We start from the raw sequence: 72,089 nt of genomic DNA on the forward strand, positions 1-72,089 counted from the left end.
TGCCTGGTGTCAAAGCCATGGCCTCAAGCTCAATGCCAAAAAGTGCATTGTCATCCCCTTTGGTAAAAACTCTGTACCCATGAGCTGCCACATAGGTGGTAGTCTACTTAACACCAAAAGGGTGATAAGAGACCTTGGGACACAGGTGGACAATAGTCTCTCCTTTGATAATCACATCACCACAGTAGTCAGGAAATACTTCTACCTCATCACAAAAGGTTTCTCATCCAGGAAAAAAGAGGTCATTGTTCCCCTCCACTCATCACTCATTAGACCCATTACAGAGTACAATGCCCCTTTGGTATGTACCTCATAAGACATCTGGAAAGGCCGCAGAAATACCTCACAAAGAGGATTACCGGCCTCAAACAGATGCCCTACACAGACCATTTAAATAAACTCCAGCTTTACGCCGTCGCATATCGTCTACTCAGAGGTGATCTCTGCCTAACATACAAAGCTATGTCAAACCCAAAGCTGTTAGATATGCTCTACTTAAAGACATCCCAGTGCCTCTGAGCTACACACTCTAGGGACCTATATCTTGTCACCACAATAAACAGAACATGCTGGAGGGATAGATTCCTGTCCCAGAGACTTTCCATACTCTGGAACAAATTACCTATCTACATCAAACAAAGCTCCTCATTATCACTCTTCAAGAAAAATATTGATGATTGGATGGGAAATAGGAAATTCATCCCGGGGATCACCTCTGTGGCTCTGCTCGACAGGGGCACATGAAAATAATTTTTTTGGGTGGCGAAAGCCAGGGTACCTTTTTGGCTAGGCATGTATAGACCTTAGGGCTGATAGCCTAGTACCTACCTATGAACCTATGAAAGACGAGTAAGCCGGAAGACCAGATGCGTGAATTCCAAAATCTCGAAGTACAAGATGTCAGGAGGTTAGGTAAGTATCTATGTTTGGTTGTGTTGGTTATGGGCTTTAGTGTGTGTGCAAGTGTGTTCTGTGACTGTGATGTGTGTATGTGCGGGGAATGTAGGTGTGTGGTGGTGTTTTTTTGTGTTTGTCTGTATAGTGCGACCTTGGAGTTAGAATATTTAAGTAGGGGTGGTGTGGGAGGTGCAGTGGGGCTTGCCCCCCTGCTTTTCTGTAGTGTAGGTTTGTGTGTTTGTGTTTTGGGTGATGATGTGTGTATGTGTATGTGTGTGGTGTATGTTTAGTGTAGCGTTCGGTATTTCAAATTTCGCGCTTCTGGTCTTCCGGTCTTCTCGTCTTTCGGTTATCTGGTCTCAGGATTCCAGTCTTCGGTAATGTAAGTATTTGGGATTTAGCAGTGGGTAATGTAAGTATTAGGGATTTAGCAGTGATCCCATATATATATATATATATATATATATATATATATATATATATATATATATATATATATATATATATATATATATATATATATATATATATATATATATATATATAGATAGATAGATATCTATAGCTATATTATATATATATATATATATATATATAGTTTATTCAAAACCCTTGATTACCATGAAATGTGTAAAACATCTTAAAAAAGCTGAAAGGTTATTACAGTTGTTCAACCCATTTATTTTGCTTCTACAGTCTTAAAAAGCCTGTACGCGCACACACACACACACACACACACACACACACACACACACACACACACACACACACACACTTGAGAATGAGTGACTAACTTGCCTATATGAATAAATCCTCACCTAAATGTGGTTTATAAATAAATTTCAAAGTAGGTACCATTCAGGTATACTAGTCTCCATGTACATGAGAACACACTGTGATGGTGCTCTCAAGGTCAATGTGCAACGCACAAGCCAAAATGGCATACGGTGAGTTGCTGTAATAACTATTTATGTTGGTTAAGAGTGGCAGATAGAACAAGCAACCTGCAATATGCTGTAGTGGTTAGACAAGAGAATGAAAAGAGAACCAGCTATGAATGTGAGCAGCAATGAACTCCAGTACATCATATTTATGTAGTAAGAGATTGAAGCGTATGGATACCATGCTGATATCATTTATGCAGAAGAAAAAACTCCTCAAAGGATGTACAGTGAATTCTACATTATTTCTTGAAGATAAAGATGTTTTACAGCTAACTTATTTTAGATCATTTTGTAAAGCATTGCCAACTCAATCCATATGTGGATACCAGGTTTTAGTCCAGCACAGCGCATTGATAAAAGGCCCCCCTAACCAAACTGCATCTGCATCATAAAAAGAAAGGTGAATGGTCATGTGTTATTAAACATTCGCAAATATTGTCTGCTTGTAATTTTGCAATTATGTAGAGAAAAAATATCACTTTCATTCAGCAAATAGCTCTATAGATTTGACAACTAATCCATGTGACTTTGGCACAACATTAAACTTAATAAAATGTTCAAAGGACAGACATCCTGCAGGATTCATGTACACTGACAGTCTGTTGCACGCTAAATGGAAATAAAGTGATTTTATTTGTATTTACTTGTCTACCTTGAAATTTTTACTAAGCGTATTTCATTTTCAGAAGCTATCCAGAGAAAACAATTCCATGATGTACACAGGACATTTATGGTATACAAAGGTAACTTGACATGTATAACCCCGAGACATTCAATAGTAACAATCAGCAATACATATTTTCCACTAATACTCAGAAGAGAAATCACCAGTTCCCTAAATCAGTCTTTTTAAATCTGGATACATTATGTCATGAAATATAGTCACAATAACAGTCACATCCCTCACAGCACAGCTGCACGATAGTTAGATACCTGAAATTTTACCTGTCCTAACCAGCCCCATCTTGGTATGCATAAGTATAAGTACCATTAAATGTGTTATATGATAAGCTTCCAGAACTGAGCCAATCTAGAAAACAACTTGACCTCTTACCTGGTCATCAAAAAGTAGTACAAGTCCAATTCTTCTCTTGCCAGTCTCCAAAATGTCAGTTGTCTATAAATAGATATCTGACATAACCATAAGATAAGAGGTGAATATCTAAATAAAAAAATGCAGTAAAGCCACAGTTTTCAAGGGAAAACTATCATACAAATGCCATTAGTAGACATTGAAGAAGCTTTACAAATGAAAATATGCTTGCTGATCTTTGTTGTCCAAATATGAGCAATATAGTGGTGCTGACCAATGGGCACTATATAATAGCACTACCTGCAGCTGTTGCTAACAACCTAATCCATAACCTACTGCCTAGCAGCTGCAGGATCAATACATAGTATTTCCGGAATCAGCTTTCGAGCCATATGTGCACATATTGCACATATCAATTTTTTAGTACATAATAGAATTCCAGAAATGCTGTCTCTGGCTTCACTTTCCTCCAGTTGACTGCTCAGTATCTTTTACTTCTTGGCCTGCATCTATTTGTTTTTAATTTCTACCCCAGAAAATGAATTTTTGTAGTCAGTGTTGAATTGGTTATTTTTGCTATGGACCCTTGAGCTGCCAAGCCAGCCTGGCCCATGTATGATGCCACATTGTCCATGAGACCCCCCTGTCAGCAGTGACATGATGACACATTGCCAACATTTCCACTCACCAGTCACTGTGATATCTACCTACTAACTATCCAGTCTGATATCATCCACAATGTTCTACTCATTACATGCCTCCCACTCCTGAAATCGGTATTATTGTATGATGTGTGAGGTAATGTAGACCAGAGCAGTTTGACTATCAAGGAGTTCAGATTTAAAGGTTTTCATGCTGTAATCCTGGAGGGTTTACCAAATCATGGAACAATGAGAAATAGTTGGCTCAGCTTAAAAAACGAATGACATTGTCCCAGCTTGTGCTTGGTTTTCTAGTGCTAAACTCTGGTACCTCAAGCTTGAATCCTAAATGAACTGAAAGAAGTTGCTTGGATATTATTTTCTTTTGAGACCCAGTGAACCATTCAATAGTGACTTAGTCCAGGCACTCGACAGACCAGTGACTCATCCACATCAAGAAAATGTTTCTGGTATAATTTATGCAATAAATCCACATATAATTGCAGTATATGCCCAGGCATATGTGTGGGTTCATAGGTTCATAGGCAGGCACTAGGCTATCGTCCCAAGGGCCTAAGTAACCCTAGCCAACAAGATTCCCTGGCTTTTGCCACCTAAGAAAATTATTTTCCTGTGCCCCTGTCGAGCAGCGCCACAGAAGTGATCCCTGGGGTGAATTTCCTATTTCCCATCCACTCATCAAGATTTTTCTTGAAGAGTGCTAATGAGGAGCTTTGTTTGATATAGATGGGTAGCTTGTTCCAGAGTATGGGAAGTCTCTGGGACAGGAATCTATCCCTCCAGCATGTTTTGTTTATTGTGGTGACAAGGTTAAGGTCCCTAGAGCGTGTAGCTCAGAGGGATTGGTTGTCTGGCCTTTCCATCTTTATTAAACTGGGTAAATAAATAAATAATCAGGACACCAAAATTATGAAAAAAATCTGCAGTGCAATATAAGATGCATTTAGAGGTTTAATAAAAAACATAAATGGAAGCATTTCTAATTAGATATCAGCTTTAGTTACCAATTACTGGGTCAGAAAACCATAGGCAATTATCTGTATCATTACAGATGTCAGATTAACTGTCCTGTAGTCCCTTGAAATTTTAATTTTTGTTCAAGGTAGCCAACATTTAGTCCATTTAGAGTAAGTATGTGAGTGAATAGATAGATAGATAGATAGATAGATAGATAGATAGATAGATAGATAGATAGATAGATAGATAGATAGATAGATAGATAGATAATCCTGACCTGCCATGAGGCAAGTTGGGGACTGCTGCCGTGTCTCTGGTTTGCTGAAGCCATAGGATGCATACTGTCTGGCTTCTTTACTTTTTACCTGCTTTACATATTTTAAGTACTTTAAGAGCTCTTTTATGTATAAATTAAGTGTCTGACATTTTACTTTAGTGAACTTTTGTAGATTATTTCTCTTTTTGCATGAAGATCAAAAGGACCATTTATTAAGGACAGTTGCTACTTCTGTCAGACCCTTTATTACCTTCTTAATTCTAAAATGGTATATTCCCCTGTAATTGGCTATCCTCGTAACCCACCAAAAGTATTCTGTTTTGCTGTTCCCAGTGACAAGCACTTGTGATATTAGTAATCCATGTCAGCGAGTACCCTGGGTGGCAGAGGGTTTGTCAGAAAAGGTTATGATAAAGTAAGCAGAGAACATCTCTTAAACCCTGTCCCAGGGAGAAAGCCAAGGTTCCCAGACTGCCTAGCAGTTCCCTGACAGAGGCTGGGAGTGCAGCAGTAATCAGACATGGATGGATGTCTTTAATTGGATATGGAAGTTGATGCATATGGATGCTTCCTGTAGTTATTACATTCTATACGCATAGGTTCATAGGATGATTATTTTTTTTCAACTGTATGGATTATGAACTTATGACTTACTGTCTTTGAAATCTTCACACAGGTTGACCGGCTTACCTCTCACATTATATGTAAGACTTATTATGTCTGATTACAAAAAGACGTTTATTCCATAATCTCAGAAGGTGTTCTGTAATGTATCAGTCACATTGTATGTATTACTGATATTTATTTTTGATTGCTAGGCTCTCTAGTCTTTTGCTAGCTCCTCCAGTAGTGTGTTCCAGGCACAGACTTTTAAATGTGGCAATATTGTGTTATAGGCCATGCAAATGTGACCAGTAAGTAACCTATAGGAAACAGAATATAAACACAGTTTCCTGAAGCCTTTCTAAATAATTCATTTTTTTCAGCCCTATTATTTTTCCAGTAAGGAATCATTCCAAGTTATGGAGCAGCTGGTTTGAAGGTGGTATAATCTAGTATTGTAATGTGCTGGCTGATGAGGTGTAAAGTGACATACTGATCTCTGAGCTTCAGGGACAATATAAAAGTCCTTTAGAATTAGATGGGATACAAAATACAATCTCCTGATTTGCACAGATACCACATTGGTCAAAGTTTCAATTATTATCTACCATATCCTTAAGTCTTTAATGAAGGTATTGTTTCTTATTACTCATACATTTATTTTACAGCTTCAAATTATACCCTTTCTGTGAACCTCAAATTCCACAATTATTGACATTACAGGTGAGGTCATTACTATGTTGCACAAAGTATATAATTTTATAAATTACCATTAAAAATAAAGGAATCGGATTGCAGGTAAGATTGTATGGCTGAGTTCTTCACATGATTATATATTTACTGACATTAAAGGTGGGATCATTACTATAGTGTACCAGGTATGTATTTGTGGAAGTCATATCAGAGAACACTGACATTTTTATTAAAATAGTTTGCTTACCTATATTGTAGATATTTGCATATTTGGTTATCTCGGGTCTAGTTCCCTCTCTTATATCAGATAGAATATTTCAAAAAGAATCAGCCCTGGTTCAGAGTCCAGTGAGCTGCTACTGATAACCCCCTCATCAGAAAGTCAGGCAACCACCCCACTTGGATGTGCTGTGTTCCTTTGTCTAACCATTGTTTTACCTTTTGAATTGCCTACAGATTGGCATGTAGTGATTTGAATTTGTCAATCATTTCTTTACATGGAAGAATGCAAACGCATTATCAAAATCAAGATGTCAGTTCTTCAGCAAGTGATGTTTCTCTTCAAAGAATGCCACAAGTTTCAAAAGGCACAATCTCTTCTTAAACCCATACTTTTCCATAACTAACAGGAGTAGATCTCCTGTGTCATTCCGAATAAATCCATTATGGCTCTTTCTATAACTGCATACCAAACTGGTCAGACAGATGGCTCACAACTGATTTAGTTTTAATTTGACCCCTCCTTTGTGAACTGATACCACTTTAGGCTGTCATCATAAATTGTGGATGTTTCCACAAGCTAACATTTTGTTTCCCATGACAGAGGTTTAATTAGGTTTGAGTCTGTATAGTAAACCACCAAGTGTGCTCTCTGGTCTTACGGAACTTGAGTTTTAGTTTTCTCTGTAGCAGCATTTAACCATATTTGTTCTTATATCCTGGATGTACTCCTCTATTCTTCAGTACTCCAGCATGTATTTGCTTAAATTGAAGTCGGCATATTTTTTCTGTAAGTGGATTCACTATATCCTGCAGCTGTGTGATCACTTCAACATTTAGAGAGAGCATGCTATGTTCACAATTTTTACTTCTGTTTTCTGGTGTAATTAAAGAGTAGAAGATTAGCTAATATTCTTACAGCCTTTGACTTTCAGTTGAGTTTTTAGCTTTATCTGGAAGATTTGATAACAACAAATGACTAGTTTCTGAAGTTTAATATAGATTTATTTTCATGAATGGGGTGACTTTGGAAGGCTGTGTAGTATTTATTTATTATGCTTATCTTATTAATTTAGTGATTTCACCAAAGTTGTTTTTAATTTACCAGTATATTTGTGTCATGAACACAGGAGTTGACAATATCAGAATTCATTAACAGTATCCTGAACAGAAGACATGTTTAGATCATTGAATGTTAAGTACCCCACTGTTTTTTCTTAAAGAATTCATTTACTGTATCGCAGGTTCCACTGGTAAAATCTAGGAAGGATTATTCATTTATGACTGAGCTAATCTGTACCTCTAGGTTAAAGATGATGGAGCTTGGGGAAGAAATCCTTCATATTTGTCCCTGGCTGGATTTTGCACTGTTTATTCTAAACTGTTTTGATTAGCATAGCTAATTAATATTTTCATATATGTACTTGCTGCTTAGTAGTTTGCATGATAAGCATTTAGTTACAATTCCCCCATAAGGATTGCATTTTTATTTCATTCTACATAGTGGAACTTAGCCTGGAAAACCTTGTGGTCTGTAAGGAACACAGGCATAGATGGCATATAAGGTTCCTTTAAACAAAATGTTATATTTACTATAACATTATGTTTGGACAAACGGTCCATCCTCATCAATGACAGATCTAAAGCTGAAGACCTTTAGTCAGCTTAGCAACTGAAACTTTCTCTGATTACTAGACCCTCATCTTTGCCCAAAATGTTCAGCAGACTAGCTACCTCTATTTCTAAGGTAGACTAGAAATAATATGTGCAATCACTAAGAATCCTATAGACCACGTCTGAACTGAGGCAGTAGGAAGTAGTGTGGGTACGTTGAAGAGGGTAGACTTGATTGGTCATCCAGATCTAAAATTATGGTAAGTATGTAAATTTTATATCTGGTATGAGGAAGCCCCTCCTTTTCAACAACAGGACAGAATCCCATGGTCATTGTATGTCAGTTTCCTAAAAGCATATCCTTTGTTACAGTGGTCCATATAGAAGACCTAGATCTAAAGAACACATCCAGTTTGTAGAGTATTGTGAAAGAATTCAGTGAAAGCATGCAGTTCTGCACAAATTTCATCTAAGGATGCATTCTGGAAAAGACTTAAATAGCTCTGTCCTTGTTGAATGAGCTCTAGGCACAGAAGGAAATGTTTATTGCACTTCTTGTGAGATAATTCACCTCAGCAGTCAACCATAAAGTAATTTAGATACTTTAGAGTTCTTCTTAGAATGCGGTGGTGGTGCTGCAGTAGTGTTGTCGCCTCACAGTAAGACATTGACCTGTTCGATTCTCAGCTAGAGCGTCTTCTGTGTGGAGACATGCATGAATGGACGTACCTTCGTTGAAGGTTTTGCGTCAGAGCTGGCAACTTGGCACGTAAAAATATACTGCCAATCATTAGTGGACCGGAGTTCCGCTGTGGCGACCCCTAACCGGGAAAAGCCAAAGGTCACAACAAAGAGTTCTTCGTAGAAAGGGAGATAAACAGTTGTGAGTCTTTTCTATTTTGATTTCTTTCTGTCCAAATAAAATCAGAGTCGTCTGTGAAATCCATACAATTCAGTAAATGTTGCCTTTCTCAGACTTATTTGGAAAGAATACAGGCAAGTTAAGAGACTGATTGAGGTTTGTCTCAATGGTAACCTTGGGCATATAATAGATTAATTTGCAATGACACTATGAAAATTATGTATGGAGGGTTAACACATCCATCTGTCTATCCACAACCCCTTCTTCCCTTTTTTGCACATGGGGTCAGGGTGTCACTTCAACACTGACAAACATCTAGAGCCAAGGTTTACACCACAGGGTGATTAGCCTTGCCGCAATAGTTCTTCTACACCACGCTCACACACACACACACACACACACACACACACACACACACACACACACACACACACACACACGCACACACACACACACTCACACACACTCATCTCTATGGCCAATTAATGCTTAATTCAAAAACTTTGCAGGAGGAAGGTATTGTTTCCTGAAAAAATAGTCTTCTAAGATATGCATTTTAATTCTGCTTTAGGAGCTGGTTTAAAATGAGGAAGAGTAGGTTTATTCAAAACAAAATGTGATTCTTAAGGATGGTGAGAACCACTGGCAGGAGTCTGGATAAGAAATGTACCTCTGAGAGAGCTTTGGAAATGTTCAGTAATGGCTAATGTCAGGGAGCTAGTACCATGAGAAAAGTTAGAATCGTCCAATAGGTGTCCCTTTAAAGACTAGCTTGTCCCTGTGTCAAAGATAGACCTCTTAAACTCTAAGCTCACAAACTCTGGCCACAGCTTAAGATAATGGGGGCACAAAGGCCCAAAACTAGGGACAGATTTTAAATATTATTCTTATAAACTTAGGAAGCTACTACAGTAAAGAAAAGCCATGGCCTGAAGCTCAATGCCAAAAAGTGTATTGTCATCCCCTTTGGTAAAAACTCTGTACCCATGAACTACCACATAGCTGGTAGTCTACTTAACACCGAAAATGTGATAAGAGACCTTGGGACACAGGTGGACAGTCGTCTCTCCTTTGATAATTACATCACCACAGTGGTCAGGAAATCCTTCTACGTGGCTCATCTCATCACAAAAGGTTTCTCATCCAGAAAAAAAGAGGTCATTGTTCCCCTCTACTCATCACTCATTAGACCCATTAAAGAGTACAATGACCCTTTTGGTATGTACCTCACAAGACATCTACAACAACTGGAAAGACCACAGAAATACCTCAAACAGATGCCCTATGCATCCTGTCTCAAAAAACTATAGCTTTGCTCCATCGCATATTGCCTACTCAGGGGCGATCTCTGTCTAACATACAAAGCTATGTCAAACCCAGAGCTGTTGGACATGCTCCACTTAAAGAAATCCCAATCCCTCCGAGCTTCACACTCTAGGGACCTAAACCTTGTCACCACAATAAACAGAACATGCTGGAGGGATAGATTCCTGTCCCAGAGACTTCCCATACTCTGGAATAGACTACCTATCTATGTCAAACAGGGCTCCTCATTAGCACTCTTCAAGAAAAATCTTGATGATTGGATGGGAAATGGGAAATTCACCCCGGGGATCACTTCTGTGGCTCTGTTCGACAGGGGCACAGGAAAATAATTTTCTTGGGTGGCGAAAGCCAAGGTACATTTTTTGGCTAGGCTTGTATGGGCCCTAGGGCCAATAGCCTAGTACCTACCTATGAACCTATGAACCTATAAAAGGATAATAATAGGATTTGTGTTTGCTTGCATTTTCTAAGGCTTTGAAGTCTGCAATTCAAATGTATGTCATTATTTTGTGTCTTCAGTCCTCAGTGATTTACCAGGAAACCACAAATTTTATGAGGAACAGACCAAAGATCAGAGGCAAAAATATGGACATTCTGTGAAAATCTGGACAGTTTAGAGGTATGGTCAAAGATCTGAGAAAGGTAGGCTAATACTACAGGCACTGTAGCTGTGAAAGGATTCAACGATTTGGAAGTAACCTACACAGAGAAATGTGTGCACTATTTGTGGTCTGTGAAGGGAGAGTAGACTTTGGTCTACACTGTCATGATATGAATAGTCTATGGCCATTACTGAAACTGTTGTAATCATGCAGTTTGATGTAAAAAGTAAAGGTCCAGGAGAAAATTCTCAGATAGTTGGGTCAGGAGAGTTATAGAGGTCCTCAGATATAGAGGCTTTTACAGAAGAGGCCAAAAATGGCTATGCGTATAACCTTAGATTATTGCTACTTAGCTTTCTGGATAATCTTCAAGATAAGGTAAAATGGGGGAATAGTGTGAAAGAGCCCTGGGAGTCACTTCTGGATGGAAGCATCCCTGGGATGTCTCTCCAGGGGAAGGATGAGGGGAAAGATGCTGCTGCACTTGGTATTGTTCAGGTGTACAGATAGACTGCAGTAACGTTTCTCTAGAAACAAAACATCACCTCCACCACTGACCGAGTGAGGTGCCACTGCACCCTAGAGAACTGGCCATTCCACAAATGTGGTTGACAATGAAAAAGTCATTTCTGTATACATGCCATTCTCATATATTCATAGCTTCTTGAAAGGAGGAGTAGGAGCGAATTACCCCCTATTTATTTATGTACCAAAATCACTGCCATATTCTCAGTAAGAATGATAATAGTGAGAAATGGAGACCTGAAAGGCCTACACTGTGCAGACTGCTTTCATTCTGTAGAAAGCTACTATACAGACTGACCCATGATGATGCTTTTTAAGTTCCTTCTCCTTGGTTATTTGCATCTTTCTAAACGCCATTCTTCTTCTTTTCCAATACTGTCATCCCCCTGGCCATTAATTTGCTTCATTCTATTGGAATACCACTGAAAATGCTTGGTCGTCATCTGTGTGAACAGAGGTATAACTGGTCAAGATGTTCATCTGTTGGAAATGCAGATATACGTTTGAAAAAAGATTTTCAAATGTAGAAATATCTGGCATATAAACAGAATCAGTCACAAGTTGGACCTCCATTTATTTATTTTACATTTGTTTACCAGGAAATGTCCTACTGGGCAGAGTTGTCCATTTCCAGTGAAGGCCCGGGGAGAAAAGCTGCAAAACAGAAAACAATAAAAAAACTATAAAAGTTAGGAGCAGTTGTAGAATAATACAATAAATATATAGGAAAGTAACATTTGAAATAATAAACAATACAATACAACATATATATATATATATATATATATATATATATATATATATATATATATATATATATATAGAGTAGCAATGTCAATATATCACAATAAAGTTATGCTAATATGCATAACTAGAAAGTCTGTATGAGATAGCTTTGTGAAATAAGAAAGAGATTGAGTTGGAAGTAAGGACAATTGATAGGATTCACCCAGGGATAAATAGGTCTTAAGAAGGCTCTTAAAGTTATGGAAGTTTTAATTTCTTCCAAATACTTGTATTTATGTTTTTAGAAAACCTGATTTCAGTGTAGTCAGTATTCACAGACCAATCACTGGAACAAAGTGGCCTTTTCTAAAGGTGAGTAAGTGGAAGTACCCTCAGAACTCTCTTTAGAGGCATTTTCTAAATGTGGCCTTTTCTAAAGGTGAATAAGTGCAAGCACCCTCAGAACTCTCTTTAGTGGTGTTTTCTAAAGGTGAGTAAGTGCAAGCACCCTCAGAGTTCTCTTTATAGATTCATAGGTAGGTATTAGTCTATTGGCCCTAGGGCCTATATAAGCCTAGCCAAAAGGTACCCTGGCTTTTGCCACCCAAGAAAATTATTTTCCTGTACCAATGTCGAGCAGAGCCACAGAAGTGATCCCTGGGGTGGATTTCTTATCTCCCATCCAATCATCAAGATTTTTCTTGAAGAGTGCTAATGAGGAGCTTTGTTTGATATAGATAGGTAGTTTGTTCCAGAGTATGGGAAGTCTCAGGACAGGAATCTATCCCTCCAGCATGTTCTGTTTATTGTGGTGACAAGGTTTAGGTCCCTAGAGCATGTAGCTTGGAGGGATTGGGATTTCTTTAAGTGGAGCATGTCCAAATGCTTTGGGTTTGACATAGCTTTGTGTGTTAGGCAGAGATCGCCTCTGAGTAGGTGATATGTGACAGAGTAAAGCTGCAGTTTTTTGAGACAGTCTGCGTAGGGCATCTGTTTGAGGCTGGTAATCCTCTTTGTGAGGTATTTCTGCGGCCTTTCCAGTTGTTGTAGATGTCTTGTGAGGTACATACCAAAAGGGCATTGTACTCTATAATTGGTCTAATGAGTGATGAGTAGAGAGGAACAATGACCTCTTTTTTTCCTGGATGAGAAACCTTTTGTGATGGGGTGTGCCACATAGAAGGATTTCCTGACTACTGTGGTGATGTGATTATCAAAGGAGAGACTACTGTCCACCTGTGTCCCAAGGTTTCTTATCACACTTTCGGTGTTAAGTATCAAACTGGCTATGCCCCTGTAGCAACCCTGATTAACCTTCTCCTTCACTACAAATATTTCTTCTCTTGAACCTCTACCTATTTCACATTCTTTGCGGTAGGACTGTAACTGGTTTACAGAATTCAACATACTGATGTAATCTATCCTGCTTAATGCTCTGAAAATCTCTATCCTGTTAATATGCTGATAGTCTACATGTATCTCACTGCATATTGAATTATCCTATACATATTATCACCTCTACTATTGTAAATGCCTACATTACTCTAGTAATACTGCTGTAATTTATTGTATTCTAATTACTTCCTGCTTTTTGAATAATCTTCTATTGAAATCCATTCATTTATTATGTATTAATATTGATTTTTAATTTTTAACTGTTTTTTAATTATTTTTTAATTTTTAAATGTTTTTTAATTTTCAAATGTTTTTTAATTTTTAAATGTTTAAATTTTTATTTTTGTTTCACTGGAGCTTTTCTCCCCAGGCCTCTACTGAAAATGGAAATATATCCAGTTAGACTAGCCCGGTTAACAAATGTAAAATAAAATAAAAATAAAATAAAAAAAGTAGACTATCGCCTATGTGGTAGTTCATGGGTACAGAGTTTTTACCAAAGGGATGACAATGCACATTTTGGCATTGAGCTTGAGGCCATGGCTTTGACACCAGGCATCTGTCTCAGTGAGGCCCTTTTGTAGGATGTCCACATCTTTTGGAGTTTTGATTATGGCTCCTAGTTTGCAGTCATCTGTGAACTTCATTAGCCAAAGACCTTCTGTGTTAGCCTGTACTTCAGTGAAGTAGATACCAAACAGGAGAGGACCCAGGACTGAACCCTGTGGTACTCCACTTGTCACTGGTCTGAAGTTGGATTTGGAGTCTGCTACTTTCACAGTGTGGGTTCTGTCAGTGAGCCAGTTGGCAACCCATCTTGTGACATAGGGACTTATACCTAGTTTAGTGAGTTCATCTATAATTCCAGAGTGGGGGATGGTGTCAAAAGCTTTAGCGAGATATAGATAGGCTGTTTGAAACACCTTACCCTCATCTACAGCTTTGGTGACCGCTTCAAAGAAGTCTATCAGGTTTAGGAGACATGGTCTGCATTTTACAAACCTGAACTGGGTGGGGTTCAGAGTTTGGAGATTACCAATGTCATTGTTTATAAGTTCCATGATGATACATTCCATAGCCTTACAGACCAGGCTCGTCAGGCTAATGGGGCAGTAGTTTCTGGGGTCCGTGGTGGTTCCCCCTTTGTGGAGGTGGATAACTGTCACTGTGCGCCATACAGTGGGCACATAGCCTGAGGTGAGGCTATGATTGAACATGGTACTTAGGTGGGGTGCCAGTTCATTCTGTAGTTCATGTAGAACGCAGCCTGAGATGTTGTCAGGTCCCATAATTGCTGTGTTCTTGGCTTTGGAGAGTGTGTTTTTTACCTTTGCAGCCGTGATTACAGGAAATTTGCATTCATCCGGTATAGAGATGGGCCCTTTAGGGGATGAGAGGTAGGTAAACTTAGCACTGAACCTATCTGCCAGGATGTTGGCAATTTCAGTTGGTTCTGTATATTTAGTGCCATTGTGCTGTAACTCAGAGCAGATCTGAATGTTTCCATTGATATTCTTGACATAGCTATATAATGCTTTGTGGTTGTCTTTAGAGCCAGTGGCGATTTTGTTTTTGTAACTAGCTTTGAAGGATTTTATGAGGGATCTCAGCTTCTTATTGAGGCTGACCAGGGAGTTCCTTCAATCGTGGGATTTTACTCTTTTTGCAACAGTTTCTTTCTTCTCTTGTAGAGTTTGTTTATGGCAGAGGACCACCAGATTGGCTTCCATTTTTTGGAGGATATCATCTTGGATCTGTTAGGGATTGCATGATCCATGCACTCATGTAAGTGCTTATAAAGTGCATTTGTGTAGGATTCAGCAGTCTTACATCTATTGTCCATCAGCATGGGTGTCGTGAAGTTTGCCACTTCTGTTTTAAGAAGCATGAAGTTGGCTTTGGAGAAATTTTTTACTGTGGTTTCCCTAATAGCAGGTGGGGCAGGGATGTGGATGTCTAGGGTGATTAGCTTGTGGTCGGATCTGACCAACGAGGAATTGACCTCTGGTATGGAGCACCCATTGCCCATGTTGGTAATAACCAGGTTTAGGATATTGCTGCCCCTGGTGGGGGTGTGAATAAGTTGATCCAAGGCATTGGAATTTATGAATTCCAGAAAACGTTGAGCAAAAGAGTTGGTACATGAGTAGTTTTCTCAATTAATGGTGGGGTAGTTGAAATCACCCATTATTAGGGTGTTAGGTTGTACCCTAATATTTTCCAGTCTATCAAGAAATGAGGAGTGGTAATCCTGGGGCATGGTGGGGGATCCGTAGCAAGCTACAATTTAGATTGCGGTCTTGCCCAGAGTTAGTTGCACTTAGATAATCTCAGATGCATTATGCTGAGCAACTAGCCTGGAGGTGTGGATATCCTTAATGAATATGGACATGCCTCCGCCTTTAGTGTTTCAGTCCAGGTTAGGTGGCCGAAAGATGTGATATGAATTATAGCCTGGTAATGCAGGGGTACTCTCTGGAGCCTTGAACCAGGTCTCTGTCACTGCACAGATGTCGATGTTCTCCATTTTAAGGAGTGCCTCGAGCGAGTGCATTTTGAGGTTTAGACTTCTAGCATTGAGTAGTAATACCCTCAGATTTTGCTTGTTTGTACCTGTTACGGTGGTGAATTTGTCATTTGAACCTTTCCTAAAAAAGGCACTATAGGGGTGACTAGAGCCTTAGCCAGTATCCGGAATCCCAGGGGCGACAGGTGCAGGCTATCTCTGGCAAAGCATTGTGGTTTGTTGATCATGTCATCCCAGGCAGACAGATACTGGATCCCCTTAGAATGACACCAGAAGCTTAGCCAATTGTTGAAGTCAATCATTTTGTCCTTGTACTGTGGTATCATTCTGGGTGATGGCAGGATGCTACTCAGGGCTAGGGTCACACCTGCCTGGGCTACAAGATTGAACAGCTCCTCCATGTCCCTTTTCATGTAGTCCAGGGAGGTACGTCTCAAGTCATTCACACCAACATGGACAATGACAGTCATATTTGCACTTGTTGTGGAGTTACCTGAGTGCATGCATTATGTGACAGATCCTGGCACCTGACAGGCAGCTGACAGTAACTTTCTCCTTGTTTAGGCTGGTGAGTGGAACATCAGTGTACCTAACTATAGAGTCACCTATGACTAGAGTGTTGGGTATGTTATTATGCCTTATGGGCTGTGGTTGAGTGGCACACTGAGTTTGTGGGCTATGTGTCATTTGGGTTGTGTTGGGGGGTGGAGGTTGCTTGTGGTTCTGCTTTAGAGGTCCCTGTTTCTTGGGCAGGTTTTTACTGAGAGCCTCCGCAAATGTAGGTGTGTGTTTTGTGTTTCTATGTGTGTGTTTTGGCGTTGTAGGTTTTGAGGGACTATGTGATGAGTGTGGTGTGGTGCAAGTATTTACCTTCTCCTCTTGACTGTCTAGTACAGTCTTGGGTGAAGAGAGCTTTGCTTCCAGTTTGGCTATATAAGTGCATCTCTCACAGGTTGTAGTGTTGGGTGGTAGGAGGAGAGGGTTGTCTGTGTACATGAGGCAATTACTGCATTGCCCCAAGATGCCCAGATTCTTCAGGTAGACAGGCGAAACCACTGGGAGCTGACCCTTAGACATGCCTAGATAGGTGCTTATTTGTTAAGTACTAGAATCTGTTTTCCTCTAGACAAGTGAGGAAAGTTGAGTGCTGTACTAATTTGTAGCTTGTTTAGTGCTTACAATGAGTTTTGAACAAGTGCTGAGCTCAAAGAAACAGACTTGAGTGCTGAAACAAAAAAACTGGCTAGTTCTAAGAAACAAAATTAAGCTAGAAGGCTTCCCTCCAACACAGAAAGGCTTGGGGGCTCAGAAGCCTACAAACAGTCCTGGGCACAGCAAATCTGTATCTGGACTAGACAACCTACAGGAAAGGCAGGAAACAAGCAGAGAATTTTTATTTATTTATTTATTTTTTTAAGTGGAAAGAGAGAAAGGAGGAGCAGAAACTAAGTGGATTGGCCTTCTCAAATGTTCTCCCTGTATTAGGTAGAATGAGGTAATAACCCTAGACTGGGAGGAGTGTCCCAGATCAAATTTACAGTAGGGGCAGGCAACTGCAAAGCCACCAACTATAAGAACAGCATACAAATAGGGAGGGAGGATGGGAAACAAACTGCAGAAATGTTTCTCATAGCAGAAAAGCAGCAACGAGCCTTTAAATGAAAGTTTTAAACAGATAAAGGAGCCTCTGCAGAAAGCATTTAACTGCAAACAAGTTATTTATTTATTTATTTAGTGGCCTTTTCTAAAGGTGAGTAAGTGCAAGCACCCTCAGAGCTCTCTTTAGTGTCCTTTTCTAAAGGTAAGTGCAAGCACCCTCAGAACTCTCTTTAGTGGCCTTTTCTAAAGGTGCAGAACTCTCTTTAGTGACCTTTTCTGAAGGTGAGTAAGTGCAAGAACCCTCAGAGCTCTCTTAAGTAGCATTTTCTAAAGGTAAGTGCAAACACCCTCAGAGCTCTCTTTAGTGGCCTTTTCTAAAGGTGAGTAAGTGCAAGCGCCCTCAGACCTCTCTTTAGTGGCCTTTTCTACAGGTGAGTAAGTAAGCACCCTCAGAGCTCTCTTTAGCGGCCTTTTCTAAAGGTGAGTAAGTGCAAGCACCCTCAGAGCTCTCTTTAGTGGCCTTTTCTAAAGGTGAGTAAGTGCAAGCACCCTCAGAGCTGCTCTCTTTAGTGGTCTTTTCTAAAGGTGAGTACGTGCAAGCACCCTCATAGCTCTCTTTAGTGGCCTTTTCTAAAGGTATGTGCAAGCACCCTCAGAACTCTCTTTAGTGGCCTTTTCTAAAGGTAATTAAGTGCAAGTACCCCCAGAACTCTCTCTTTAGTGGCCTTTTCTGAAGGTGAGTAAATGCAAGCACCCTCAGACCTCTCTTTAGTGGCCTTTTCTAAAGGTGAGTAAGTGCAAGCACCCTCAGAACTCTCTTTAGTGGCCTTTTCTAAAGGTAATTAAGTGCAAGCACCCTCAGAACTCTCTTTAGTGGCCTTTTCTAAAGGTGAGTAAGTGCAAGCACCCTCAGACCTCTCTTTAGTGGCCTTTTCTAAAGGTGAGTAAGTGTAAGCACCCTCAGAACTCTCTTTAGTGACCTTTTCTAAAGGCAAGTAAGTAAGCACTGCCAGAGCTCTCTTTAGCAGCCTTTTCTAAAGGCAAGTGCAAGCACCCTCAGAACTCTCTTTAGTGGCCTTTTCTAAAGGTAAGTAAGTGCAAGCACCCTCAGAACTCTCTTTAGTGGTCTTTTCTAAAGGAGAGTAAGTGCACGCACCCTCAGAACTCTCTTTAGTGGCCTTTTCTAAAGGTAATTAAGTGCAAGCACCCTCAGAACTCTCTTTAGTGGCCTTTTCTAAAGGTGAGTAAGTGCAAGCACCCTCAGAGCTCTCCTTAGTGACCTTTTCTAAACGTAAGTGCAAGCACACTCACAACTCTGTTTAGTGGCCTTTCCTAAAGGTGAATAAGTGCAAGCACCCTCAGAGCTGCTCTCTTTAGTGGCCTTTTCTAAATGTGAGTACGTGCAAGCACCCTCATAGCTCTCTTTAGTGGCCTTTTCTAAAGGTATGTGCAAGCACCCTCAGAACTCTCTTTAGTGGCCTTTTCTAAAGGTAATTAAGTGCAAGCACCCCAGAGCTCTCTCTTTAGTGGCCTTTTCTAAAGGTGAGTAAATGCAAGCACCCTTAGAGCTCTCTTTAGTGGCCTTTTCTAAAGGTGAGTAAATGCAAGCACCCTCAGAACTCTCTTTAGTGGTCTTTTCTAAAGGTAATTAAGTGCAAGCACCCTCAGAACTCTCTTTAGTGGCCTTTTCTAAAGGTGAGTAAGTGCAAGCACCCTCAGAGCTCTACTTAGTGACCTTTTCTAAACGTAAGTGCAAGCACACTCACAACTCTGTTTAGTGGCCTTTCCTAAAGGTGAGTAAGTGCAAGCACTCTCAGAGCTCTCTTTAGTGGCCTTTACTAAACATAACCGCAAGCACACTCACAACTCTGTTTAGAAGCCTTTCCTAAAGGTGAGTAAGTGCAAACACCCTCTTTGAGCATTTGCCTTCATGGCATTATGTAATTATGTCAAATTTGTTTGACTGAAGTTTCACTTGTTTTAATAAGAGAAGAACTGAAATGTAGTTTTATTCCTTACAAGCTTGTTCCCTTTTACTTAAATTATACCTGAGTTTTATTCCTTACAAGCTTGTTCCCCTTTTACTTAAATTATACCCGAGTTCATGCTGAAGTGCCCCATCATAAATAATGAATGTAGTGAGTTTTTCTTTTCATTCAGAAGGCAAAGACCATGTACTTTTCACACTGCATTTAAATAAAGCTGTTCCTACTCATGTATAAGCTGAACACTCATGTAAAAACCCTCTTCAGGACCTACCACTGTATATCACTAAAAAGGCTAAATTTAGTTATAAATATCCCATCAACTGATATATACACAGCTTCTTACCAACTATAAAATAACATTATCCAGCATCCATCTACTTGTCCAGCATAAAATACCATTCTGCACAACCATGCTCTCAATCGGTGATTACAATCCAATGAACAAAAACTCCTCTCTGTCCTCAAACCTATCACATCTGCTGGGCATGGTCTTCACTCATTCCATATTGCTAAGGCTTGGAACTCTTTACCTAGTTCCATCAGTTCAATACCCTCCCTCCAGTTCTTTACAACCATTCTGAAAGACTTCCCAGCCAAAATCTATCTCTTTTCTTCCTCAACCCGAGGGTAAATAATATCTCTAAATATGAACAAGTACCTATTCATGCCTTCTCCCTTCTTTACTCAGTTCCTTGCTTCAATCAATTTTTCTCACTTGATGGTGAAGCAGATTGGTCGAAGTGATGCAGCAGTTGGCATTGTCACCTCACAGCAAGAAGTTCTTTGGTTCGATTCTTGGCTGGAGTGACTTCTGTGTGGAGTCTGCATGTCCTCCCTGTGGTTGAGTGAGTTTTAAAGACATGCAGGTAGGTGTGTGTGTGCATGTGTGTGCCTTTTGTGAAGGTTGGGCACCAGGGTGGCAACTCGACACTGTAAAAACATCACTGCCAATCAATCTGCGGAGCGGTGATCTGCTGTGGAGACCCCTAACCAGGAAAAACCAAAAGACATTATTTTGACTGTTTCTAAATATGCCATAACCCTGTTTTTTTTCTCATGCTTCATATTGCAATTCTTGCTTGTATTATACTAATTTACATTTAATTTATCTATAAACTGGGTAAAATTGATCTAATTATTAAATCATTGTCATGTAAGTTGTATCTATTCTTAACCGATGTTTTCACATTATGTCTAATTTTATATAATTATTTAAACTGCAGATGTTTTTGTATTAGTCCAGAAGATTGTAAAATTATTGTTCTTAAAATGTTTTTATAATACTTTGGAACTTTTCTCCCTGGACCTCTTTTGAAAATGGAGATCTACCCAGTCAGACTTTCCCAGTAAGCAAATATCAATAAATAATGAAAGGTAATCCTCTGCTTCAGGTGTGTTTCTTCTTCTTTCCTTGAGTCCTATTCTGTTATATCACATTTGCTAAGGTGTGAACATTCACCAGTTGTAACAAATGAGACAATGAACACTAGATGAAGGAGGGAGTATTGGAAGACCTGAATATCGAGAAAAGATTAAAACTATAGCAAACATGAGGGTATTGTTAAAGTCTATGATATTCTACAAATTTGTTATCATCTTATCAGGTGATAACTCCCTACTTCCTCATAGGTTATTCAGAAGGGTAGCTAGGCTTGATGGTGCAGCTGTTATACAACTAGCAGTTAAATAATGCGGTACATATATATATCAGCTCTGCATAATCCTGAAATGTGGACCATAGGTAGAAACTTCAGAATTGTAGCATGAAAGTGTATGATTTGTTGCCTCAGTCACAAACAGTAGTGTGACAATTAGACAAAGAGAGAGCGGTGATGATGACAACGATAGAAAGACAACTTGGAGTTGGGAGGCAGGAGGCACAGATGTTTTCTAGAGTATGAACTGCTGAAGGAGGTTTCTGAAACTTAAGGGAAAATAACGTCAGTCTTTAGGTGCTGTAAACTGTCAAAATAGAGACCATTTGTAAAGGTTGTAAATTATAATAAAAGTGAGGAGTCTGGACTGCCTTTGATATATACACCACATGTGAACTGTAAGTTACTGGTAGACACTCTAACCTGTAAGGGACACTACTGGATCTGATACACACTTGCTGAGTTCAGAATTTTTGGTATATAACCCATTTCAATAAATGTTGTCATATTTCTGTGTGAGAAAAATCAAACCATTCTGAGAAAGGAAACAAATATTAATGAAGTTTTGTTAGGTTTGCAGTTCCAGCATTGTATGTCATTTAAACTCTTGAGTGAATTGCATTACAATATACAACATGGCAACCTATGTTTCAAAGTAGCCAACATTGATTTCCCTTTCATCATACAGAGTATGACGAACACCCACATCATGACTTAGTAAAGGATCACAAAAAAATATATATATATATATATATATATATATATATATATATATATATATATACACACACACACACACACACACACACACACACACACACACACACACACACACACACACACACACACATATATATATTTAGAGCTGCTCCATACAAAATAAATAAGGTAGTCTTGCATGCAGTCAGGGGACTGGGGGAACGACTGGGACAGAAAACCCCAGCATATAAAAATATAGAAGTAAATGCTGCAGGCAGAAAATGTAAGTACAGTAAATAAATAATTAGCAATCATGTCATTGAATGAGACCACAAGATGTAATATTAAATATCACATGATTACGATAGGCTCAAACCCATAACCTTGGCTTTCGCAGACAGTGTAGCACAGGACTACACTAGCGGGTGGCCAGTGGAGGGCTGCCACAATTATGTACATCAGCTGTAGTACAGCTCATGCTTTAGGATGCAGCTGTATGGACAGCAGTTTTTTGATATATTTTTTTTCTTTTTGATATTTTACAGTTACTGATATGGCTGTTTAGCATATTGTATGTGACAGAAAGCGGATCGAAGTTGCATGCTTCAATCTAAACTTAGGAAGCCATATAACACTTGTTATTTATTCTCTTTATATCAACTACACATGATGTAACTGCTGTGTAGAAAGACGAGGTATTTATTTATCTTGGTTCCTCAGTGGGTTTGCCTTGTCATAAGGGGAGTGACGAAGCCCACCTGAAGACTCTAGAGTTTTGTGCAGCTTGCTGATAAAATATTCTTCCTCTGAGATTTGGGAATCTGTTAAAGCCCAGCATGAAGAGCTTGTACTACACTGCCTGTGTAATTAACATCAATGTCACTAACAAAGGCCTGTGACTGACAGGCAAGGTGAATCAGTGGCAACACTCCTGCTGAGGGCACCAAGAGGGCTAAGACAGCAGTAGATCGATATCTGTGCCCACAAGCATGCGTGCTGTCACTCACACTCTGAAATGAAGTTTACTTCATTTTCTTAGGACTCTGAATGCTTTAAATATCACACATTTTAAATTATTACCAATTATTTGCTTTGTGTGCGTGTTTTTGTGCGTGTGTGTGTGTGTGTGTTGTGTGTGTTTGTTAAAGCAAGTCATGACTTAAAAATAACAGGGAGATATTATTTTACTGTGGGCATATAATGGTTTGTACAGTCAGAAGTACTTTTGTATTTCTTAACACTAATTTGTTAGAACAGAAGGGTTTCTGACGTGAAGGAAGAATCTTATTGAATTTATTAATTTGGAAACCCCACTTTGATTTATAATGAAAATAATGACAACGACATTATTTTTTCCTTCCTCTATCTAGCTTCATAAAATCACAGTTTGGTGATTGCAGATTGTGTTTACTATCTGAAAAATCAAGGTGATTGTCTTTACTGTGTGCAAGAACAAACTTGTTTTCTTTGTTTATAATTGCCTCCTCCTTACTGGCATATTTAATGGATCTTCGCACTCTGCTGTGGTTTTCTAGTTTACAGGATAATTTTCAAATGAAGTGCATTGCAATATTATGATTTGTTTTCCAGGTAGATTTATTTTAATTATGACAACAGAAATTAATTCTCAGTATACCAAAAGGTTCATTACCTGTTTTTCTCAGAAGTAAAATGGTTGTTGGTTCTATCCCCCTACAGCAGGTGCTTTGACTCATTTTCCAGTACTGACACTACAGTGTAGCTTGAAGGAGTGCTGAACTCCTCGGGTGCCTTCCCTTTGGTGAAATATTGTTTTCTAGGTAATCAAAACTAATGTTAAAAGCGTATGCATTTGATAAATGAAGAATAGTGGTTATTACAGATTTTTTTTATTATCCTCTACATAAATGCAGACAGGTTGCATTCCAGAATAAGATACCTATTATCTTGTTCTCTTAAAATAATGTACTGTATTGCTGATGATAAAAAACAATCAGTAAAAAAGTATAATTGAAAAATATTTCACTAAGAATGTTTTCTCTCTTCCTTTCAATTTAAGTCATATTCTGTGCCATCTTTTTTCTTCTACAAAATTCAGGTAATTTTATTTATTTCAGTAATAATAATAATAATAATAATAATAATAATAATAATAATAATCATTCAGCAAAGGCATATGTTGTAGCGATGATTATTGCCCTACCACAAATGTTTAATACTGGAAAATATTACACACACTATGAATATCGGTTTCTAACCTATGCAGTGTGTTCCCCTATCAGCTGTCTACATGTGACCCACAATTAAATCTCATTTGTTATCTCTCAGTAATTCCCAAAATGCTTCTGAATAATGTTCAAAAAAGAAATGTTCCTGTATGTCAGCATAATCTATATAACCTTTTCTTAAAAACTGCAAACTTCCTTGGATTTATCACAGCTTACTGGGAGTACCCTTTGAGCAATATTCTATGTATCTACCAGAGTGTGAACATTATTTAACACGCATGATACTTGCTGTGTATTTTTGCGGCTCCATCTTTTCCAAATTAGTTGCAGAATTCAGATTAACTTGTTATGCAGAAAGCAACATACATGTGTTTAGCATCTAACCCACTCTGTTTTCCTTATTCGTCTGCATTTCAGTTAAACACATTTCACATTTGTTAAACTGACCCCTTTTTTCCAGTGAGCTTTGTGTACTTTCTTCATTTTGCATACAATTGCTATGAGCTTAGTCAGTGCAAATTTATGTTGCTATACGCAATGATAGTTTTAACATTGTTAGCTGTCCGATGAAGACTTCAAAGAAAAAGTTTATTTATTTATTTATTTGCAATTGTTAATCAGAGTAGTCTGACTGGGCTAATATCCCCTTTTAGTGGAGTCCTGGGGAGAAAAGCTCCATGTTACATTACATATCATTTATATATACAAGGTGCATCAGTAAGAGGAAAATAGCATTCTGAGTAATAGCATTTTTATAAAGTTATGTCTTTCTTCATAATTTTGTATTAATAATGATAACAGCATGTATTGCATACATCTGCTTCATAAAGTTTAACAGTTTAGCATGCCATTCCATGAGTTGTAACATATGGGGGGGGTAGTAGGTAGGTAGGATATGTGAGGCAGGTAAGTATGGAGGAATGGAATAGTAAAGATAAGACAGGTAGAATGCTATCAGAAATGCAGGTGTTGCACAGGTAAGACCTAGGGGAGAAAAAGTGAGGCATAAGTGTAGTTTATGGTGAAACTGGGGTAGACTAGCTTTCCCTGTTAGTGTACATGGAAGGCACAAACTAATTATTATACCCATAGGCAAGTAATATTAGAAACAGTGTGATTTACATTGAAACTTGTAAGTTTTACTCAGTCTGCCTGTACTGCAGAGATGTGCCTCTCTCCGAGGTTGCATAATATAAAACGGATTGCTATGGAGTGGGTTCTTCTGTGTTGTTTTAACATATACCACATTACATCAGTGAGAAACTGCTTTGTTAGCCTCCAGAAGCATAGCACATGATCTGAGTATATGTTAAGTAGTCATTACATATTGGTTGTAAACAATTTTATGTATTGTATCTTTTCTAGTTGTTTTTTTTTCTCTTTATACTTCACTTCTTGTTTTCATAGCCCATACTTTCAGTCCTGATAAAGTGGCTACCCAACAGACCAGCTTCTAGTTATTTTGATTCCCACACTCAACATAAAATCTAAGCATCTCTGCAACCTCAGAAAAATATGTCTCACTAATGGTGCCTGAGAAGATGGTAATTACCTTAAATGAAAGACCTTAACATATAATGAGACATATTTGAAAGTTAACTAGGAAGAGTTAATTATAGTAGCAGGCATTTTTGTAACTTCTGTTTTAGTTTCCATTTGAAGTACTGTATTCTTAACTATTTAATTTATTTGCTCTGCTGCCAATTATTTGTTGTAGAGTCAACTAGTAGATTAAACCAGCATTTTTTGGACATCTTGAATTTATCTCAGCTTTGTATCTATGCTAGTTGATTGGCTCTTGCTTATGGAAAAGGTGTGACATGATGACAGCTAGGGACGCTGCTTGGACAATGTGTAAACCTACAAAAACCCTCAAACACTATTTAAATTTAAAGAACTTAGAAATGTTAGCAAGTAATATGAGCTATGATATGCAACAGTAATAAAACAGAAATAAAAACAGCACATCTGCACTTTGGAACACCATTAAGATGTTTACAGATAACACAAATATCATAGATAACAACACCTTTGGCCTAACTACTGACCAAGATACTGACAATGTTTTATTAAAACATTTTAAATCAATTATTGATTAAAAAGTCAAGAGTTACTAACTGCAGTTTTCCATGTGACACCAAACCCACTTCAACATCACATCACTTCTTTAATTTAGTCTCTGTACATGAAAATGAAAAGCTACTAGCCAAATTAAAATCATGTGATCTTCATCAATAGATAAAACTTCCATCATGCTTCTTAAAACTAATATCTAAACATATTGCCATTCTCCTAACTATTGTTTGTAGGAATATATCATCCCTGCTATTTTGAAGAAAGTCAAAAATTATACCTTCATTTAAAGCTTGAGATAAACGAGAAACAGAAAACTATAGGCTAATCTCTATCCTAAATCTACTTTCTAAATGCTTGAAAGGGTAGTCCATAGCCTAACACAGTAATTAACCTCACATAACAAACTGAGCACAGCCCAGCATGACTTTTGCCCTGTCCATAGTACTCAGTTTACCAACTTTATTACTACCTAAAAGCTTTTGATTAGTCAGCCACAAAATTTGTCTGCACATTCTACAAGTTTTGGGTTGTACAGCTTTATTTACAAACTAGTCTGCAAGTTGCTTAACTAAAATATACCAATGCATGTCTTGAAACGCAGCTTTATCTCAAAAGATCCACATCACCACAGGAGACGCACATATTAGGACCATTACTTTTCACAGTATTCACCAATGATATGTCTGGTCACACAAGCATACTGAAATGAACACAGTACGATTGATAGTAATTCCACTATAATCTACAGTGCTTCAGCTCCACATTCTCTTACTTCTCAAATGCAGTTATCAATAAACACATTACAAGACCTGGGGTAAGTTTTACCACATTTTGCTGTAAGAGTTGTGCACTTTTATTTGGTAATATTTATACTAATCTAGTTAAGAATTTCTTTGGTTAAGCCGTTGTGAAAGTGGAGAAAGAAATTAGTCATTTGTAGGATTTGGATTGCCTTAGACTACTGAAGAGTTTCATTTTGCTATTTGCAGTGGGAATATTTATTTATTTATTTAACATTTGTTTACCAGGAAAGCCCGACTTTGAAATAGCCAGTTGTCAGTGGAAGCCCAGGGAGAAATGCTCCAGACGCATGTCTTTGTAAAGCAGGAGGAAACCGGAGCACCCAGAGGCAACCCACACACAGCGAGGACATGCAGACTCCACAAGGAAGGCACCCCAGCCAAGAATCGAACTGGAGAACCTCTTGTTCGGTGGAGACAATGCAAACTGCTGCACCACTGCGCCATCCAACTAATATTTTCAACTCTTGTTTATAATAAATTGCCAGTGCTTGCACAGCCTAAATCTCATTTGTCACAAGCTGTTGTTACATGATAAAAGCTACTTGCTTTTCATTTCTCTTTCTCTCTCTCTCTTTTTTTTTTTTTTGCACGTTTGAGCTATGCTTAGCTCATTTGCGCATTCTGCAGTTGTTATATTTTCTGTTTTTCATATGTTTGCAATAATATTCATTTTCATTATTGACTGAAATATTTTGTTATATTCACAATATCTAAGAGATACTCCTTCTATGAAAAAGTTTTTATGTAATAAGTGTTTTATCTTTTAAAATGAATCTTGAAAAATTTAGAAAATGTCTTTTGAGAGCATTCTTTTTGGCATACATTGGACAATTACTTTCAAAATATGGACGGTTCCTTTTAAAATATAAATATGAACCCAAAAGGGTATTTTTTCTACAAATGTTTGACTGAAACCTTTTCATTAATCTATTAAATATCATTTTAACATCTTAATAATCAGTATTTTTTGTTACTTCATAAAGCAAGCATTAATAAAACAATGTACTAATGTTCATTTAATCTATGAAAAAATAGTCATCATTAGAACCTTGCCAGATGAAAAAGGAATCACCACTAAAGAATGATAAAAATAACGTTTTTCTAAGAGTCAATGTTGTAAATACAGACCACCTCCCAAATTACTAGCACTAAACTTGAGTAAGTCAGAGCTATAGAAGTTCCTATAGCTACCCCTTGCTTTTGAGGTATATTCTTTGTTCAAACATAAGAATATTCACTGCAGCAGTTTCTATGCAGAGTATATCAAAGACCAATAATTCTGCTGGTGACTCTCTATTCAATAATACTATAGGAAGGAACTGGAATCTGCTTCCTAGCGATATAACACTTATCACATCATTGCCTCTCTTTAAACATAAAATCAAAGATTACTTCCAAAGTCACTGGCTCTGTTCCTGTACAAAACCTGACTAATCTTTTACCCTTTCTGTGCTTTTCTACTACTCTACTTTCTTTCTCTCTTTTTTAGTGAGTCTTGTTTCAATCTATCTCCTTTCCATATTTTTTTGCTTTCCCCCTGCTTTAATCTCTCATATCTGTTTCATTTAACTTTACCTTCACTTTTCTTAAACTGCTTCCTTTCCTCCTCTCCCACTAAAGTGTTTCTTTTTTTCCTTTTTTATAAAGTTTAAGTTCTATGTAACATTATAAGTCGATTTGTTCTCTGTTTTGTCCCCTGTATTTGATGTTATTACAGCTAATATTGTTATCCTAGAAATGTGTTTCTTTTCATGTGTAAACAATTTTTGTTAGGTACTATTTTATTTATCTTCTCTTCTGTGATGTTGGTTCTTTTGTTTTGTTTTGTTTTTTGATTACTTGTTAAAATTTGTGTGGAGTTTTTCTCCCCGGGCCTCTACTGAAAATGGAAATATATCCAGCTAGACTAGCCCGGTCAACAAATGTAAAATAAAATAAATATATTACATTTAATTTATTGCTTTTAATGATGTGCTTCCTGGCCAGAAACTGTCACATTTTGCTCCCTACTGACCGGTACAGATAGATTATATAAAGCTTTAATATCCACAGTATGTCAAATGATGTTCTCTTCTTCTCAATCATTTTTAATTTATCTCAATTTCTCTAAAATGACAAGGGAGTTTATTGTAAGGTGGAGACAACTTCAAATGATCATTTAATGTTCTATTTTGATATAACAATAATGGTAGAAACAGAGTTCTTGCCATTGTACTATATCTCAGGAGTGACAAATGAATCTTGGTTTGGAGAAATAAAAAAAAAAAAAAACTGGGAAATCAGTATGATTATTAGCCAACAATTCCAGCAAAAAAGAATCAATATTTTGTATACAGTGTTAGTAGTGTGTATATTATCAAACTCTAAAGAGCAATTAAGATATTTGCCATTGCGGATACATATCTAGAATGTTATACAATAACTAGTTCATTCCAATTGTTAGCAATCATAAGTAACAATCTTTTTTTTTTGTTTTTAAACATGTTCATTTATTGAATTATTGCTTATGACATAGGCACATTTACATTTATATAAATGTAATGAAGCGGTATTAACAAGTTAAAATTAGCAAACTATCTGCAGGAATCAAGAAACTCCGTGTAAGGTTTGTGTAGAGCCTACACCGAGTGTTGCCATGTACAAAAGTTGTGCCTGTGTCAGTGCCAAGCAATGCATATTAATGAAGGGTGGTATGCTATACAAGGTTTTATGGCATGCAACAGTGTTTTTACAGCCATGAAACTTCTTTGGGAATGTGGATAGCATTTCCATGTAAGACTGCTGTCTGCAGCATGCAATCAGATCTCTCAACCTCTTACAGCAAGAAATCTGAACAAAACTATAAATAAAGGGGGGGCAAAGGCCCAAATATAGAGGAAATTTTTAAATACTGCTCTTACCAACATAAAACGTTGATAGAATAACAGGTTTTGCAGTTGCATGACTGTTCCGAAGGGTATGAAATCTGAATCTCGAATGTCTGTCATTATTTTATGAATTCAATCCCCAGTGATTTGCCAGTGAGTTGCCAAAAACTCACACATTTTTTTAAGAAACAGAACAAAAATATGAAGCACAAATCTGGACACATTTAAACAGAGAAAAATCATACAAGGGACCCTGCCATAGATATGCTATTCTCTATTTATTAATTTCATATATTTTATTGTTTTTCATTTCTCTATTTTTTTTTTTGCATATGTTTGTGCTCTGCTTAGCTCATTTGGGCATTCTGTAGTTGTTATATTTTCTGTTTTTGACATGTTTGCATGATGCTTAGCTCATTTGCACAAATGGACCACCCATGTATTAGATATGACACAGACAGCCAAAAATAGAAACTGGATGCATTTAATTAATACCACTGGGCATTGCACAAACTCAGTAAGTGAGGCTATGCTGCACTAACACTGTGAAGTTAACAATGAATACTAATATAGAGGATGTTATGTAACTAATGCTGTGGCAATGCATGGTAAGTCTAGGTCTGGAATGCAAATGGTTCTGGGTTCTAGTACAAGGTGACAAACCTTTCTATTACTGTGTTGACATTGCAGATTATACAAACTGCAACATAGACAAGTGCTTTCTCAATCTTTTTGTGGCAAGAGCTGTATGTTTAGGACTACTGTACACATGGTCCTGGGTTCAAAAACCACATATGCCATACACTTTTAATGTTGTTCCATGTCATGTCATACTTACTCTCATTTATAACACCTGACATAGTGTAGCTGATATCAATATTTACATGTATGAGGGCTGAGACACTAATATCGCGTCAGTTAGTTTTACCTATTCATTTATATGGGTACTGTGCATATACTATGAAAAGTATGACTGCGGGTATAATGTGTACTATGTTCATGCAAGTATATTTCTGCAATACCATTTGAATAACAGAGCTAGATAAGTGGCTGTATATCAAATATCTTTGGAATTGCATTTTTTTTGCCCACTGTTGTGCATCGCTTACCATAGTGCAAACAGATGCACCCTGGCTTACCATGTTTGCGTGATGGTAAGCTGCACACAGCTTTTTCAAATATAGCAAAAAACAGACAGTAGACACTCTCAGTAAGTGCATTATGTGCAATTTGCAGGAAAACATATATTTAAAGTGGAATTGGAGGGAAATACTTATTAGACATTAAGCTTGATCTTTAGGAGACATGGCTGATATTGGAGAGGGTGTACACTTTTGAGCTCAGTGTTGGGGTGTTCAGGAGTCTAAAGTCTTTGTTGGGCATCTAGTTAAGGAGCATGGCCCACGCCTATTGCAGAGGGACTATTCAGGTTCTCAGTACAAGTCTGACATCTGGACTAGTTCGGCTAGGGCTTTGACCAGTGTGACAGTATCCCATACACTGATGAGCAGTGTCATCATCATTATAATGATCTCTGTAGGAAAAAGAGGGATACACTTAATCAGTGGATCAGGGAATGTAGAGCAGGAAACACTCCACAAATGTGTAAGTATAAAATGCATTGACCAATAGTAAAAGTTATGGCTAAATATAGTCCAGACTGATATTCATAATGACATTCTGTTTGTTTTTCTTTTCCATGGCTGCTGAAGAAAGGGCCTCGAATGTGAGGTCTCATGAAGTGCACCTGGCAAGGATGAGGGAAGCATGTGGTATGAATGCATATAAAAATACTGTTATTGTAGCTTTAACTGTTAAAGACAGATTACTTGTTATTTCAGACAGTTGTATATACTTGAGCATGGATATCTCAACCATAAAAGAAAGTATGCATGCCTTACTCTGCAGCACAAAACAACTATTTCACATTCTCAAATAACAGTGAGCAGGCATGTATAAAAAGTAAAAGGACAGTATGCATGCATTAGTCTGTAGTCTAAAAGAAAAGTTCAGTATTACAGTAGTCAGCAGTTGTGGGTTACGTGGAGCAAGCAGGGGAAAAACAAAGTGAAAGGAGGGCAGGAATGTGCAGGAAGGGTGTAGTAAAGAACCATAACTATCCATTACTGTGACAGCAACTGATAATATATGCAGAATATTAGCTGAATTTGGATTGTTACCTCCAGATACAGAGGTAACCACAACACAATCATGTTGTATAGCCAATTGGACCAAATCAAGCTTGCAATGAAGACACTGCTGTGAAATGGGGAGCTATGTATGGGGTGATATTTTTTGTGGGGGACAGGTACCCTTTATTCCTTTTTGGCAGAAAGAGAGGAATATTTGGGTAGGGTTTTTTGTATGTGTGGGTAAGGTAAAGTGGGTAGATGAGGAAGCAATTGCAGACACACAGGACATACAAGATAAGACAAAGGAATGGTGAAGGACAGAAGAGGGGGGTGAACACCATGGCTGGGGAGAGCGGGAGGGACATCAAGAGCCCATGGATGTCAAGTCTGGTGACAGTGAGAATTGAGTCCTTACCCCATGGACTGTCATTACTGTCACCTCACTGTGATTACCACTGCAGTATCTGACATCTGCATCTCCTTGTATTATTCAGAACAATGATGGAGAGCAGTGTCTCCACCCCGCGTAGGTGTGCACCAACTGTGTGTTGCGCAATCCTATGCACCAACCTGGCAGTTCATTGTGGGTGATAAAATCACCACTTCCGGCACTGCTCCTGAAGGGAACCACTGGCCCATTTAGTGCAGGACCAGCAGAGAGGGTGCTACCAGTGTGTGTCCCTGATCTGCAGGGATGTGTTGTAGTAGCCAGTGGAGTCAGGGCAGGTGGCTCCCATGGGATAGGTCTACCCTGCTGTGCTGTGGACAAAAAGGAAAAAAGGAACATAAGGAGCAGGGAGAAAAAATGGAGAATATTAGCAACATCATAAGTGACATACAAAGCAGTGATACAATTATTTCACTCTGTTATGTTACCTTTAATATAAACAGTATAAACTGTAAACAAATTTTTTATAACATTTCTGAATACCCAGTGGATAACAGATGCACACTGTAGTACAGATTTTAGCCAGCAGTCCTTGATGTGCTCATATATTGCCCACATGCAGGCTCCAATTCTAGTAATTACATTTTCCAGCAGGCCATTTCTGACACTGGTTGATAGGTCTGCATTTGCAGTGCAATAATGATAAAAACATACCAGTACTTCAGACCAAATGACAAAATTAGGCCAAGTGAATAAATAAAAATAATGTTTTATTAAAAAAAAAAAAAAACAATAAAATTCTCTAACATCTCGGCTATGCAAGCCTTTACAGAGTATGCCATCTTCCCTTCCTGACATTCATTATATACATTTTAATTTCCTTCAGTTAGCCAATAAAACAATAAATCAATTGACCATTGGTCTCTCATCTTATTACAATAAACATTTCCAGTTACATTCTTTATTTAAACCTTTTGAAAAGAGTGGATCAAACTTTAAAATAAAAATTGATTCCTTTCTTCTTAATTTATTTTTGAGGTCTTGTAAAATTGTGTGACCATTATATAACTATTCCAACACAGTTGCTTGCAATCCTACTGGGTTCCCCCCATGGAATTAAAAAAAATGTGCTGCTACTGGGCTTGAGTGTTTATTCTTTTTTATGTATCTTATATGCTCTTTTAATCTCGTGGAGAAACTTGTCTTGCTTTCTCCTATATAATATTTCCCAGATGGACATTTAAGCCCATAAATTATTCCTTGACTTCCACAATTATAAACACCCTGTTCCGGGAACCTTTTACCATTAATGTTAGGAAAACTCCTAACTACAAAAGCGCATATACCATATTTTCCACAGGGATAAGTCCCTTTTAAAATTACACTATAACTTCTTTCCACTGGGGGCATCTGAAATTTTCCGTGTACCACAAAATCGTTGATACTCCTACCACTTTTATAAGACATTCTTATTTTTTTATTATTTAAAAGGGTCACATTTCTCTCCAAAAAGCCCCAAAGGTATTTAGCCAGGCTTGTTAATTTCTCCATAAAAGGAGTATATGTGGAGACAAAATGTATATATTCTTGAACATGTTCCTTATCATATACATAACTACTTGAGCTACCCTACCTGTTTTTATTAATACCTTTACTGTTATTCTATCCATCTTCCTAACTCCTTCCCAGACCACCTTTTCATCATACCTCTTATTATAGAAAATTCTAAAATGCTATCCACTTCTTGTCTAAATTCCTTCTGGCTATTATACAGTCTTTTAATTCTTAAAAATTCTCCATAGGGTATGGATTTTATAATATGTGGCGGGTGGCAACTTTGCCCATGTAAAATATGGTCCGAATGTTCAAATTTGCTATGTATCCTTGTCCTCTGACTACTCTGATCTGTCCCTTCTATAGTGATATCCAAATAATTTATTTTATTTCCAACTTGAAGACCATCAAAATTAATCCCAAATCAATTCCCATGTAAGCGTTCTATAAATGTTTCCTCTTCCATTATACCCCCTTTACAAATGAATATTAAATTGTCTATAAAACAAAAATACTTCTCTACATATTTAACAAAAAAGTCATTCCGATAAACATAGATATTTTCAAAAAAAAAAACATAAATATGTTAGTGTACATGGGGGCAAAAGCTGCCCCCATGGCTGTACCTTACAGCTGTCTATACGAATTTCCATTAAACTTAAAAATATTGTTTCTTAAACAAAATAAAACCAACTCTAAAACATATTGTGTCACTGGGGTATCCCCTAAATAAAATTTCAAAACTTCCATTCCAAAACTATGTTTAATTTTGGTATATAAGTTCACCACATCCACCACAACAAAATATATTTCTTCCTCCGATGTTACATCCTTTATTTTTTCTAAAAAGTCAAAAACATTTTTGATGTATGATGGTAACCTCTCTACTACAAGCAATAAATGTTGACGTAGGAAAAAAGACAAATTGTGGGTGAAATACCCACAGGCAGACACTATAGGGCGGCCTGGTGGGTTTTGTAAATCTTTATGAATTTTGGGGACACAGAAAAATGGCACCATGGAGTTGCTCTTTCCTTTAAACTTATATTGCACATCCTCAAATGAAAAATGATGTAATCTGTAGCCTTTATTCAGCAGTTCTTTATATTCTTCTACAGCTTTATTATAGTCACTCATCTCTAGTCTTTCATAAGTTTGTTCATTATTAAGATGTTGGTTACATATTTCAATATACTGTGTGCAATGTAAAATTACCAATTTCCCCCCTTTATCTGCCTGTTTGAAAAACAGCTCCCTCTTTTAACTCAAATTATTGAAACTATTCTATTCACTTTTATTTATATTATATTGAATTGCATTCCCATTATGGAAAAATGCATGATATTATTTCTCTACACTATAATTCAAAGACAAACCAAACTGTTGAATGGCTTCATTTATAAATGGTAGCATGAAATCACTTTTAACAAAAATACCTTCTGTTTTAAGTTTACAATAGGCATTTGCATATTCCCCCTATCACAAAAGAAAAAACTATCACTGCTGTTTACAGATTCATCATCACTACATTGCTCCATATCCATTTCTTCCCCTTTAAAATATTCTAACAGGTGTAACTTACGAATTAACCTAAATATTTCACTTTTAACCTCATACAACCTTGGTAAAGTGGTGGATATAAACTTCAAGACTTTATTTAAAACACATATTTCTGTTTCTGATAATGCATAGCCTGACAAATTCACTATATAGTCCAGTTTTTCAGTATGAACTTCAATCTCAATTTGTATGCTCTGTTTTATAGTACTGTATTCATAGGCCTCAAACTATTGCAGCAGTAAATGTGGACAAAGTCTTAATTCTTACCTTCTTTTCTTCCTTTCTCCCTTTCTAAAAAAAAAAAAAATTGCTTGAATCTCCTTGTGTTCTGACTGTGCTTCTCAAACATTTTGGAAATATAGAGTATATTTTAGTGCATTTATTAAAACTGTATTTGCCTTAATATTGCTACAACTCAAGTGCTCTAGGTTGTACTGCATCTGAATTGTTTTGGTGTTGTTTTAGCTGCTTTTCTGTATATATAGACTTTTCTCTATATGTAGACTAGCTACTTAGTCTACTGTATTACTGCCTCTTAAATCGTTTTTCAGTTGTGCGCTTGCCTTGCTTTATTTAAAAAGTTTTAAATTACTAATTTTGTAAAGTTTTAATTGTATTTACTGTTTAGTGCATTAGCCTTTTCTGTGTTTATTTACTGTATTACATTCTTTAGCCTGTTTTAACCAAATAAAACCCCAAAAAATACTATCTTGTTTGCTCGTTTCCCGCCTTTCCTAACTAATATAGTCCAGATCCCAGGCTTTGCTGGTTTCAGGATTTTATTTTGTGTGTTCAGAGCTATCCAGACCTTGCTGTGGTAGAGGGAAGTCTTATTGCTTACTAGTGGGAGTGGTGAGCATTGTACTGCCTATCTAACACTAAAGGAGAGGTCTCAAGCTCTGAAATTGTAATTTTATTAGCCATTTTTGGCTGATTTCTATCTCTTTCAACTTTCTGGCTTAAAAACGCATGTGTTTGCATGTTTTTTTGTATCGTGCAACACCACAGGGCTATGGTTAAACTATTCCAGGTGCCAGTAAGTCTACTGTTCAAATTTTCCCTTAGAACTAGCTGGTTTCTCAGAAGTAGCACTAAAATCTGAACCCCTGTGACTTGCTCTAGAACCTGCTGGAAAGCACTAGGAAGCCTTAAATTGATACAAGCACTCAACTCTCCTTGTTAATAAGGAGAAAATAATTGTAGGCACTAAACAGCTTATATTTGCAAAGTACCTTGCAAAGGTTAGGGAAAACAGCTCTTGTACTTTACAAAAATGTACCTAAACAGGCATGTCCAAGGGTCAGCTTCCGGTGATTTCTCCTGTCCACCTGGTGAATCTGGGCATACTGGGGCAATGCAGCAACTGCCTCATGTACACAGACAGCCCTCTCCTCCTACCACCCAATACTACAACCTGCTAGAGATGCATTTACATAGCCAAATTGGAAGCAAAGTTCTCTCCAGCCAAGATTGTGCTAGACAGTCAAGAGGATAAGGTTAATACCTGCACTTACACCTCAAGCAACACATAGCCCTTCACAACCCACACCATCAACACCCACACATAGCAACACTAACCTCAGATATGAAGAGGCCTTTAACATTAACCTGCCCAAGCAACAAGGACCTCTGAAGCTGAAATGCAAACAAACACCAGTCACAACCAAAGTGACACATAGCTCACAACACCAATGTGCCACCCAACAACAGCCCCTAATGCAAGACAACACACCCAACACTTTAGTCATAGGTGACTCTATAGCCAGGCACACTGATGTCCCACTCACCAGGCTGAGCAAGGAGAAAATTACAGTCAGCTGCCTGTCGGGTGCCAGGATCCACCACATAACGCATGCACTCAAGTCACTCCACAAGTACAAATATGATTCTGTCATTGTCCATGTTGGAGTGAATGACTTGAGACGTACCTCCCTGGATTACATGAAAAGAGACATGGAAGAGCTCTCAGATTATGTGGCCCAGGCAGGTATGACCCTAGCCCTGAGTAGCATCCTGCCTTCACCCAGAATGATACCACAGTATAAGGACAAAATGATTGACTTCAACAATTGGCTATGCTTCGGGTGTCATTCAAAGGAGATCCAGTATCTGTCTACCTGGGATGACATGATCAACAAACCACGATGCTTTGCCAGAGATGGTCTGCACTGGTCACCCCTGGGATCCAGGTTACTGGCTAAAGGTCTTGCCACCCCTATAGTGCCTTTTTTAGGCAAGGTTCAAAGGACAAAATCACCACCATAACAGATACAAGCATGCAAAATCTGAAGGTAATGCTACTCAATGCTAGAAGTCTAAACCTCAAAATGCACTCACTCGAGGCACTCCTAAAAATGGAGAACACCAATATCTGTGCAGTAACTGAGACCTGGTTCAAGGCTCCATAGAGCACCCCTGCAATACCAGGCTACAATTCTTACCGGACATTTCGGCCACCAAACCAAGACCGAAACACTAAAGCTGGAGGAGTGTCCATATTCACCAAGGATATTCACACCTCCAGGCTAGTTGGCCAACACAATACATCTGAAATTCTCCAGGTGCAACTAACACCAGGTAAGACTGTAATCCAAATTGTAGCTTGCTACAGATCCCCCACCATGGTCCAAGATTCTCACTACACCTTTCTAAACATACTGGAAAATATTAAGATACAACCAAACACCCTAATACTGGGTGATTTCAACTATCCTCCCTTTAACTGGGAAAACTACTTGGGTACCAACATCTTTTCCCAGTGGTTCTTGGAATTCATAAATTCCAGTGCCCTGAATCAATTAATTCATAGTCCCACCAGGAGCTCCAATATCCTAGACCTGGTCATTACCAACATGGGAGATAGATGCTCCACACCAATGGTCACCCCCTCATTGGTCAGGTAAGACCATAAGCAAATCACCCTTGACATCCACATCCCACCCCCACCCCCCAGTAAGGAAACCTTTGTAAACAACTTCTCCAAAGCCAACTTCATGCTACTCAAGTCAGAAGTGACAAACTTCATGACACCCATGCAGACGGGAGTTGAAAGTTTGACTGCTGAATCCTATACTAAGGCACTGTATGAGCACATCCACTCATGCATGAATCATGCCATCCCAAATAGAACCAAGATGCTCTCCTCCAAAAAAAGGAAGCCGATCTGGTGGCCCCCTGCCATAAACAAACTATACAACAGAAGGAAGAAACTTTTGCAGAAAAGTGGAAAATCCCAGGATGCAAAAAACTCCCTTACCAGACTTAGTAAGAAGTTGAGATCACTCATAAAATCCTCCAAAACTAGTTATGAAAATAAAATTGCCAAAGATTCCAAAGACAGCCACAAGGCATTCTATAGTTATGTCAAGAATCTAAATAACAATGCTGAGATCTGTTCTGAGCTACAACAGAATGGCATTAAATATACTGATCCCAAGGACATTGCCAATATCATGGCAGATCGATTCAGTGCCAACTACACCCCCCTCTCATCCCCTAAATGGCCCATCTCAATAACAAAAGATTGCTAAATTCCGGTAATCACAGCTACACAGGTAGAAACTGCACTCTCCAAAGCTAAGAATACAGCATCCATGGGACCAGACGACATCCCAGGCTGTGTACTACATGAACTACAAAATGAGCTGGCACCTCACCTAAGTGTCATGTTTAATCATAGCCTCATCTCATGCTTTGTGCCCACTGAGTGGCACACAGCTACAGTTATCCCTCTCCACAAGGGGGAATCCACCTTGGATCCTGGAAACTACAGTCCCATCAGTCTGACAAGCCTGATCTGCAAGGGCGTGGAATGCATTATCATGGAACTTATAAACAAAGACATTGGCAACCTTCAAACACTGGACTCCACCCAGTTTGGGTTTGTGAAGAGACGATCTTGTCTCCTGAACCTGATTGACTTCTTTGAATCAGTCTTCAGAGCTGTGGACGAGGGTAAGGCAGTCCAGACAGCCTATCTGGACCTTGCCAAGGCCTTTGTCACCATCCCCCACTCTGGAATCATAGATAAACTTATTAAGCTGGGCATAAATCCATACATCACGCGATGGGTTGCCAACTGGCTTACTGACAGAACACAGACTGTAAAAGTAGCTGACTCCAAATCCAGCTCCAGACAAGTGACAAGGAGTTCAGTCCTGGGACCGCTCTTGTTTGGCATCTACTTCTCTGAAGTACAGGCCAACACTAAGGGACTCTGGCTAACAAAGTTCGCAGATGGATGCAAACTGGGAGCCAATATTGAAACCCCAAATGATGTGGATATTCTATAAAAGGGCCTTACAGAAACAGATGCTTGGTGCAAGAGCCATGGGCTCAAGTTTAATGCCAAAAAATGTATAGTTATCCCCTTTGGGAAAAAACATGTACCTATGAATTACCACATAGGTGGCAGTACACTAAACACCGAAAGTGTGATGAGAGACTTAGGGACATAGGTGGACAGTGGAGTCACCTTCGATAACCACATCGCCACAACAGTCAGGAAATCTTTCTATGTGGCACACCTCATCACTAAGGGATTTTCATCAAGAAAAAAAGGAGGTCATTGTCCCACTGTACTCATCCCTCATTAGACACATTACAGAGTACAATGCCCCATTTGGTATGTACTTCACAAGACAATTGCAACAGCTGGAAAGGCCGCAGAAATACCTCACTAAAAGAATCACAGATCTAAAGCAGATGTCCTATGCTGACTGTCTAAAAAAACTCCAGCTATACTCTGTGGCATATCGTTCACTCAGAGGCAATCTCTGCTTAGCATACAAGGTCATGGCAATGCCTGAGCTGTTGGACATGCTCCACTTAAAGAAATCCCAATCCCTCAGAGCCACACACTCTAGGGATCTAAACCTTGTCATCACAGTAAACAAAACATGCTGGAGGGATAGGTTCCTGACCCAGAGACTCCCCATACTCTGGACTAGACTGCCCATACATGTCAAGCAGAGTGCCTCCTTGGCCCTCTTCAAAAGGAACCTTGATGATTGGATGGGAGATAGGAAATTCACCCCGGGGATCACGTCAGTCACCCTGCTAGACAGGGGTCCAGGGAAGTAAATATTGTGGGAAGAAATATCCAGGGAATTGTTATGGCTAGGCTTATATAGGCTCGAGGGCCAATAGCGTAGTACCAACCTATGAACCTATGAATCTATAATAGGGGGCCAAAGCCTAAAAAATAGGGATGACTCTTACATACCTGCTCTTACAAACTTATTAAGCTGCTACAGTAACAGGTTTTGCACTTGCATGACTTTTCTGAAGGGTCTGAGGTCTGAATTTCACATGTCTGACATCATTTAGTGACGTCATTCCTCAACACTTATGCAATTATTTGACTGAAAACCACAATTATATCTGTAACTATACAAAGACTGGACATTCTGTGGAGATCTGTACAGTTAGCAGGTATTAGTGCATTACATACCAACTAAGCCCATATCTCACAACCTGTTACAGTCACAAATGTGAACCAAGCAGTAAATAATGTGGGCACAAAGGAGCGCAAATAGCAACACATTTACATATTCTTCTACAACCTAGAAAATTGATACAATAATAAGCTTTGCATTAGCACAGATATTCTGAAACGTATGAAGTATGAGACACAAATGTCATTTTCTGACTGCAGTCCTCAATGCTTTGGCTATGATTTACCAGACAACCACAATTTTTGAGAAGCAAACCAAAATTAAAAGTTAATCTAAACATTCTGCAAAACCCATTCAGTTGAGAGGTATTATGAAGCAGTGTTCAACTTTTAATGCTACAATAACAGTACTGTTGTGATGCATACATACCACATGATGCTCACATCCTTCCCACTCTAATTTCATGGGCTCTAACAGTCAGATCATAATCTCCCTCAGCTGTGGAACAAACAGAACAGAGCAGAATAGCATTATGAATGCCAAGCCTGACTATATGCAGCTTTAAACTATTGCAAGCAATGTCTGAAAGTCATGCTTACACATTGATGGGGTGCCAGCAGTCTGACATTCCTCGATCTAATGGTCGAGGATATCCCTCCTCCTCATCCTGAGGTCTTGGTAGTGGTTCCTACACTGTTCATCAGTGCGGGGGATACCAGTAGCACTGGTCAGAGCACGGGACAGACTATTCCATGCCTATGTCCTTGATTGTGAGCCATGATAGTGCCTCTGCAGTAGTTGGGGCCCATGGTCATTCACTAGGAGTTCAATAAGGTTCTGCTGCTAAATGCTTGGAGTTTTAACATGAAACTGCACTTCCTGGAAGCAGTCATCAACTTGGAAGATGCAGACATTTGTGCAGTCATGAAGACCTGGTTCAAAGCTATGGCAAGCATCCCAGCCATACTTGTTTACACCTCCTTTCACACATACAGACCACAAACTGAAGGAGTGAAAACTAAAGGAGGTGGTGTATCATTATTCATTAAAGATAAATACACCTCTAGACTGGTTAAACAGTGATTCCCTGGAGATACTTCAGGTGCTATTAACTGTTGGTAGGACACCTATTCAAACCATTGACAGCTACAGAACCTCCCTCCATGATTCAGGACACCCACTCTGCATACTTGCATCTACTTGAGTCTATCAAGATTCATCCAAACACCATGGCTTTGGGCGACATTAACTACTCATCTAATGAGTGGGTAAATTATGCCATAATAGTATTGCTTACCAATATGGGGGACCACTGTAGCACCCCCACTGTGAGGTCTTCCCTGGTGGGATCAGTCTCATTCAAAGTAATTATCACACCTGACCCCACCCTAGTAGTAACTAAACTAAAAAACTTCTCCAAGCAGATTATGACCTCTTACAAGATGGCATAAGTAGTTTCACTGCACCTCCCCCCTTAGATGGAACTGGTGAATATGCCAAGTTCTACACCAATGCTTTATACAAACACCTGTATAACTGCATTGACTCAGCTGTACCTGATAGGACCAAAACAAGCTCCTCAAGGAAGAGCAAACCTGCCTGGTGGACAACTGCTATTAACAGGCTTTACAATAACAGGAAGAAATTGCTGTCTAAGAGTAAGAAGGAGTGGCTGAAGACTACTACTTTAAACAAGCAAATAAGACTTCTTGTGAAGTCCTCCAAAGCAAACTACGAGTGAAATTAGGTTCTTCAACTAAGGATAACCATAAGCCATTCTTGAGTTACATCCATAACCTAAAAAGAAAGGCCCAGATTTGTGTCGAACTGATAGTTAATGATAACACATATACTGAGCCTGTGGACACAGCTAACCTGTTGGCTGACAGGTTCTATGAAAACTTCACTCCCCTGTTTGAGCCACACTTACCCCATGACATCTCTACCACCTGTCCCCTACCTTGTATCTCTAAAGAGCAGGTTGTAAACACCCTCTCTAAGGCAAAAACATGGCATCTATCAGACCTGATAACATCTCAGGCTGCGTCTTACATGGGCTCCAGCAAGAATTAGCAACACCATTGGGTACTCATTTCAATCCTAGTCTAAACACTAGCTTTGTCCCAGCTGAATGGAAAACAGCCACCCTTATTCCCCTGCACAAAGCTGGTGCTTCCACTGACCCCAGGAACTATAGACCTATTAGCCTGTCTAGCCTTACCTGCAAGGTAATGGAGTGAATCATCATGGACCTTATCAACAAAGATATAGATAACTTCAAAACACTTGACCCTACTCAATTTGGATTTGTCAAAAGGAGATCATGCCTGTTAAACCTGGTGGACTTCTTTGAGACAGTCATCAAGGCCCTGGATGAGGGGAAATCTGTGTATACAGCCTGCCTAGACTTTGTCAAGGCTTTTGTCACTATCCCCCACTCAGGGATTATTGGCAAACTCACCCAACTAGGTATCAACACTTATATCATTAGATGGGTTGCTAAATGGCTCACTGATAGAACACATATAGTCAAAATAGGGGAAACCACCTCCAACAGCAGACCTTCCACAGGGGTCAGTCCTGGGACCTCTACTGTTTGGAATCTATTTCTTTGAAGTACAAGCAAAAACTTAAGGTCCGTGACTGACAAAGTTTGCTGATGACTGGAAATTGGGAGAGGTCAGAGAATCTCCAAATTATGTCAACATCTTACACAACAAATGATTGGTGCCAAAGTCATGGACTTAAATTCAATGCAAAAAATGTTTTATCATCTCTTTTGGTAAGATCTATATTCCTGCTCTTTACTACATCAATAGCAACACCCTAAGTATGCACTCAATGGTGATAGACCTGGGCACACAGGTTGATAGCAACCTTAATTTTGATCACCACATCTTCACATTGGTAAGAAAGGCATTCTATACTGCTCATCTGATAAGAAAGGGCATTGTCTCCAGAAAAAAAGAAATGATAACCTCCCTGTACTCTTTCCTCATCTGGCCAATAATTGAGAACAACTCCCTTTTATTATGTACCTTTCCAAGCACCGGTAGCAATTAGAGAGACCACAAAGGTTCCTCACAAGGAAAATTCAAGGTCTTCAACATTTGTCCTATGTGGATCGTCTGAAATCACTGTCACTTTATTCTGTTTCATACAGACTACTCAGAGGTAATCTCTGCCTTGCATAAGGGCAATCTCTGACCCTGCTTTATTGGGAATGCTGTGTATCTGCAAGTCAAATGGTGCACAGGTTACTCACTCTAAAGACATTAATCAGTATGTGATATCAATAGAACCTGCTGGAACACATATTTGTCTCCCAGAGGTTACCACACCTTTGGAACAGACTCCCACTTCATGTTAAACAGAGCATCTCATTGACCCTCTTCAAACTCAGCCTGGATGATTGGATGGGTAACCATAAATTCACCCCAGGGGTTCCACCTGTGTCCCTCTTGGACATGGGCAATAGGTGCTCATCGTGAAATTAAGGGTAGAAATTGGCTAGGCTTTTAAGGGACCTAGGGCTATTAGCCTAGTAGCTTCCTATGATCATATGAACAAACACTCTGGACTCCTGGACACCCCACCTTTGAACCTTAAATCTCAAACCCTCTCCAGAAACACCTTTCATATCTGTCACAGACAAGTCCAATGTAGAATGATATTATCCCACCAAGGGCACATATTGCATTTACTCAAAGGGTACACTTTTTGATTTGGCAACATTTGAAAAAGCTGCACATTGCTTACCATCATGCAGACAGGGTGCAAAGGGTGCAACATGTTTGCATGATGGTAAGCAATGTAGAAGTTTGGTAACTAATGCAATTTCTATGTTATTTAAGATACAGTCAATTCTGTAACTGTGTTGCTCCAATGGGAAGGGTATGCCAAGTCACATAGCAGGAATATATTTGCCTGAATATAGCACACATTATACCCACAGCCATACTTTTGCTATTAACTAGACAATATATAGATTAATAGATAATTGGATAACTGACACGGTATTACTATCTCAGTCTTGATTCATAAATATTATATAAGTTACACTAGGTCACCTACTATAATGTGAATTGGTGCAACATTAAAATTGAATGACATATGCTGTATTCAGACCCTGGACCATATGGATGTTAGTTTTGAAATGATAGCTATTGCCACAGGAAAGTTGGGAAATCCTTTTTGTATGTATCAGTTCATTGCTAAGTACTGCAATGTCACAACAGTAAAACAAAGACTGTATACTGTGTTTTCAAACCCAGGACCATATAGACTTCAGACCTACACTTAACACCTTCTGCCACAAACTAAGTCACATGACATCCTCTAAGTTATTATTCATTGTTAAGTTCTTGCTGTTAACCTCAGCTCAATGGTGCTTAGTGTGTTTGTGTGATGCACAATTACATTACTAGAAATCATCCGGTTTCTGTTTTTGGCTCTCTGGGTCCTGTCTGCTACCTGGGTGGTCCAACCGTCCATTTTGTGCAATGCTGCCCTACATGCAAAGCTGATTGGCATAGCCAAACCTGTTTGTGCTAAGTGGCACATCACACAAACAATGCACCTCCCCCCATCACCTACTAAAGTAAGACAGAAGGAGAAACAAAATAAAGGGGAAATACAGTTTATTACTACACAGGACGTATGTCTGCAGATGTCTGGATTTTCAATCTCACTCCAATGCACCTTCAGAAAACAGGATCGGTGCCTTATCCCTATTTGCCACACAAACAACTTGGCAACAAACAACTTTAAGTTAACCATCACACAACAATTTTCTGCAATCTATTTTAACTGCTATCAAGCCATCAACTGTTATTTATATATATATTATATGAAATAGATTTGGATGTACTGCACTTAGTGATCGGGACTACTTAGGACTATTGCTTGAAATTATACCAATCTGTGTTGCTTGGCCATTCAGAAGTTATCTGACCAGCATTCAGAGAAATGCAGTGTGAAAGCCAGTCTACCTCATTTACCTTACATTATGTGTGTATATTAAATGGGAATAGTGTGATGTGCAGTTGTTAGCAAAGGAAGGCCAGGTTGGATGGCACAGACAACCATACGCTGCTCTTTTGGTGATGGGAGAAAAGGTGAATTCCTATTATGGCACACACATGGGTACACTGTTCTTTCGAGGAAGTGGGCCAAACTGAGGTCACATTACAGCACAACCTTTCTATGTAAAGATATTCCATTATGAACATATGATGCTAAACTGAGCCTATGCATTGATCACCAGTACTTTGGAGAGTTATGGATGTGTGAGTCTTACATGGCTGAAGAGTACTACTTTATAATGGACATATACAACTTCAATAACTCTCTGCTGTCACATGTTACTTGACTTTCTGTAGACATCTCTCACCTTTCACCTGCTTACTGTACCACGTGATGAAATATAAGTATATGCCAAAATAGTATTATGCATTACAGTACATGTTCAGGACTCTTACATTGTAAATGCTGTCTGTACTCCACACTTTGTGACATCCGTAGGAAAAACCAGCATGGAGTCTGCATGAATGCTTTATATCTTGTTGAGTAACCTCACAGATTGGTTGGTTAGCATGCAATTCATCTGCTTATGCAGAAATTAGCATCTGTGGAGCACAGACTAAGATGGATGCATGGTAACTGCTGCACATAGGCATGCAGCTGCAGTGGCACGTGATCGTCAAGTCACAGGTGGAGGCTCTGCTGTAGAACTCCCTCTCACTGCCAGTGAGGAATTCCTGGTTAACACTGCCACCCAGGACAGGTCCCAGCATTCCATGGCACATTATGTTCTAGATGTAGTGCAACTCCTGCATCCCAAGAGGAGCTTCCAGGTATGTTTCATTAGATGAAAATTAGAATACTGTGGCATAGTGCACTAACTTCATTAATGCATATGTCTGTGTTGGTTGGGTGGATTTAGGATTGCTACAGTTATAAGCTTAATTTGAAGTAGTCAACCACATTGTTGTTGACATTTGAGGTACTGCAGATATACAGATGTACGCATATTACCTCATGTTATACTGTTAAATGTGATGATGCTGTCATTACCTCTTGCTTTACTTATTTCAGGACAGTCAGGAATACAAAGATGCAGGCCTCCTGCAGATGGTAAGCCTAATACATTTATGTCAGTACTGTAGATAAATTTCAAGATATCTCATAATGTGTCCTCTCAGGCCTGGTGTATATATTGCACTACTGTCTGTAATAGTGACAGCAATGCACTTTTTTAGCATATATTGCAGCATAGTAGTGCAGGTATTAATGTATTCCTGTTTTTCTCCCTTTTTATCACAGGTGAGCATGACAGTGGGAGTTTGGGCACTCTGAAACTTGATGTCAGTATCTCAACAGACACTAATGATAATGATGGCCAAACTGAGGCACAGTGGAGGGGTGCAGAAGTTGAATCTGGCACAGGGGTTGACATTCAGTGACCTCCTTCATTTTCCCTGGACACAGCCATTAGGCCTATGCCTACCCAGTCCACTGAGGCTAACGATATTGGACAGGATGGGGATGAGAACATTGATCAGGGGAGTGTGGCTAATGTGGCTTCAATGCCTGTTAAATCTGTCTGTAGACAAACTGTTGGTGAAGTAGCATACAGGAGGCCTGCTGTCTCTCCTCCACCTAGTGCAGGTGTCTCTTCCCGTGTCACTCAACAGATGTTTAGGGCCATCATGGAGACACAGACACATTCTGAAAGGCATTCCAGACAAATGCTCAGGGTTCTAGATGTGGCACAGTCTGACATATGTGACTGCCTCCACCATGTAGCCAATTCAGTGGATCCGTTGAATGACACCTTGGATCATGGAGTGTCTGTGATGGAATGAAGGGTTTATATCATGGACAGTGCAGTGTCTGTGATGACACTCCTGCTGGGAGGGTCATCATCCACTTGGGAGTAGGTCAGCCACACCATCTGCTGCTAGCTAATGTGGCCATGCCTGATCACACTCCCATAGTGGCAGTACTTCCCCTGCACCATCAGGGAGTGTGCTGTTTGCACCCAGATGTGCTCCTGGGCATTCCCATGAAGGGAGCACGTCCAGCAGACAACAGTAACATTCATGTAGTAGCACTGTATTTGACCTTGAGTGTGCAGGTGTTAGTGCATCTCCTGGCAGAGCCAGGTCTCATGGTCAGTGGCTACAACGATGAACTGACAACTCTACCATGCACAGCTCACACCTGTTCAACATCCCAAGATGTAGAGCTAACACTGAGCTTGGCTGTGTTTATGCACACTGTCACACTCCACTTTCACATGGAGGACCCCTACAGACACACCCACAACAGTTACACAGTTCAGCCTGCATATTTCCGCATTTTTACTCACACACACTCAACCAACTTTGTTGTCATCCTAGGCCTCCTGCCCATGCCCCATCCACAACACCCTGTGCAAGTGATGATAACTGTTCCATATCCCTGATTTCTCTCTTTTGGATTTAGGGAAACTACTTTCTGTCTGATGCACAGGTTGCTTAGCTACATTATTGCTTAGTATATCTGCATTTTTGTTGTTTAAATGTTAATTGTACCTACCTGTGAATTATATTTGCCTTGCAATGTTCTACAGTGGATAGCATCATCATTTCACTATTTTATAGTGTATTCTCTTGCAAAGGTTGTGAAGTCAACAACTGCAATGTGTCTCATTATTTTCTAGCTGTTGTCTTTAATGATTATCCAATACAAACATATGGTGCACATCATAAGTCAGGCCATCACATTCAGATCTCTGGATTGCATGACAGCACTGTAGTATAATCTTATCAGAACAGTACAGTATCATGCTCTCTGTTGTGCGTAGATCACCAGCAACATGCATCTGCAGGACACCTCACAGGGTTTTCTCATCAAGCTAACACAGAGCCTACAAACCATGCCATGATGTATGTGTACAGATTAAAACACGTCACTTTAATCTGTCTTGTATCACATGATGTGATGCCTGCCTGACATCCATGACAATGTCTGATCATGCCCTGGTGAGATGCATGCATATACAATACTCTGATATAGCCAATGACATCAGCATTGTCTGCAGAGCATATGGGTATAACGGTGTCCCACCTGCTGGTGTAAAATGTCTGTAATTTCAAGTTATAGCTGAGTCTCACACACACACACACACACACACACACACACACACACACACACACACACACACACACACACACACACACAGTTGACTGCAGTGAGAATAGAACCCCTACCTACCTAAGTACACAGACTAAAGATCACTGAATGTAACACATACACCACGGCACAAGACTGACTTGCATTGTGTCTGACAACCCTTTATAGCTGATAACATCAGCAGTGTCTGTTGAAGACAAGATGTGTCCCACCTGCTGGTGTAAAATGCTCTTTGTACTATCAAGTTACAACTCACTCACACAAAGACACACACATGTGTACACCCAGTTGACTGCAGTGAGGATAGAGCTGCTACCTAAGTGCACAGACTACATAATAAAGTTCTTAATGCATGTGCCATGGAACAAGCCTGACTTACACAGGAGTGCAGGTGGACTTATAGTAAATGACAGCAGGCCCTGTGGGAGACAACAGCTTTGGAAGCCAGTATGGAATGACTGTGTAGAGATGAGCAGCTATCAAAAAAATGGCCAGCCCATCCATTGGAGAGGTAACTGTAGGATAACACTTATACTCTACTGCCTTGAGTCACACACACCCAGTTAACTGCAGTGAGATTAGAACTTATACCTATCTAAGTGCACAGACTACAGAACACAGTATTTAATATAAGCACCATGAAACAAGTCTGACTTGTACAGTAGTGCAGGTGGACACATAGCAGATGACAGCAGGCCCTGTGAGAGAGAACTGCTTGGGAGGCAGGTATGGAATAAATGTGTAGGGATGAGTAGCTATCCACTGAATGCCAGCCATGCCATTGGAGAAGTAACTGCAGGATAGCACTTCTATTCTGCTGACTAGATACACACACACACACACACACACACACACACACACACACACACACACACACACACACACACACACACACACAAACACACACATGAGAACAGAACTCCTACCTAAGTGCACAGACTACAGAACACAGTACTTAACACATGTGCCACAGAACAAGTCTGACTTATACAGTGCAGGTGGACTTATAGTAGATGAAATCAGCAGGCCATGTTAGGAACAACAACTTGGGTGGTCTGCATAGGCATATAGGGTCATGCCATCATATGAGGCTAAGAGCCTAATAGCACTAGGCTGCTTAGAAGCCTCGCTGTATAACAACATAAGTACCCTTATTGAGCATATTTGGATATTTGATTTTAGCAGAGCAAGGTTGTGAGCACCACCAACTGGCATTGTCCATGAGGTAGCACAAAACATTATTATTTACACTTTGTCATGTGGTTGATATATATCTGAAAAAAATAAACTGAGACCCCAGGGTTGTAATGCTTGTGGGTGTGTGGCCGACACATAGGTTCATAGGTTCATAGGTTTATACTAGGCTATCTGCCCTAAGGCATTTATAAGCCTAGCCCAAATTTTTGTGGCTTACGCCACCCCTTATATGAAAAAATACTGTGCCCATTAGTTTGTTGTGCCTCTGTCCAGCAGTGACACAGTGATGATTCCCGGGGTAAACCTACGATCTCCCATCCACAGGTCAAGATTTCTCTTGAACAGAGCCAGCGAGGTGCTCTGCCTCACATGGACAGGGATTTTATTCCACAGCATAGGGAGTTTCTGAGTGATAAATCTATCCCTCCAGCACATCCTATTTATATCCGTGCTAAGGTTTAAGTCGCTTGCTCTAGTGGTTTTGGTGGATTTGGATTTTTGAGGTGGAGCATGTCCATTAATTCGGTTGGACATGGCCTTGTATGTCAGGCACATGTCACCTCTGAGCAGACGGTATGCGACTGAATAGAGCTGGAGTTTCTTCAATCTGGCAGCATATGACAGATTTTGGAGTCCCTTTATCCTTTTGGTGAGGAACTTTTGGGGTCTCTCCAATTGCTGCAGATGTTGGGTGAGATACATCCCGAATGGGGCATTGTACTCGATCATTGGTCTGATAAGTGAAGAGTACAGAACAATGACCTCACTAGATCTGGATGTGAATCCCTTCATGATCAGGTGGGCAATGTAGAAGGTCTTTCTAACCACTTTAGCAATGTGAGTGTCAAAAGAAAGTCCACTGTCAACCTGGGTCCCCAGGTCCCTGATAACCTCTTCTGTGCTTAGTGGATTGCCACCTATATGGCAGCTTGGGGTTACCTTGTTTTTCCTGAAGGGTATGACTATACATTTTTTGGTGTTTAACTTCAGGCCATGGCTCTGGCACCAGCTATCTGTTTCCGTGAGTCCCTTCTGAAGGATATCCGAAGATAGATAGACTGAAATCAGACAGCATCATATATACATTTCTATACCGCATTGGGCCATACCTCTCAACCTTTTATAGCAAGGAATCTGGACAAAGCCATACATATTGCATTGAAAAAGGACTAAACATAGGGGCACGTTTTACATATTGCTCTTACAAAGTTATACAGTTGATAGAATAACATGTTTTGCATTAATGTGAATTGTCTGAAGGGTAGGAGTTTTGAAATTCCGATGTCTGTCATTGTTTTCTGGCTTCAATAGTCAAGTGTTTTCAAATTATTTGCCAGAAATCCAACTTTTTATGAGGAGCAGGGCAAAAATGTGATGCAAAAATCAGGACATTCTTCAAATATCTAAACAGTTAAAAGGTGCACAATGGGCAGCTGATTTGCGCTATGTTTAACTAAGTGTACATGCATGCGGGATACAGCTGTTTGTGTATAAGTAAACAGTGTGCAAACTCCACCTGCATTGCTAACATGTGACAGTTACTCCATGTCGGGTTTTCACAATGCCCAAAAGCATTTATAGAATGTATCCGGTTTCTATGTCTGCCTGTTTGCTTCCTAGGTGCATAGGTGCCGGAAGCTGTTGAAGACTGGGGTGGGAGGGCGGAGGGTGAGAGGGGCACTTTGCGATTAAAAAGGGCAATTTTTTATAACTATTTACTGCCACAACATATGTTAACTTGGAGGACATTTTAAGCTTAGCCAATTCCCTTTTGTTGCTTGAATTAACATTTTCTGATTGATGTTACCTATCCCATGGCTGATAATTGTATATTAGCCCTAGTGAGAATAACTGTGATCATACCATCGATAATTTGAGGGGACCCATGTAAGGGATGCAGCATTTAGGAACTGCCTGTATCCATTAGTGGCATGAGGGGCAATCCTGGAGTACATTTTCTATTACCCATCCTTAGATCCAAGTTGCATTTGAATATGGACAGATGAGCTTTGTTTTGTTTTTATGGATAGTCTGTTCTGGAACAGTGATAGCCTCTGTGATATATATCCATCTCTCCACAACATTCAGTTTAGATAACTGGATTGAGTATTTCTGATGCCATTTGACTTGCTGATATTCAGTAGGTCCATCTGTATTAGGTCAGAGGATGCCTTGTATGCCAGGCATGTCATCTCTAAGCACTCTGTAGGATACTGAGTATAGGAATAAATCTTTGAAGTGGTCCATGCAAGACCTATTTTTTTGGGCTTGTATCCTTTTGGTAAGGTATCTCTGAAGGCATTCCAATTGTTTCATGTGGCTGGACAGATACATGCCAAAGTGGGCATTATACAAAATTATTGACCTAATGAGAGCTTTGTAAAGGGGGACAACAACATCTCTAGATCTAGTCACAATTTGTTTATAAGTTATGCAATATCGAAAGGCTTTCTTACAACTCTGGGCACATGTTGGTCAAAATTTAGGCCACTGTACACACAAGTTCCCACATGCCAAACAACTGGGTCAGTTCTCAGAGGGCACTGTCATGATTTTGACACCAGTTATTATTTGGGACAAACCTTCCGGTAGGATGGTTAAGTCATTTGGGGATTCAATAACTGCTCCTAGCTTGCAGTCATCTCAGACTTAGCTGGCCAAAGCCCTTTGGCATTGACTTTTACTTTTGAGATGTATATGCCAAACAAAAAAAGTCTCAGCACCGAACCCTGGGGGACTCCATTGATGATTGGTCTGTTCCCCTATTTTAATCTCCTACATCCTGTGAACAAGTTGGCAATCCAGCTAGTGATGCAGGTGTTTGCTCTTACACGATTCATCTTTTGTACTACACCTGAGTAGGGGATTGTGTCAAAAGGCTTGGCCAGATCAAGGTAATGTGGTGTGAACTGTTTTACCTTCATCCATTGCTTTGGTAACAAGAGTAAAGCTTAAAATTTGCCCATGATTATGAACCTTTCACACTTTCCTCTGGGCTGTTTTCAAACACATTTTTAGGGCCATGCATACATGTATGCATTCTTTGATTCACCTTCCTGATTGCAGTAAATTATATTCCTTGTATAATACAGCAGCAGTTGTTTCACACGAGGTACCTTCCTAATCAATGAGACCAAAAACTAGACCTTCAGACAATGGACCTACCACACTAAACAGTCAAGACTCAGGTTTACAAAACTAAGATTACCATTTCTAACTAGCATTTCAGGGCAGCTTGGCTGCCCCTGTAATACCTGGACAGTAACAACTAAACAAATCCTACCCACAATGTGTTTTAAATTTGTAGTTTTGAACAGTCTTCTACTAAGCAATGAAACAAAATGTATGAATCAATAATGAGAAAACTACCCGCTTCAGAAAATTTCAACCATAAAAGGCAACTCAAGCGTCTGTCATTACAATCCACCAATATCAGTAAATATACAACATCTCTGCAGAAGTAGGTCATCTAAATAATTCCACATTAAAGAGATTTACTACTAAGAAACACTGGGAGTAGAACCCATAGCTTTCTGTATCCACAGTAAGGGTACTACCTGTTGTGCTACTAGCAATGCAAACTGAATTCGAATAAGCAGCACTAAACTTCTCTTCCCCTGAAGCTCTCAGCTCCTTGAAAAACATTTTTATTTAACATTTGTTTACCAGGAAAGCCCAATGAGGAACAAAGCCAATTTTCAGCAGAGGTTCATGGAGAAATGCTCCAGATGCACGTCTTTGTAACATGGAAGGAAACCCAAACAAACACAGGGAGGACATACAGACTCTGCACAGAAGGCACCCCAGCCAAGAATCAAACAAGAGAACCTCTCACTGGGAGGTAACAACAGTACCACTGCACCATCCACTTGATGCAACTAAATCTCACAATTTCACAACAGAAGAAATCTGGAAAAAAGAAAATTTTATTTGGGGGGGGCAAAGGCCCCAAACTAGGGACACATTTTAAATATTGCTTGTATAATCTTAGAAAGTTGCTGAAATAGTGTTTTGTGTTACCAAAAAAGATAAGAAGACTGAAACGTAAAGGGTTATCATTATTTAGTGAAGTGACACAAAACCACAGATTTTAAGAGGAACAGACCAATGTATGTGAAAATCTAGACAGTAGAGAGCTATGGATTCTGTGGTGGTGTGGATAGAGAATGCAGGTACTTTTACTTAAGGGTCTACTTTAATTAAACGAAAGCAGAATCCATCGAATACGAATTTGTCGACACGTAAACAGCGAAACGCAGAAACATCGAATGCACTAAATAGGAAAATTGGAAATGTCGAATTGTCATAGTTGGCCCATCTGCGTTATAGCTTCATAAGGTAAGTGTGTGATAGTTATGGACCTTAGGGTTAGGGTGCGGGTTAAGGTAAGTGCATAGATAGGCAATGTATGTAAGGTTTAGTGTAGGTTTTTTTTAAGTGTATGTGCGTGGAATATTTACTTTGTGTGGGTATAGTTCTGTAGGGTAAGTGTCCGTGTGGTAGTTACGGACCTTAGGGTTAGGGAGGGGTTAAGGGTAGTGCATAGATAGTTGTGTATGTGGGGTTTAGTGTAGGGTTACAAGTGGGGTTTTGGTGCTTTAATTTAGGGTTAGTAGTAGGGTTTTGGTTAGTGTATGTATGTGTTTTTTCTTATTGTGTTTGCGTAAGTAGTATGTTACGGGCAGTGGGGTTGGCCGACTATTACGGTTTCGATTTAAATTTTGTGGTTTTGCGTGTTTGACATTATGGCGTTTCGCTGTTTATGTGTTGACAGATTCGTATTCGACGGTTTCCGCTTTCGTTTAATTAAAGTAGACCCGTACTTAAGGCTCAAGCCTGGGCAATCCTAACCACCAGTTATATGTAATTGGGGCATTTTACACAGACACACACACACACACACACACACACACACACACACACACACTTTAATAAAACATAAACCTGCTCTAATAAAACATGACCTGCTCTAATATAACATGACCTGCTCTAATACAACATGAACTGCTCTAATACAGCATTAACGGACCTTCTCTAATACAACATTAATGGATCTGCTCTAATACAACATTAACAGACCTACTCTAATAAAACATAAATGGACCTGCTCTAATAAAACATACACAGACCTGCTTTAAAAAAACAAATGAACCTGCTTTAAAAACAACAAATGGACCTGCTTTAATAAAACATAAACAGACCTACTTTAAAACATAAACGGACCTGCCTGCTTTAAAACATAAATGGACCTTTTAGTGTGATAATGTGCTTTTAACAGTTTATAAAACCACCATGTAGGTCTCACAGCAGCACAACATTAGACTAATAAGAAACACAAACTTTGATACGTTACCACAAGGGAAGAACAGTAAGAATGTTCACTCTGAAAAATTTTTCAAAACTTCCAGCTGAAACTCCTCTGTTCTGCATAGAAATAAAAAAGAGTTCAACCGCTCTGCAGCTCAGAAAAGCACACCCTCTGTTTCTGCGCTCGCAGCTGTTTCATTCAAGCAGCCGGAATTGACGTCAGCTTAGCAAACCCTTTGTTTCCATGCTCGCAGCGCAAAAGAAAAGAAATTTAAAAGAATGCTTGCAACTGTAAAAAGTGGTGGGGCTTGGAATCCCCCTCGCTCTATGGTTCCGGTGCCCATGTCTAGGTGGTATGGTTTCAGCAATGCCATGCTTAGCACAAGCCACGTAAGCACAGCCAAACCTGCAGTCATTGGTTTGAGCTATGCAGACCATTGTAAAAACAGTGGAATAAAAAAAAGTAGGAAAATAAATGGAAAGGGAGACATATTTGAAATGAGCAAAAGCAAGGTATGACATGCACACTACAAAATGATACTATACATCAGATATTTCTACATAGTTCAGGATCTGAACTCTCACACCACTACAGATTCAGAAAACAGGATGAATGTCTTAACCTTCTTTGCCACACAAACAGTTTTGCAGCAAAGAACAGAAGTTATTGTTCACACAAATTCATCAGAATGTACACTGCTATGAGATCTTCAGCTGTGACTTGTATTTTTAACCCTCTTTATTATATTTGGATGTAATGTGCTCACTGTTCACACAACCTGCTAGGATTCTGTTTGCAAATATACACCTTTGTGTTACTTGTTTGTGTTTCTTGGTACTTCATCAGTTATCCGAGCAGTACTGTGAGACATTCAAGTGTGTAAGGCATTCGATATCCTTGGCCTAAAAATGTGTGCGTATATTAAATGGGAGTTATATAATATGCATTTGCCATCAAGTGAAGACCAAGTTGGATGGCACAGACAGCCAAGCCATATACTGTTCTTTTGGGAGGAACCATTGCTGAGTTACTATAATTGCACAAGCAAAGCTACACTACTCTTGGGGGGGGGGCTCATGTACTGTTATGTCACACACAAGCATAGCCTGTTCTTTTGTGGGTAAGTAAAGTTGATACTGCTGTGGCACAAACAAGGATATGATGCTGTTGTTACTCTCCTTGTTCTGCTTCCTGCCTGTTGTTTGATCTTGGGAAAGGCTGTGAAGTCAGAAACTACAATGTGTATCAGTACTATCTAACGTCTCTCCTTATGGATTTTCCAGTACAAAGGTATGGAGGAAAAATAAGGCCAAGTAATGGACATCAGTATACTTCAGAGGTAGGACTATGTGAACCTTTGAAACCTGAGGCCTAGTACTTACTGGTGGACACATATGAGTAAACTAAAAGTCGCTCTGCTGTCACATGTTAAAGTACTTTTTTGCACAAATCCTCAGCAGTATTTGCATAATTACTGTTCCGATCTACTAAATACAGGGATATGCCATAATATCATTCAAAAACTACACTCTAGGTTCAGACGTTATTTTGCAAATACAGCAGTAAACACGTTTTGATTTCAGGACTGACTCTGACTGATGCAAGCAGTACACAGCCAGTACATGGGGTGGTACAGGTTGTATGAGGTGCCTGGCATCAATTTTACTATGTGTGTGAGTAGGAGAAAAGTATTAGGCACCGAGGTGGTCAATGAAAGTGATATGCATTGTCTTTTAGCCAAAACAAGAGCATACTGAGCACGCAAACGTCATCCTGCAGACACAGCAGCTGGTGGTTCTCCCTCTGAGCCCTAATTGGCTGTGGTAAACTAGGCATTGGTGGGGAGATGTGTGTCCCTTACCCTAGCTGATCCTGCTGCAGCTGTTTCTGCAGGATCAGATTGTGTAGCATACCACATACTGTGAAGACTTGTGCATAAGTCTCTGGATTATACTGCAGGGCTCCACCAGATGTATCTAAGCACTGGAACTGTGACTTCAACAACTTAAACACATGCTCTATGATGTTTTGGGTTTGGTCATCTGTCTTATTATGGTGTTCTTCCATGGGTATGTGTGCCCTTCTGACGGGTGTCATCATCCATGGTTCCAGTACATAGCCAGCATCCCCAGTAAATGTCTCTATTGGATGTCCCCCCAACAAATATCTGATACAGCTGTGATGTGTGCCAGATATGGGAGTCATGATAACTACCAGGCTTGCCAGCACACACATTCAAGATTATTCCCTGGGCATTGCACATGACTTGGCAGTTGATGGGGTGGTCTCCCTTGTGGTTCATGTAGATTCTGCCCTGCCAGGTGGTGCTTTGATGTGCACATGAGTGCAATCTGTGGTACACAGTATTTCAGGGTAGTGCGCTACAGGGTAGAACTGTTGCATATTGCTAGCCCTCTCCTCAGAACTACAGGGAAAACATATGTGCTCACTGGCATGTATGAGCATATCTTCCAGGAACTTGTGGAGGATCCTGGATGCTAATACCTGTGACACACCCATCATGTTCCCAGTTGGTCTTTGAAAAGTACCTGTAGCTAATATTCTAAGGGTTACACATACCTTAGTTTCCACTGGGATGGGTTCCCTTTCGGTTGTTTCTGGCTCTGACTCGAGGGCGGCAGAGCTCATAAAGTTCTTGTATGGTATCCCTGTCCAGGCTGTAGCACTGTACAATCTCCAGGTCAGGTAGTGTCTGATAAGTTACCCTGGGCCTGAACACTCTAATCCTTCTTAGCTTAGGCCTATTGTCATCAGCACCAGCAGCACTGACTTCAGCCTGTAGCACATGCAGATGTAGAATAGCTACAGCAGTCCCTAGCATTGTGCCATTTAAAATTTCCTTATCAGTGCTCAAATGGTATTGAAGTATTTAGGAAAACAAAAATGGAGGTTATATGCATAGCATGTTGAATAGCTGCACAGTGTTGGATTGGTTCAAGAAAATAGAATAGGTGTGTGGAATTAGCATCTATTACACACACCTGCTGCTTGCTCAACATTACGCTAGGTGCATCTCCGTGCACCCCCAGTGCACCTCCATGCAGCTATGCATAAATAAAGTAAGCACAGCAAAATTGTAATTACTTTCCTCCGTTCCAGTGATATCGAGCAAGCATTCAGTATAAAAAGGAAAGCTTGCCCACCAAATACTCAAACCTGGGACCTTCTGCACTCTAGTAATGCACATACACATGGTGTCACAGGACTATTTACATGACAAGCACAAAAAAAGCTGCCATTCATTCCTCCATTGTGCGATGGTGCACTATGCACACCATTGTGCAAATGAGGACTTTAAAAATGTACAAAAATTCTTTGAAATGAACAGAGAAGACATATTTTACAACAAAATTCCAAGGATGGCATGCGACACCTGTGATTTGTGCATAGCTTACATGTATTTTCACCCTCCACAGACCGACCAGTACAACTTTGAAAGCGTAACCTGACACACCCCCTGATGTCATCACTCACTGTTGACATCCACTGAAAATAAAAACACCTTCGAAGTCCGTACACAGACTGAACATCCCTACAGGGTTATTCTTTTTTGGGTATTCAACAGTACCAATGCATGTTTACCTAACTTGCATCTTCACCGTGCTGACAGCCTGGAATCTACATGGTTAGTAGCCATGTCAGTAGAGAAACTGCACGGGAGCATAATGCTCTAAACACAAGGGAGGCTGTTCCTTTGCCCATATATCTGCTACATACTACATATGCTTATAGTACAATATAATAGTCTGTTTTAGGATGTTCAAACATTGTAGTAGCCTGCACTACATGCAATTATATTTTCTTTGGCGGTGGGGGAGCAAAGGTGCCCTTACAAATGTATTTTTTTATTTTGTAACTCTGATATTCTAGCATCCACAGTGTGCAATTAAAACATAATATATGTGGGGTTAAATGTTAAGGTCAGTTCTGTACAAATTTTAAGAGCTTTTACTTGGTCTTGCTTCCGTGTAGACTTCTTTCTGTGGATGTATTGGGAAAGTTTCGAAATACATGGCCAACACGAACAAAGAGTCTATACAATTGTTTTAAAGTTGTTGAATCGCTCCACATGTTGATTTGTTTCATTAACATAAAATTCAGCTACTTATTCTGTAATTTGCATGTTACGAAAGTTTCTGTATTTGTGCATGAGTGTGCGCCGTTGCTTGGAGTTTACTGAATCTAAAACTTGTTGCGCCCATGTGCACATGGTAAAAATTATTGTGTGGGCTTTCATGAATCTTCCCCATAATGTTTCAAATTTTGCTATATATCATATAACCTAAGCAAAATTACATAACTTATTCAGTTCCTTCCCTTTTTTAAACAAGAAACATCTTTATTAAGCCATCACTTATGCCATAAGCACTTATACATTTATATAAATGAAAACAAACCACACTGACACAATCTTAGTTGCAACCATTTTACATCACAAACCATACTGACACACTCCCAGTTGCAAACATTATACATCACTTATAATCTTCCCAATCTTTGATACTGCTGTATCTACGTTATTTGCACTTATTTCTCTCATGAGCTGACATTTATAATTTCGTTAAGGCTGCACTTGTTTGGTCCCAAATGACAATAAAGTTTCTTTGAATCGTTTTCAGTCAAACATTACATAGCTCATTTAAGTCCTGCCTTCTTTTAAACCTCATTCCTCCCCTGTATGTTTTGTTCCCACAATTCCCTTTTTTTCCTATGTAGTTTGCTCCTATCTTTTTGTAAAGATCTCAATTCTAATTGTTTTATCTCTGTTACTATATTCACTACTTCTAATATTTAGATTTTGATTTCCATTTTCTAGTAATTGCTTTTTGGCAACCACCATAATTAGAGACAGCAAGGCCTTACCATGTGTAGGTAATTCCAATTCTGTATCATAGCTAAGAAAAATCATCTCCCTCTTCACACCAATCTGCCTACTCAGCATCTCTGACAGTGCATCCCGCAGGGAATCCTTAAAGTCCGCCAACTCACTGTACCCCAGAAAATATGCTCCCAATTACCTCTTTCTTCCCCATCACACCTCCAACATTTGTATCTACCTGAGGAAAAATTTCCTGTAGTCTACTTGGGGTATAAAAATATGTATGCAAACATTTCCAAGCAAAAATCCTAAATCTTCCAGATTCTGTTGCCTATTTGGGAGGCATACATATATTCACCTATTGTTTCTTTGTTAATTGCTTATGCAATTTCTCTTTCCAATCCTTTCTAACCTCCTCTGATTCTTATAGCTATCATGCAATATTTTATATGCTCTAATAATTATTCCTTTTTTAATGGCAGCTTCTGTTCTAGATTCTACTAAAAACTCTGCCAGTGCTGGTCTTTCACTTACGATCCCCATATTTGTTTCTCTTTGCCTATACTCTGATATTAATCCTTGATAAGGAAGAGAACCTCTAACCTGCAGTCCAAACAAATTCTTGTTGTCTTCCCATTCTGTCATCTTTCCCTCTCTAGTTATTTGCTCCCAGTACCTTGGTTCCTGTGCCAGTTTTCTATCCCCCTCTTGCCTATTTTCTATAAGTTGCTGTTATCCTATCAGCAGAATCTCCTTTCTCCATTCCCATGTTGGCTTAGTTTTTAGAAAGCTAAACGGACCTGCCTGCTTTAAAACATAAATGGACCTTTTAGTGTGATAATGTGCTTTTAACAGTTTATAACATTTCTCCCTCTGAGCCCTAATTGGCTGTGGTAAACTAGGCATTGGTGGGGAGATGTGTGTCCCTTACCCTAGCTGATCCTGCTGCAGCTGTTTCTGCAGGATCAGATTGTGTAGCATACCACATACTGTGAAGACTTGTGCATAAGTCTCTGGATTATACTGCAGGGCTCCACCAGATGTATCTAAGCACTGGAACTGTGACTTCAACAACTTAAACACATGCTCTATGATGTTTTGGGTTTGGTCATCTGTCTTATTATGGTATTCTTCCATGGGTATATGTGCCCTTCTGATGGGTGTCATCATCCATGGTTCCAGTACATAGCCAGCATCCCCCAGTAAATGTCTCTATTGGATGTCCCCCCAACAAATATCTGATACAGCTGTGATGTGTGCCAGATATGGGAGTCATGATAACTACCAGGCTTGCCAGCACATACATTCAAGATTATTCCCTGGGCATTGCACATGACTTGGCAGTTGATGGGGTGGTCTCCCTTGTGGTTCATGTAGATTCTGCCCTGCCAGGTGGTGCTTTGATATGTACATGAGTGCAATCTATGGTACACAGTATTTCAGGATAGTGCACTACAGGGTAGAACTGTTGCATATTGCTAGCCCTCTCCTCAGAACTACAGGGAAAACATATGTGCTCACTGGCATGTATGAGCATATCTTCCAGGAACTTGTGGAGGATCCTGGATGCTAATACCTGTGACACACCCATCATGTTCCCAGTTGGTCTTTGAAAAGTACCTGTAGCTAATATTCTAAGGGTTACACATACCTTAGTTTCCACTGGGATGGGTTCCCCTTCGGTTGTTTCTGGCTCTGACTCGAGGGCGGCAGAGCTCATAAAGTTCTTGTATGGTATACCTGTCCAGGCTGTAGCACTGTACAATCTCCAGGTCAGGTAGTGTCTGATAAGTTACCCTGGGCCTGAACACTCTAATCCTTCTTAGCTTAGGCCTATTGTCATCAGCACCAGCAGCACTGACTTCAGCCTGTAGCACATGCAGATGTAGAATAGCTACAGCAGTCCCTAGCATTGTGCCATTTAAAATTTCCTTATCAGTGCTCAAATGGTATTGAAGTATTTAGGAAAACAAAAATGGAGGTTATATGCATAGCATGTTGAATAGCTGCACAGTGTTGGATTGGTTCAAGAAAATAGAATAGGTGTGTGTAATTAGCATCTATTACACACACCTGCTGCTTGCTCAACATTACGCTAGGTGCATCTCCGTGCACCCCCAGTGCACCTCCATGCAGCTATGCATAAATAAAGTAAGCACAGCAAAATTGTGATTACTTTCCTCCATTCCAGTGATATCGAGCAAGCATTCAGTATAAAAAGGAAAGCTTGCCCACCAAATACTCAAACCCGGGACCTTCTGCACTCTAGTAATACACATACACATGGTGTCACAGGACTATTTACATGACAAGCACAAAAAAAAGCTGCCATTCATTCCTCCATTGTGCGATGGTGCACTATGCACACCATTGTGCAAATGAGGACTTTAAAAATATACAAAAATTGTTTGAAATGAACAGAGAAGACATATTTTACAACAAAATTTCAAGGATGGCATGCAACACCTGTGATTTGTGCATAGCTTACATGTATTTTCACCCTCCACAGACCGACCAGTACAACTTTGAAAGCGTAACCTGACACACCCCCTGATGTCATCACTCACTGTTGACATCCACTGAAAATAAAAACACCTTGGAAGTCCGTACACAGACTGAACATCCCTACAGGGTTATTCTTTTTTGGGTATTCAACAGTACCAATGCATGTTTACCTAACTTGCATCTTCACCGTGCTGACAGCCTGGAATCTACATGGTTAGTAGCCATGTCAGTAGAGAAACTGCACGGGAGCATAATGCTCTAAACACAAGGGAGGCTGTTCCTTTGCCCATATATCTGCTACATACTACATATGCTTATAGTACAATATAATAGTCTGTTTTAGGATGTTCAAACATTGTAGTAGTCTGCATTACATGCAATTATATTTTCTTTTGGCGGTGGGGGAGCAAAGGTGCGCTTACAAATGTATTTTTTTATTTTGTAACTCTGATATTCTAGCATCCACAGTGTGCAATTAGAACATAATATATGTGGGGTTAAATGTTAAGGTCAGTTCTGTACAAATTTTAAGAGCTTTTACTTGGTCTTGCTTCCGTGTAGACTTCTTTCTGTGGATGTATTGGGAAAGTTTCGAAATACATGGCCAACACGAACAAAGAGTCTATACAATTGTTTTAAAGTTGTTGAATCGCTCCACATGTTGATTTGTTTCATTAACATAAAATTCAGCTACTTATTCTGTAATTTGCATGTTACGAAAGTTTCTGTATTTGTGCATGAGTGTGCGCCGCTGCTTGGAGTTTACTGAATCTAAAACTTGTTGCGCCCATGTGCATATGGTAAAAATTATTGTGTGGGCTTTCATGAATCTTCCCCATAATGTTTCAAATTTTGCTATATATCATATAACCTAAGCAAAATTACATAACTTATTCAGTTCCTTCCCTTTTTTAAACAAGAAACATCTTTATTAAGCCATCACTTATGCCATAAACATACATTTATATAAATGAAAACAAACCACACTGACACAATCTTAGTTGCAACCATTTTACATCACAAACCATACTGACACACTCCCAGTTGCAAACATTATACATCACTTATAATCTACCCAATCTTTGATACTGCTGTATCTACGTTATTTGCACTTATTTCTCTCATGAGCTGACATTTATAATTTCGTTAAGGTGCACTTGTTTGGTCCCAAATGACAATAAAGTTTCTTTGAATCGTTTTCAGTCAAACATTACATAGCTCATTTAAGTCCTGCCTTCTTTTAAACCTCATTCCTCCCCTGTATGTTTTGTTCCCACAATTCCCATTTTTTTCCTATGTAGTTTGCTCCTATCTTTTTCTAAAGATCTGAATTCTAATTGTTTTATCTCTGTTACTATATTCACTACTTCTAATATTTAGATTTTGATTTCCATTTTCTAGTAATTGCTTTTTGGCAACCACCATAATTAGAGACAGCAAGGCCTTACCATGTGTAGGTAATTCCAATTCTGTATCATAGCTAAGAAAAATCATCTCCCTCTTCACACCAATCTGCCTACTCAGCATCTCTGACAGTGCATCTGACAGGGAATCCTTAAAGTCCGCCAACTCACTGTACCCCAGAAAATATGCTCCCAATTACCTCTTTCTTCCCCGTCAGACCTCCAACATTTGTATCTACCTGAGGAAAAATTTCCTGCAGTCTACTTGGGGTATAAAAATATCTATGTAAACATTTCCAAGCAAAAATCCTAAATCTTCCGGATTCTGTTGCCTATTTGGGAGGCATACATATATTCACCTATTGTTTCTTTGTTAATTGCTTATGCAATTTCTCTTTCCAATCCTTTCTAACCTCCTCTGATTCTTATAGTTGTCATGCAATATTTTATATGCTCTAATAATTATTCCTTTTTTAATGGCAGCTTCTATTCTAGATTCTGCTAAAAACTCTGCCAGTGCTGGTCTTTCATTTACGATCCCCATATTTGTTTCTCTTTGCCTATACTCTGATATTAATCCTTGATAAGGAAGACAACCTCTAACCTGCAGTCCAAACAAATTCTTGTTGTCTTCCCATTCTATTACCTTTCCCTCTCTAGTTATTTGCTCCCAGTACCTGGGTTCCTGTGCCAGTTTTCTATCCCCCTCTTGCCTATTTTCTATAAATTGCTGTTATCCTATCAGCAGAATCTCCTTTCTCCATTCCCATGTTGGCTTAGTTTTTAGAAAGCTTTCTGCTACTTTATGGATATAATATTCTGTATAATTACTGTTATTCTCCTTAAAAACCTGCATCCAAAATCTCAGTCTCTCCTTGTTTCTTGAGCTTCCCCCTGTTTCAACATCATTCCTTTCCTATTTGAATTATAGTTTTCTGCTTGTGCTGTGTATAGGAGCCTTAACTGTGTAGCTCTGAAATAGCCCTTCAAATTGGGTAATCCCAGTCCACACAGTTCTACTGGAAGAATCAGCTTATCCCACTTGCCATCTGCCCCTCCCAGATAAAGTCCTTCAGCTCATTATTAATTGATATCCACAACTTCTCCTCTGGCTGATAAAAAATATGCCTCAGCTGTATATAAGACTAAAAGGACTAAAACATTTTGATTGCTTGTATCTCACTATCAATATCCATATAACAAAACTTCCATTTTCTCAGTTTTTGTATTATCTTTTGTTTGGTCTCTTCCCACATGTCCTTAGCTGCCACACCAGAATCATTTTAATCCATATTCCTAAATACTTCATTTTATCATCTCCCCATAAATAAGGATGTTGCTGAACCAATTCATATGTGGGTACATAATTTACCACTATTACCTTTATTTTAGCTTCATTAATTTTGTATCCCAAAAAAGATTTGAAACTGCCTCAAAATGTTCCACAACACTGTAATGTCTCTTTCTGGTTAAGAAAGGGAGATATGGTTAAGAAGTAACAAAAATTATTTAGAGGGACTGACAAATGCTAAAGTATTGCAGAATAGGGGGAATCTCGCAGAACAAGATCTTCATCAACTGCAGAATGCTATTCAGAAAATAAGGGATTACCTCGATAACATGCACGAGTTTAGAAAGACTGCTGTTAAGCAACTGTTTGTAAAGATGGGGAGGGTTTTGATCGTTTCATTTGGGCATTTGAATGGCTGTAAAGTCTGCACCAAATAAACCATGGGCAATGGATGTGGCACTGAACCTTTCTGTCATGGATAAGGCAATGCATACTGTCAATTAGTTATAAGGTGATTGTCATAATTATTTAAAACTTAAGCATATTCTTTCTGAATGTTGAGAGTTACCTGCTGAAGCTTATGGGATTTTTTTAGAAAATGTATGATAAAAACAGAAAACATTTTCACTGCCAACCTGAGCACTTACTTTAATAGGTCGGTGACTGCTTATCAAATTGCCACCTGTGAAACTGATTGAAGTGAGGAAGTAAGTGAAGAAGGGGGAGTAAGGAGGTGTAAGGTATGAAAAGTTGTTTGTTCATATTTAAGGGTATAGTTTATCCTGGGGTTGAATAAGGACAGATCCAGACCCACATTTTTTTTATCTAACAAAGTTAAAAAGAAAGAGATACTAAAGGGTAGACATCCTCTTGTAGCAATCTATAGCTAGTCCCTCAAGCATTCCCATATATAGATACTATACTTGATCTTAGTCAAAAGGCATTTCCAAATATGATGGATGGGAGGGCATAGCCATCATTTGTGTATATCATTCAATGGGTTGTTGGACAAAGGAGCCAGGTGGGTACTCTTTGGGAGATTTTTATGCACCCAACTTGCGAAAGCCAATACCCCCCATCCAAATTAGTATAGACTTCTCATACACATATGGGCATTTCCTTGCATTGCATACTAAGTTCTGTAAGCTATGGAGGGAAGTGTCACCACAGGAGTATCCAGAGCTCTAACATTCCTGGCCGTATGTTCCTTAGCCTTGAAACTGTCATGCTATAGCGTAATAAAGTAAAGTTCTGCCAGTTGAATGTTACTTTTACCCATTGTAGAAACAACCTTTGAGCTCCAGGATGTAACTAAGGGTAGAGGAGGAAATGCTAACTTATTTTTCAAGGGTGAATGCAATACTGCATACCTTAGAGTTAAATACCTTCAGTGGTCTTTAGACATAAGTCTCCATCTATGCTAAAGATGTTGAAAAGAAGCAGGAACCTTGTTCCCACCAAGTATTTGGGTCAGATCTTCAAGCCAGTGGATACTGCTCTCATCCCAGCCTTCTGCTTTTATTGGTTGAACTCTTCCTATCAATAGCAGGCATTCCCCGTAATGGAATCATGGAACCCCAGATTTCTGGCTTGGGTAACAAGCAATAAATATACTTGAAAAATACCCATGTTTAGTTATCTGATCCCAATATTTTAGTGCCTTAGGCAACCCCTTATTGTATCAAGCTATAACACATGGTGACTCTGATCTAAATAGATTTGCCTAAATGCTGGCCTACCTATAGGAAGGTTCTTTTAATTTAATAGTTGCAGGATTGTGAAGCCTGCACAGTAGCATTTCCAGTTTGGAATACCAAGACCTACGTTCCTCAATGGGATCCTTGATGGCTTAAATCTCCAAATGTGGTTATTCCAGATAAATTGCTAGAGCAAGCCATGGATTATGTGGTGCCAAAAGTGTCTGTGTGTACCTGGAATATGTTGACAAATATAATATAATATAATATAATATAATATAATATAATATAATATAATATAATATAATATAATAAGGGCACAATAAACATTTTTACTAATGCTAGACTACCTAATAACTGCAAGCAAAGTTTATACCAATTATATACCTATTAAAACATTGAAACACTTTTTATTCAGATAATTTCTAAATTGCATGCAATCATTTGATCTGGAACTAGATACAAAATAATCCAAAGGTAGTTGGGGTGCTCTTTTGCCCACTTAATAGTTATGTTTATACTACAGTGCATTAAGTCCAAGGCTGCATGCTTAATAGCAATTATCTCAAGTTTTATCCCTTTTATAGATGGAGACCTGACAACCCAGAGAATACCTGTAGTGAATCTAGCAGAGTGGTGGCATCCTGGGTGGGATTCTGGGAGAAATCTATGCAGTCATCAGCAAAGAAAAGGGCATTCATTTCTACACAGAGAAGTTCCCAACCTGCCAAACTATTGGAGAGGTTTAACATGTGGTTATGAGGTTCCATAAGTAATAAAAAAGTAAAGAGGAAAGAGGACACCCTTGATGAGTGCCACATACTAGACTATGTATTGTTGACACTTCAGTTGATGACTCTGTATATAAAGCTCAAGCAACCATTAAGAAATACTCCAGGATTATTTCATATATTGGCCAATACATTCGTGTAGATCATAACATCTTTGTTATGCAGGGTGATATGCCTATTGTTTTCCACCTGAGTTGCTTCTTTGTTGGGTTTTGGAGACATTAGAGGAGTGATCTATTTGTCCATCTTCCTGAAAGGCTTGAAATAGTCTCAAGAGTGGAGCTGACAACATTTCACCTAGAACCCTATATAATTTGCTGTTGAGATCATCTGGACCTGCAGCTTTGACCAAATGCAATTGGTGTAACACTTGATGAATTTCCTGAAGGTAAAAGAATCTCTTCAATCAAGCTATTAGTTCTGGAGAGAGCAAGAGCATCTCAGCTTCTATAGCAGAGTCTTTTACCCATTTCCCCAAGTTATCACTTTCCATAGGGACCTTACAGTACAGAGTCTAGTAATACTTTGCAAACCATTAGTTAATACTCGTATTATCAAAAAAAAATGCCAGTGCTCCTATCTGTTAGCTTAGTAATTGATTATTGTGTATGCCTCTGTTTCTCTTGCATGACAAGAACATTTGATAAGGTATTGCATAACACCCCGATACTGGTTCTGCAATGGCACATATATAAACAAACTTTTTTCTTTTTGCAATATACAAAGCCTCTTGTGTAGTAGGCTATATTCACGCAACACTCTAGGGTTGTGGAATCTAGTTTGCCTGCATTTTGTAAGCACCTGTGTTAGTAGTCCCTTGAGTATAATAGTCTGAATGTCAGACCATGACATGTATTGAGCTTTGGCTGCAGAGCAAAGTGCTTTTAGCTTCGGCCTTTATTGAAAAAGAACCCAAGGGATTATGGCTTAAAAATAAGTAAAGACCCTTGTATGTAAGACATTGATCATCCCGAAGCATCAGAGGATCTACCCTCCGTAGCTTAAAAGGAGTCTTCATTTTCTTATCTGATAATGTGCAAAACACAGCTGAATGATTAGTGAAAGGGGCTGCCAGAATCTCTGCATGTAAAATTTTGACTGATGGATCTTTTGAGGCTAATTGGTAATCAGTTCTGCTAGAGTATAAAGTGCAGGGAACAGTTAAGGCATAAGCATATTCATCTGGGTCTAGAGGCTGCTGTACATCTTCTACCCCCATGTCATACATGCAATATTTAATGACTTCCTGTGACTTAACAAGCTTCTCGGCTGTGAGGAGAGTTCTATCTCTAATAAAGGGTGATATTAAAGTTACCTCCAGCTAGGAGAGTGGAATTGCTATCTAGTTTCAATGGAAGCAAATAGGTCTCTAAATAACTAAGGGTGATCAGTGCTTGGGCCATTTACATTTGTTATAGTGAGAACATTGTTGCCAGTATTGTCCAGGTTACTTGCATGGCTCTACCCTCACCAACTCTCTGAATCAGGTGATATTCTTACCATATATCAATGTTCTGAGAGATGCAGTCATGAAAGTAAAATTAGTGCTTTTGACACCATTGATTAAGGACTCCGAGAAAGTAAGGAGTGCTTGAAAGGCAAAATCTTCAATGAGGTAACAGCCGTATGAGATTGTTAAGCTGTAGTAGAATGAAGGGTAGACTATTCCAGCACTGGAGAATATTCCTTTATCATCATCATCATCATTATTATTATTATTATTATTATTATTATTATTATTACAGATCAACTGTATTAAGTAACAAATGAACTTGAGTAAACCATAGTCTAATATTACTAAACAAAACTATTAAGTTACTAAGTGCTTTTCTTATTGCAGGCAAGTTTCCATTTTAGATTCCAAAGTTAAACCAGAATAACAGTGGTTGCATGTTCAAAATGCATTGAATCACATTTCTTGGTATCAAGAAATAATATACCAGCTCTACAAAATCCCTATTAATTGACATCCAAATAATGTAGGGCTGCACATCAGTGGTCAAGTCTTTGCTGTAACTGAATCCATAAGGACCATTTATGAACTGACCAGTCTTTAACTCTGAAGTTTTCAGATCCACATTCTAAGTTGTAAACCTCTTGCATTAGCCTCTTCCGATCACTAGTAAGAGGAGGACTTTGGAATAACTTTTGTTTTTGACTATGAGAACCATTACATTCAGGAAATTTATATCAGCCTTACCCAACTGAATGCTAGGGTCAAAACCAATCAAAAAGAGTGAGGGACTTGATACAATTTTCCTTGGCCATACTAAATCACACCAGTGCTGAATTTTTAATTGTAGTCTCACCAGTTCAGGACATATCTGGAATATATGTATCCAGTCACCCAACTGCTGCATCAAACATGTACAACAATGTGAAAGAACTGCAGGAAAAAGGCACATTAACCATGTCAGGATATAGAATTTACAGAGACATTGCTGTCCAAAAAATATATAATCAATGGGATCCAGTGGCATATCTATGATTCAGCAAAATCTTGTCCCTTATGTCATGTGCAATTGGATTTTCCAAATCTCTTTCCCATAATCTGTTGCACTTAATTTATTTATTAGGTAAAAAACTTTCTTACACTGTGAAGGACACCAATGAGGAAGAGAAAAGGCAAACACTACTAAAAACTCCTGATGTCCACCATGGCAGTAAAACTTAATAGTAAAATCAAAATTTAATAAAAAGACTATAACATAAAATAAGCAGTTCTCAGTCTTCCGATAAGCGCTTTCAGCAAATAAGCCTTCCTCAGATCGTATACTGCCATGGTGGACATCAGGAGTTAATTTATTAATTGTCTGGTCGACATATTTACTAATAATCTTCCCAAAGCTGCCAAAGAAGCCTCCATAGTACAATATGCAGACTGTGCCACTCCAGTATGATCCGTGCCAAGTCTACCACAAGATGACCAAGGACTCATCTTCCTCTGTTGGGGCCTGGCTGGATGACTACCAACTCCTTTTAAATACTAAAAAAAGGCAGATTAATGCCGTCATACCCAAATCTGTGTCAACAACAGAAACAGTCCTTTAACATCACGTTAGCAAGTAATAGAAATATAAATAGTTTCCAAGACAAAACTTGGTGTCATAATTGATGATAACTTAAAATGTGATCAAAACATCACTCAAGGCATCAAGAAAACTCACAAAAGCTTCCTCTACTGAAACAAATATTTTCTCACTGACTCATCAAGAAATTCTTTAGCAACATCTTTCCTTTTCCCTTCACTTCTCTATGTAGCACCCATCCTGACTAATCTTCACTCCGCCTTAAAAAATAAACTAGAGGTTTGTTACAATAAAATAGCTAAATTTGCATTCAACCTACCAAACCATTCACACCCACTGCCTAGCAGTAAGGCACCTACACTGGTTTGAACTACATGATTATCTTACCTACTCCCAAATGCTTACTGTTCACAAAAAATACAAAAACTGAACACCTGCTCATCATTACAAAATATCCTCAAACACTACTGCCTCCTAGGAATCTCTGCTCATAGAACAAATATTTCCAGACCAGGATCAAGTCTCTTAACAGTTCAGGTGACTCACTTTACTCAGCCTATGTTGCTAGACTCTGAAATGCCACCCTACTCCTCCTAAAACAAGACATTTCCATACATTTTAGCACAACCTAAAACAACACCTAACTTCCTTTTGGCTATGCTAATGCTTCCATCCTGACTAAACCCACCTTTTTTTCTGTTTCTCTTCCATTACCAATCTCTCTATCAATCACCTGACTCTAACACCTTTCTTATCCCTTGCGTCTTTTCTTTCTTTCTTTCTTTCTTTCTTTCTTTCTTTCTTTCTTTCTTTCTTTCTTTCTTTCTTTCTTTCTTTCTTTCTCTCTCACTCCCCACTAGTGCCCTTTCAACTAACCCTTATTCTTAATCCTCTTGTACTGATATCCCCTCCTTATAACCACCTCATCTCCTTACCTAGCTATTGTTAGATCAGAACTTTTTCTATTTATGTTTTATTGATTATTTATGTTTATACCCTTCCTCTTCTTCCTGTGTTTTCTTTTCCTGCTCTAGTGACATCCAGCCTCATTTATGTCAATACGC

The sequence above is a fragment of the Protopterus annectens genome, chromosome 2.part2, assembly GCF_019279795.1.
Source record: "Protopterus annectens isolate FY-2018-M chromosome 2.part2, PAN1.0, whole genome shotgun sequence".
Classification (NCBI taxonomy): Eukaryota; Metazoa; Chordata; order Ceratodontiformes; family Protopteridae; genus Protopterus; species Protopterus annectens.